At 44.2% G+C, this 72,089-nt stretch overlaps 1 long non-coding RNA gene across 1 annotated transcript; it reads right to left on the reverse strand.

Annotated features, from left to right (window-relative positions):
• Positions 1-695: 695 nt before the first annotated feature.
• Positions 696-16,184, reverse strand: LOC101139807 (uncharacterized). Its single transcript, XR_004070657.3, has 2 exons — positions 14,527-16,184; positions 696-4,809 (listed from the first exon to the last, which is right to left on the reverse strand). It is a non-coding gene; the product is annotated as an uncharacterized lncRNA (long non-coding RNA).
• Positions 16,185-72,089: the final 55,905 nt, after the last annotated feature.

The following is a 72,089-nucleotide window of genomic DNA, read 5'->3' on the forward strand; positions in this document are numbered from 1 at the left end:
CACTGCACTCCAGCCTGGGCGACAGAGTGAGACTCCGTCTCAAAAAAAAAAAGAGAGAGAATTTGAGGTTTAAGTTGTCTCTCCTTGGTCGCTGTGGAGTCGAGTGTTTTTATGTTCAGACCTCTTCCTGCCCATTTTATTTATTTATTATTTATTTATTTATTTATTTATATTTTTTGATATGGAGTTTCACTCTTGTTGCACAGGCTGGAGTGCAATGGCGCGATCTCGGCTCACTACAACCTCCGCCTCCCAGGTTCAAGCGATTCTCCTGACTCAGTCTCCCTAGTAGCTGGGATTACAGGTGCCTGCCACCATACCCCGCTAATTTTTTGTATTTTTAGTAGAGATGGGGTGTGTGTATATATATATATATATATATATATATATATATATATTTAGCAAGTAGTCAAGAGCTAGTCTATTTTGATAGATAGCCTTTCTCATCAGAGTATCTTGCCGGGCAAGAACAGTCAAGGTTTGACGGGTTTTATTAGTAATAATTTCTAAACAGCTTGCAACCATATGATTCGGTTGAGCAGGTAGATGGGGGTTCGATATCCTCATGAGCCATCTTGTGTCTAAGTGGCAGGCCTATAGTATTATATAATTTTTTTTAGGAGGTCATTTATCATCTTCCCAATTACCTATGGCTATGCTTCGTTTTTCGCAGGAAGCATAGACTGGGAAGCCCAGAAGTTTACCTGTTTTTATTGGCAGTAAGAAGAAAGATGGTTTAACGGTGCCAGTTACACAGCTACCTGTCCACTGATCAGGCAGCTTAGCATAAGCTCTGTGTATAACCCGGTGGGGGCTCTCCAGTCCCGGTGGAGTTCTGTGTGGGCCCAAACAGTCTGCAACTTTGGAAATTTACTGAATGGATTTCTTTCTGTGTAATTGGAACTCCACCATGTAACTGTTTTTGTGGTACCATTATACAGTTTTTGCCCAAGACAACTAAGCCGCCAAACAGGATCTTTTTTATCTTCTTTTTAAGTAGCCCAAATGACACAAGACCAGTATTGACACATCTCACATAAATACGATTCTTGACAGATACACTTATTTTTTTTTACTGTGTAACTTTTTTTTTCCAATTTAGAGAACCGCATCCTATTCCATGCTGCTTACTATCAATAGCGGCACAAGCACCAAATTTTAAGGTTACATTTTTGGGGGCCCCTCTTTTTTCTGTTCTAGCTATTACCTTACTTGTGTCACCTAGAAAAGGACCAGTCCTTAATTTTATTTTAAAAACTGTGATCACGGGAGACTTAAACTGGGTCATAACACACATCAGGTTGGTTATTCCCTGGGCTACATACCTTGGATAGCATTATACAAACAAGTTTCTTTTAGAGTCCTGGCACACTTATAACAACCATAAAATAATAGGACTGTAGCAATCTTTTGTCCTACCTCAGTGACTTGATGTATATACTGGAAACAGTTCTCAGTCTGAGGAAGGTCAGTTGAAGTCCTTACTGTACAAGTCCAAATTTTAAGGAAAATGAGTCCCGCAATGAGTTTCCTCATGCTTCGGCCGTGCGTGGACCAGTCAGCTTCCGGGTGTGACTGGAGCAGGGCTTGTCTCCTTCTTCAGAGTCACTTTGCAGGGGTTGGCAAAGCTGCTCCCATCCACGTACAGCTCCCAGTCTACTGATGTTTAAGGGTGGTCTCGGAGGTTAGGCCTACTAGAATAAACTGAGTCCAGCACCTCTAAACAGTTATGTTTAACTGGGCTCTCTGATACCAGGAGTAAGGTGGCTGGGTTAGGGTGTTGGAAACTTCAATGGTTATGTGGGGATTTTCACAGAGCAAGCTTTGGTATCTAGTTAGTCTAGCATTTATTAGCTAATGATGTCCTTTGGTATTTATTAAAGTCACCACAGCATGGGAGGACTTTATGTTTAGGTTTTGCCTAAGAGTTAGCTTATCTGCTTCTTGTGCTAACAGGGCAGTTGCTGCCAGGGCCCTTGGACATGGGGGCCAGCCTTTGGAAACCCCGTCTAGTTGTTTTGAGAGATGGGCCACTGGCCTTGACCAGGGCCCTACAGTCTGGGTTAAAACTCCAACTGCCATTTTTTCTCTTTCTGACACACAGAGTGTAAAGAGTTTTGTCAGGTCAGGTAGCCTCAGGGCTGGGGCCGACATGAGTTTTTCTTTTTAACTCATGAAAAGCTCTTTGCTGTTGGTTGTAATAGATGTAGTTTATCTGATCTACATTTTTATTGACTGTCATCTACTAAAATATTGACTTAAATCCTGTAACTATTTGATTTCAAGCTTTAAATTGATCTGGTATTCCTTGCGGGGCTCCAATTGCATTTAAATAGATGTGAGAGTTGAAAGACCTATAAGGGGCTTCTCTCGTTTTATGATGTCTTACTCTTTTTTTCCTCTGGTTGACGAAATGCCAGGGTGAAAGGGATAGCCAAATGGACTAAAGCACAAGTGCCACTCTAGTTATTCAGCAGAGTGCCCAGTAAAGGTCCACCCCGATACCACCACACATCCTCTCGGGGATGAACAAGGGCTGACTGATTGATAAGCTCTTGGAAACTCTTAAGCTCACTGCATCCCTTCAGGTCTCCAAGGAATGCTAAATCTCCTCCCTGCCGTGAGAGACAAGAAGTGAACTTAGTGTTGGGAGACGGAAGCTGGATGGCCCTCGGGGGCTGACCCGCAGAGACTTCGGGATATAGCAGAGATAGCTTGGCATGACTTATTACTCCAGGCTGTAGAATCCTGGAAAAGAGCTACCATGCAGCCCACACCTGGTTGACTGGAGGACCACCTTAGTGGAAGAGGGACAATCAGGACCTCTGGCCTGCCATGTGCACAAGCATAACAATTGCTTTTGTTTAACGTGCAGATGGAATATATGATCCATTCCAACCAGGCATTTGCATCTTGGTATGCTGTCTTAACTGCCAAAGTTTGTTTTAAGTCTTTAACTTCTATGATCCTCTAGTAAAATGAATGTTTCCTTCAGCACCAATTTTTATTAGTTTTTAGACCAAAGAAAGCTAAACACCATTTTATATTTAATAATGCTTCTTGTATGGTTTTTATACAAGATAAGCTAAATTTTACCTTTATATTAGTGTGTTATTAATGTTAAACTTAATTTTAATAAAACTTTGTAGACATATTTATCCAATTTTTCATGTTTGACCATAAGGTAAGGTTTTATAGACTCTTTTTAACCTTTTATAATTTTTGTTAAAGAGCAGGTTGATGCTTTAAGAAAAACCTGTCACATTTTTACTTTAATGTCCAGTTCACAGAAAAACTGGATGATACCTTTTTAACTTTAGCTAATATGTTTACACACAGAATTTTCTTTACGATTAACATTTTAAAATTTGCTTACACTTTCAAAACAATAATTTTTTTAACCTTTTAATGTAGGTAAAAATCCACATTCTTATGCCTCCTTATAATCTTTTTACCAAAGGTATATTTTACTTTTCTTATACACCTTGCACATAAACTGTTTTTTTTTAATAGTACTCAGGAGGCCTTATTACTTTTAAATTATACAATATTTTTTGCATACTTTTTTTATAACATTTTTTCTTTCACGACTTTCGCCAACAATTCTTCAACATGTCTCAACTTTCTGACTTATTACAAACATTTTTTTTTCTTTAAACAACCAGTTAATTTATTTCAGGACAAGAATTTACCATATAACACTCTTTTTACATAAATTCTGCCTCCCCCGCTTTTTTTTTTAAAGTGAACTTTTTTTTTGTCTTTGGACTAGACTGTCTAAGGCCACAAGATTAGAAGTTACCATAATACATGTTATACTGTTAATTTTTAGCAAACTTCACTTTTGTTGAACACCTTGTAAGTTTGGGATTTCAATTATCCTTTGCTATTAATAAGACCTTGTTTAGTCTAAATTAACTTAGAATTGGTATAGATGGCCTTTTTTTCTCTCTGCTGGTCTTTCCTTGCCTCTGCCAGCCGCTTATGCTGCTGTTCTCTTAACTACTGTGGAGGGAAGGGGGTCTAAAACCAGCTGTAACTGTCTATGTACAGATACTGGTCTGGGTGCCTTGGCTTACAGGTTACTTTGTGCCATACCTTTGAAACAAGGGACCTGTCCAGGCTTCCTTCTGATGGCCAACCCACCTCTAATGCTGGCCAGTCTATTTCACAAGTTCTAAGTTTTCCTGGTGTCACAGTAACATCGTAATCTCCCTTAAATTCTTTCTGAAAAAAAATTTTTTTTAACATAGTTCCTAGTGGGGTGGGCTTATTTGTGCCTGACCCATGCTTCTTCGAGACAAAACACCACGCTCACACCACACGCACACTACAAAACAAAAAAACAGGTAAAAAGGGCACACACACTTTTGCAGTTTACACCAAACCAAAATCAGAGTATCCAGAAACCCAAGCCAGGTCAAAACCAAAACCAAAACCAAAGTATCACACAATCTAAGTCAAGTCAAAACCAGAACAAAAGTGCCAGTACAGGCACACCATGGGTGATCAGGCCATGCTTCCACTCAGATGGAGTGGGGCAAGTTCCAAAGACTAGTCTTACCAAGTTTCAGATGTCCGGACTCCAAGTGCCAGTTCCTTCCCAGTGTTCAGCCAGTGTATTAATCCTCCTCGGGGGCCTGCTACGTGCTGCTCTGGCGAGGCATTCCACCCGGGCAATTTCCTACCCGGGAGCGCTCTTTGGATCGCGTCACTCAGGCTGGCCAGAGTCCACCGCAGGGATGCTCCACAGGGCAGACCTAAGCCACCTAAGGGGCTGCCTTGGCCATCCGTCAGTTACCTCGCTTCCTGTTCAGGGAACCAAGAAATGTAGCAGGAGGAGCCCCAGACAAAACCTCTCAGACACCGAGTTGTAGAAGGAAGGGCTTTATTCAGCTGGGAGCATCGGCAAGCTACTGCCTTAAAATCCAAGCTCCCTGAATGCACAATTTCTGTCCCTTTTAAGGGCTCACAACACTCAAGATTTCACATGAAAGTGTCGTGATTGATTTGAGTATGCAGGCGGTACGTGACAGGGGCTGCATGCACCGGTGGTCAGAGAGAAACAGAACAGGGCAGGGAGTTTCACAATGTTCTTCTATACAATGTCTGGAATCTATGAATAACATCGGGTTCTAAGTCATGAGTTGATTTTTAACTACTGGGTTTAGGCCAGGCAGGCCCAGGCCTGGTTTCGGGCCTGGCGCCAGGCTGCCTGTCTTTGGTTTTACTTCCTTGTTGTTTTTTCTTAAAACAGGTACTGAGTATAAAACAATATAAAACAATACGAAAGGGTCTCTCTCTTCCCTCAAAGGGAATAGGCTGCTGTGGAGAAAGGTAAATAAATGGTGGAAAGAATTACATGGGGGATTAACTAATCTGTACACCAAATCCCCATGACAGGCAATTTACTTCTATAACAAACCTGCTCATGTAAAAGTTTTTTGGCCGGGCATGGTGGCTCACGCCTGTAATCCCAGCACTTTGGGAGGCTGAGGTGGGTGGATCACTTGAGGTCAATAGTTTAAGACAAGCCTGGCCAACATGGTGAAACTCCATCTCTACTAAAAATACGAAAATTAGCCGGGCAAGGTGGCACGCACCTGTAGTCCCAGCTACTCGGGAGGCTGAGGCAAGGGAATGGCTTGAACCTGGGAGGGGGAGGTTGCAGTGAGTCGAGATCATGCCACTGCACTCCAGGCTGGGTGACAGAGTGAGACTGTGTCCAAAAAAAAAAAAAAAGCAAAAAGTTTTTAAAAGAAAATAGTGGAAAGACAGAGACCCTAGAAGAGGGAGAAGGCCTAAGGCAATTTCTTCTTCCTCTCTTCCCCATCATTCTTTCAGCCACTGTGGAGAGAGGGAGAGTACGGGGTGCAGGGTAGATGAGAGTAGACAATTCTGATTATTTGAGGAGGGTTTGTGGGTTAGGAAGTGAACTTCTCACCGATTTTATTTATTTATTTTGAGACGGAGTCTCACTCTGTCACCCAGGCTGGAGTGCGATCTTGGCTCACTGCAACCTCCGCCTCCCGGGTTCAAGTGATTCTCCTGCCTCAGCCTCACAAGTAGCTGGGACCACAGGCATGGACCACCATGCCTGGCTAATTTTTTGTATTTTTAGTAGAGATGGGGATTTCACCATGTTGGCCAGGCTGGTCTCAAACTTCTGACCTCAGGTGATCCGCCCACCTCGGCCTCCCAGAGTGCTGGGACTACAGGCGTGAGCCACCGTGCCCGGTGTGCCCTGCTACTTTTTTGTATTTTTTTTTTGAGATGGAGTCTCGCTCTGTCGCCCAGGCTGGAGTGCAATGGTGCGATCTGGCTCACTGCAATCTCCACCTCTCGGGTTCAAGTGATTCTCCTGCCTCAGCTTCCCGAGTAGCTGGGACTACAGGCATGTGCCACTACGCCCAGCTAATTTCTTGTATTTTTAGTAGAGATGGGGTTTTACTGTGTTAGCCAGGATAGTCTCGATCTCCTGACCTCATGGTCCACTGGTCCACCTGCCTTGGCCTCCCAAAGTACAGGGATTACAAGCGTGAGTCACCACACCCAGCCAATTTTTTGTATTTTTAATAGAGATGAGGTTGCACCATGTTGGCCAGGCTGGTCTTGAACTCCTGACCTCAGGTGATCCTTCCACCTCAACCTCCTAAAATGCTGAGATTACAGGTGTGAGCCACCACACCTGGCCCAATTATCTTACTTATTATTATTATTATTTTTGAGACGGAGTTTTGTTCTTGTTGCCCAGGCTGGAGTGCAATGGCACAATCTCAGCTCACCGCAACCTCTGCCTCCTGGGTTCAAGTGATTTTTCTGCCTCAGCCTCCTGAGTAGCTGGGATTACAAGCCCCTGCCACCACCCTCGGCTAATTTTGTATTTTTAGTAGAGACAGGGTTTCTCCATGTGGGCCAGGCTAGTCTCAAACTCCTGACCTCAGGTGATCCACCCACCTCGGCCTCCCAAAGTGCTGGGATTACAGGCATGAGCCACAGCCCCCGGCTACTTTTTATTATTAACGTTAAAATATTTTTGTTTAATTAATTAATTTATTTTTTAAATTATTATTATTACTTTTTTTACTTTAAGTTCCAGGATACATGTGCAGAATGTGCAGGTTTGTTACGTAAGTATACATGTGCCATGGTGATTTCTGCATCTATCAACCTGTCATCTAGGTTTTAAGCCCCACATGCATTGGGTATTTGTCCTAATGCTCTCCCTCCCTTTGTCCCCGACCCTATTTTATTTTTTTGAGACAGAGTCTCCCTCTATTGCTCAGGCTGGAGTGCAGTGGTGTGATCTCAGCTCACTGCAACTTCCACCTCCCAGGGTCAAGCGATTTTCCTCTCTCAGCCTCCCGAGTAGCTGGGACTACAGGTACACACCACCACACCTGGATGATTTTTGTATTTGCTTGAAGAGACAGGGTTTCACCAGGCTGGTCTCAAATTCCTGACCTCAAGTGATCCACCCACTTTGGCCTCCCAAAGTGCTGGGATTACAGGCGTGAGACACCGTGCCCAGCAAAAATATTTTTATTTTAAAATTTATTAAATTTATTAAAATTTTATTTTAAAATTTCACCATTTACAAAAAGTGAAATGATCAGATCTTTAGCAAATCCATCAGTGAATTTTGACAAATACATGTCACCCACACCCCTGTCAAGATATAGAAAGTTCTCTTTGCCCTCTTTGATTCTGCCCTGCCCCTGAGTAGCCATGGATCTGATGACTATCACTATAGAGCAGTTTTTCCTAATTTTTTTTTTTTTTTTTTGAGATGGAGTCTCACTCTGCCACCCAGGCTGGAGTGCAATGGCGTGATCTCGGCTCACTGCAACCTCTGCCTCCCGGGTTCAAGAGATTCTCCTGCCTCAGCCTCCTGAGTAGCTGGGAGTACAGGTGTGAGCCACCATGACCGGCTAATTTTGTACTTCCAGTAGAGATGGGGTTTCGCTCTGTTCACCAGGCTGGTCTCAAACTCCTGACCTCAGGTGATCCACCCGCCTCGGCCTCCCAAAGTGCTGGGATTACAGGTGTAATCCCACTGTGCTGGGCTGTCTGTTTTAAAACTTCCTATAAATGTATGCATAGAATATGGCCTCTTTTGTGTCTGGCTTTTTGTATTTGGCATAATATCTATGTAATCCATCCATGTTGTTGCACCTATCAGTAGTTCATTCTTTCTTTAAAAAAATTTTTTTTTTTTTTAAATTTTGAGACAGTCTCACTGTCTTAGGCTGCAGTGCAGTGGTGAGATCTCAGGTCACTGCAGCCTCCATCTCCCAGGTACAAGCATTTCTTCTGCCTCAGCCCCCTGAGTAGCTGGGACTACAGGTGTGTGCACCACCACGCCTGGCTAATTTTTGTATTTTTAGTAGAGATGGGATTTCCCAGCTACTCCAGAGGCTGAGACAGGAGAATCACTTGAACCCAGAAAGCAGAGGTCGCAGTAAGCCGAGATCGCACCATTGCACTCTAGCCTGGCCGGCAAGAGTGAAACTCTGTCTCAAAAAAAAAAAAAAAAAAAAAAAGCCAGGTGTTGTGGCTCACACCTGTGGTCCCAGCTAGTGGGGAGCCCAAGAGTTCAAGCCTTCAGTGAGTGGTAGTCATACTAGTGTACTCCAGCCTGGGTGACAGAGTGAAACCTTGTCTCAGAAAGAAAAAAAACAAGATGAAGGAAAGCATATGTAGTTTGCTAAAATTTATGTGGAAAGAGGGAAATTATATGTATATACACACACACTTATATTTGCTTGCATATGCATAAAACGTCTAAGTTTGTTTGGTTTTTTTTGGGACAGAATCTCACTCTGTCACCCAGGCTGGAGTGCAATGGTGCAATCTCATCACACTGCAACCTCCGCCTCCCGGGTTCAAGTGATTCTCCTGCCTCAGCCTCCCAAGTAGCTGGATTACAGCCTTCTGCCACCACGCCCACTAATGTTTTGTATTTTTAGTAGAGACAGGGTTTTGCCATGTTGTCCAGGCTAGTCTCGAACTCCTTACCTCAGGTGATCCGCCCGCCTCGGCCTCCCAAAGTGCTGGAATTACAGGCGTGGGCCACCAAGCCCAAACAAATGTCTTAAGTTTGTTTTCTTTCTTTCTTTCTTTCTTTAATTAATTAATTTATTTTTCGAGATGGAGTCTTGCTCTTGTCGCCTAGGCTGGAGTGCAATGGCAAGATCTCGGCTCACGGCAACCTCTGCCTCCCGGGTTCAAGTGATTCTCCTGCCTCAGCCTCCCAAGTAGCTGGGATTACAGATGCCCACCACCACACCCGACTAATTTTTGTATTTTTAGTAGAGACGGGGGTTTCATCATGTTGGCCAGGCTGGTCTCGAACTCTTGACCTTGTAATCCACCTGCTTCGGCCTCCCAAAGTGCTGCGATTACAGGCTTAAGCCACCGCACCCGGCCAAGACAGAGACTTTTTGCCTTTTGAACGTTTTGAATTTTTAACCAAGTGAAAACACAAAAGGTAATTCCAAGGAGGAAAAAAACCCAAAAAACTCATAGTGAAAATTTAAGAAAAAAACTCAGCCTGATAGAATTCTCTTACCTTCATTAAGAGAAAACAAAAATTGTAGCTGGGGCCGGGGGCGGTGGCTCACGCCTGTAATCCCAGCACTTTGCGAGGCAGAGGCGAGCGGATCACGAGGTCAGGAGATGGAGACCATCCTGGCTAACACGGTGAAACCCTGTCTCTACTAAAAATTCAAAAAATTAGCCGGGTGTGGTGGCGGGCACCTATAGTCCCAGCTACTCAGGAGGCTGAGGCAGGAGAATGGCGTGAACCCGGGAGGCAGTGCTTGCAGTGAGCCAAGATCATGCCACTGCACTCCAGCCTGGGTGACAGAGCGAGACTCCATCTCAAAAAAAAAAAAATTGTCTAAAAATTATATCACTCCTTTTTTTTTTTTTTTTTTTTTGAGATGGAGTCTTGCTGTGTTGGCCAGGCTGGAGTGCAGTGATGCAATCTTGGCTCACTGCAACCTCTGCCTTAAGAGCTCAAGCAATTCTCTTGCCTCCTGAGTAGCAGGGACTACAGTTGCATGCCACCATGCCCAGCTAATTTTTTATTTCTAGTAGAGATGGGGTTGCACCATGTTGACCAGGCTGGTCTTGAACTCCTGACCTCAAGTGATCCACCGTGGCCCACCCTCGGCCTTTCAAATTTCTGGCATTACAGGCATGAGCCACTGCTCCCAGCCAAACCGCAGTCTTTACAAGGGATTCTTTTTTTTTTTTTTTTTCTGATGGAGTTTTGCTCTTGTTGCCCAGGCTGGAGTGCAAGGATGCAATCTCGGCTCACTGCAACCTCTGCCTTCCATGTTCAAGTGATTCTCCTGCCTCAGCCTCCCCAGTAGCTGAGATTACTGGCGCATGCTACCACACCCGGCTAAGTTTTAGTAGAGACGGGGTTTCACCATGTTGGCCCGGCTGGTCTCGAACTCCTGACCTCAGATGATCCACCCTCTTCGGTCTCCCAAAGTGCTGTGATTACAGGTGTGAGCCACCATGCCTGGCCTTTACAAGGGATTCTAATGGTCTAATGCGACAGTTGTGGCTTCAGTGAGCTCAGGGTGCCCTCTGGTGTCCATGTGGGCCCAAGGATGTGATATTTAGAAAAAACACTTGTAATTCTGGGGGACATGTAATTGAAGCCACTTGCCAACTTTTCAAGATTCTTATTTTTTTTTTTTTTTGGAGACAGAGTCTCGCTCTGTTGCCCCATCTGGAGTGCAGTGGCGCAATCTTCTCGGTTCACTGCAACCTCCGCCTCCCTGGTTCAAGCGATTCTCTGCCTCAGCCTGTGGAGTAGCTGGGACTACAGGTGCATGCCACCATGCCTGGCTACTTTTTGTATTTTTTGTAGAGACAGGGTTTCACCATGTTGGCCAAGGTGGTCTGGAACTCCTGGCCTCAAGTGATCCATTGGCCTTGGTCTCCCAAAGTGCTGGGATTACAGGTGTGAGCCACCATGCCCGGCCTTTTTATTTTATTTTATTTTTTTTGAAACAGAGTCTCACTCTTTTCCCCAGGCTGGAATGTTGGTGGCCTGATCTCTGCTCACTGTAACCTCCACCTCCCGGGCTCCAGCGATCCTCCCACCTCAGCCTCCCAAGTGGCTGGGATTACAGGCGTGTGCAACCAAAGATTCTCATTCTTAGCCCATTCTGTTATCCCTATGAGTCTGCTAATAGTTGTCATACTAGGTCACCCTGTATTTGGATCAGAAGGTACACTAGGAGCGCCTAGCGTCATATCCCAGGCCCAAACAGCTGAGGGCAGTAGAGTAAGGCCTGCAGGTCAATGCTTCAAGGAGGGGTGGGAAGGACTGAGGGTGTGGGGGCCAGACTGTGTAGTGGCAGGAACCCCAGGTGCTGTGTGAAGCAGAGAGCATGCATCACCCTCTGACCCATATTCAGTTTCTTCCTGGGTGTCTGCAATTCCCGGGACTCCCAAGGAATTCAAACGCTGCAGCCTTGGGCTTGCGAATTCTCCAGGATGGGCAGAGTATGGTCTTGTTTATCCTACACCTCTGCCTCAGTGCTTTCCCAGTCCTCTTCTGTTATTAGAGATCAAACCAGGTTGCTTTAGGGCAGTGATTCTCAAAGTGTAGTCCTTGGACAAACAGCACTGGCATCACCTGGAAACTTGTTAGAAATGCAATTCTCAGCTGGGCGCAGTGGCTCACGCCTGTAATCCCAGCACTTTGGGAGGCTGAGGCGGGCGGATCACCTGAGGTCAGAAGTTCGAGACCAGCCTGGCCAACATGGTGAAACCCTGTCTCTACTAAAAATACAAAAAATTAGCCGAGCGTTGTGGCAGGCGTCTGTAATCCCAGCTACTTGGGAGGCTGAGACAGGAGAATCACTTGAACCCGGGAGGCGGAGGTTGCAGTGAGCCAAGATTGCACCATCGCACTCCAGCCTGGGGGACAAAAGCAAGACTTCGTCTCAAATAAATAAATAAATAAATAAATAAATAAATAAATAAATAAAAAAAGGAAATGCAATTCTCTGGCCTGGCCCACACATATTATATCAGAAACTGCAGTTTAACCTCCCCCCACCCCTGGAGAATTCTGCTTTTCGAATCAGGCCTTTCTCTTTTTCTGTCTGTCTTAAGTCTCAACATTGAGTAGCTGTGATTTTGGAATAGTCAGATGTGGGACACCCTTTCTTGCCAGGAAGCATCTGGCTCCTCAGTCAGCTTAGTCAATTCTTGGCCTGGCCCAGGGAAAGAAATTCATGTTCTGGATTCTGAGCAATGCTCTCTTGTCCCAGGTGCCTGTTGGGCTCCTACTTACACCTCAAAACATAGCTTGAACATTGTCTCTTTTATGAACTTTCTGTGACTCCTAGGTCAGAGAAGATGGTCTACTTGTGAGTTTGCAAAGCATGTGTACATGTCCTGCCAACCATTAGTGTTACAATTTCCTGACTGATCTCTGCCTGAGCAAGACTGGGACAACCTTGAGCGCAAGGGGGGTTTGGTTCCTCTTACCTCAGCCCCAGCTCCTTAAACACAATGCCTGGCACGTGGTAGGTATTTGATAAATATTTATTCAATGAAGGAACTGCCTGCAATGGCCTGGTAGACAGGAAAGCGGAATAAAAGCAGGCCAAAAGTGGATGGGAGAAGATTTTCTAAATCCCGATGTTGGGCACAGGGACCCCTGAAGTTTTCTTTTGGAACCTTCCTATCTGTCTTGTTCTCCTCTCACCAGGCACATCCCTGCCCTCCAGAGCCCACTTAGTCACACACTACCTTTCAGGACTACCTTCCACATCAGCCAGGTGCAAACCCCACAATGACTTCTGCCATGGCTCCCAATGCTTGGCTGCAACTCTGAGGCCAATTTCAGTGAGAGTAAGGAGCTTATCCAATGGAAGTGTCACTAGGAGTGACAATGGCTGGCTTGAAGATTAGGGAAATAGTGTTTACATTTCAAAAGAGAAGACTGCTCCACAAGGAATGTACAGTTTTGATATGTGCAGGGCTCAGGTCTTCAGGGGATAAATGAGTTCCTAAATGCGCCATTAACAGGAATTTCCTTCAGGATAAGTTGGAAAAGAACATTTAGGCTTTTTAATTAAAATTTTATTTTACATGTTTTTAAAATTCACAATAGATATTTTATCCTAAAATAAAGTAAAACCGAGAGGTGACAGAGTGCTGGCAGTCCTCACAGCCCTCGCTTGCTCTCGGCACCTCCTCTGCCTGGGCTCCTACTTTGGTGGCATTTGAGGAGCCCTTCAGCCGACCGCTGCACTGTGGGAGCCCCTTTCTGGGCTGGCCAAGGCCGGAGCCCACTCCCTCAGCTTGCGGGGAGGTGTGGAGGGAGAGGCGCGAGCGGGAACCGGGGCTGCGTGCGGCACTTGCCGGCCAGCTGGAGTTCCGGGTGGGCGTGGGCTTGGCGGGCCCCGCACTCGGAGCAGCCGGCCAGCCCTGCTGGCCCTGGCAATGAGGGACTTAGCACCCGGGCCAGCAGCTGCGGAGGGTGTACTGGGTCCCCCAGCAGTGCCAGCCCACCAGCGCTGCGCTCGATTTCTCACCGAGCCTTAGCTGCCTTCCTGCGGGGCAGGGCTCGGGACCTGCAGCCCGCCATGCCTAAGCCTCCCACCCACTCCAAGGGCTCCTGTGCGGCCCGAGCCTCCCCGACGAGCACCACCCCCTGCTCCACGGCGCCCAGTCCCATCGACCACCCAAGGGCTGAGGAACGCGAGCGCACGGCGCGGGACTGGCAGGCAGCTCCACCTGCAGAACCGGTGCGGGATCCACTAGGTGAAGCCAGCTGGGCTCCTGAGTCTGGTGGGGACGTGGAGAGTCTTTATGTCTAGCTCAGGGATTGTAAACACACCAATCAGCACCCTGTGCCTAGCTCAGGGTTTGTGAGTGCACCAATCCACACTCTATCTAGCTGCTCTGGTGCGGCCTTGGAGAACCTTTATGTCTAGCTCAGGGATTGTAAATACACCAATGGACACTCTGTATCTAGCTCAAGGTTTGTAAACACACCAATCAGCACCCTGTGTTTAGCTCAAGGTTTGTGAATACAACAATCTACACTCTGTATCTAGCTGCTCTGGTGGGGCCTTGGAGAACCTTTGTGTCCATACTGTGTATCTAACTAATCTGATGGGGACTTGGAGAACCTTTGTGTCTAGCTCAGGGATTGCAAACGCACCAATCAGCATCCTGTCAAAACAGACCACTGGGCTCTACCAATCAGCAGGATGCGGGTGGGGCCAGATAAGAGAATAAAAGCAGGCTGCCTGAGCCAGCAGCAGCAACCCACTCGGGTTCCCTTCCACACTGTTGAAGCTTTGTTCTTTCGCTCTGCAATAAATCTTGCTATTGCTCATTCTTTGGGTCCATACTGCTTTTACGAGCTGTAACACTCACTGTGAAGGTCTGCAGCTTCACTCCTGAAGCCAGCAAGACCAAAAGCCCACCGGGAGAAACGAACAACTCCAGACGTGCGGCCTTAAGAGCTATAACACTCACCGTGAAGGTCTGCAGCTTCACTCCTGAGCCAGCGAGACCACGAACCCACCAGAAGGAAAAAACTCCGGACACATCCGAACATCAGAAGGAACAAACTCCAGACGCGCCACCTTAAAAGCTGTAACACTCACCGCGAGGGTCCGCAGCTTCATTCTTGAAGTCAGTGAGATCAAGAACCCACCAATTCCGGACACAAAACTTGCTTAATTACAGAAAATATGAAAAGTATATAAAAGCAGAGTCTCACTCTGTCGTCCAGGCTGGAGTGCAGTGGTGTGACCATGGCTCACTGCAACCTCAAACTCCTGGTCTCACACGATCCTCCTGCCTCGCCTCCGAAAACGCTAGTTTTATGGGTATGAACCATAGCGCCAGCTCTTTCTGTCTTTCTTCAACACGTCCTCCCATCCTTCCCTTCCTTCTCCACTCTCTGCTTTTGACCCCAGTGTATTCCAGCCTCCAGGCCAACACACGTGATCACGTCTGCCTGGGGCAGGTGAAGGAAAGGACGCGAGGCGGCGCTGTCACCGCATTCTGTGAACCACAGCGCTCTGGGTCCCTCCCGCTGGTCTAGTATTTCAGTGAACGTCACTCTACATTTTTTTTTCTTTTTTCTTTTTTTTTTTTTTTTTTTGTGAGCTGGAGTCTCACTCTCGCCCAGGCTGGAGTGCAGTGGCGCGATCTCGGCTCCCTGCAAGCTCCGCCTCCCGGGTTCACGCCATTCTTCTGCCTCAGCCTCCGAGTAGCTGGGACTACAGGCGCCTACCACCACACCCGGCTAATTTTTGTATTTTTAGTAGAGAAGGGGCTTCACCATGTTGGCCAAGCTGGTCTCGAACTCCTGACCTCAAGTGATCCGTCCGCCATGGTCTCCCAAAGTGCCGGGATTACAGGCGTGAGCCACCGCGCTCGGCTGTCACTGCAGACTTTGATGGGGGCCACACTCGGGGTATAAATTAGGATCCTCACTGAAAGGGCGGGACCATGGAGGCTTTTTCTTGGCCCCTTAGTTGTGGGTTTTCCTCTGGGCGGCGGAGCCAGTTTCCATCAGAAAGGCCCAGAGGCGGGCGCTGCCTTCCTGGGGTGACGCAGCAGCAGGAAGAGTTTCCGGATCCTGGAATCCGTGGGCGGCCCGTGTGAGGGGCTGAGGCTCATTTACCTACTCACCTGTCTCCGAATCCGCCGCGGTGTTTCAAGCGAGTCAAGATTCCAGATTGCGCCCCAGGCTGGACTCGGAATTCCTGCCTCGCGGGTCTGCATTTTCACAGCGGCAGGTGTGAGTTCCCCGCCGCTGGAGACCAGAAGCCTGAAGGCAGCTCCGCCCACCCCAGCCCACAGCGCCCTTATTCCATTTCTGTATCAGTAAACACTTGTCATTTTCCGTAGACCAGGGCGGGGTGACGGGTGATCCCAGTCCTCGCAGTGAACTCTGGGGCGCAGAATTCAAAACGCTTGCGGTCGCCGAGCGCAGCCCCGCCCTGGGTTATGTAAGCGACAGCGCTGGGCCGTTTCTCTTTTTTTTTTCCGGACCCCGCAGTGGCGCCTAAAGTCTGCAAGGAGGAGGTCGCCTCTGTGCTGTGAGTCCAGGAATCTAAGGCGAGTGCTGAGGGAGAAAATGTAGTTGATGGGGCAGAGCAGAAGGGGCTGTAGGTGGGTTGGAGGGGGAGGGGAACGGGCAGCCAGGCCTGGACCCTGGGGAGTGACTCACCCGGAGCCGAAGACCATCTCGGCTTTCCCTAGCCCAGAAAGGGTGGGACTGGCTTTATTTCTGCCTGCCATCACCTCAAAATGCCGTGGGACAAACCTTACATATTATTATTGTTATTTATTTATGTGTTTTATTTTTTTTGAGACAGTCTTGCTCTGTCACCCAGACTGGAGTGCAGTGGCGCCATCTGGGCTCACTGCAACCTCCGCCCCCCCGGGTTCAAGCAATTCTTCCTGCCTCAGCCTCCCAAGTAGCTGTGATTACAGGCACCCCCCACCACGCCCGGCTAATTTTTATATTTTTAGTAGAGACGGGGTTTTGCCATGTTGTCCAGGCTAGTCTCGAACTCCTGACCTTAGGTGATCCACCCGCCTCGGCCTCCCAAAGTGCTGGGATTACAGGTGTGAGCCACCGCGCCTGGCCGGGAAATATCTCTTACAGAAATAAAGACAGTTGGCTGGGTGTGGTGGCTCACCTGTAATCCTAGCACTTTGGGAGGGTGAGGCAGGCAGATGGTTTGAGCGTAGGAGTTCAAGACCAGCCTGGGCAAAATGGTGAAACCCCTTCTCCACCAGAAATACAAAAAATTAGCCAGGTGAGGTGGCTCATGCCTGTAGTCCCAGCTACTCCGGAAGCTGAGGTGGGAGGATCACCTGAGCCTGGGGAGGTCGCGGCTGCAGTGAGCCATGATTGACCCGCAGTTGCACTCCGCCTGGGTGACAGAGTGAGGCCCTGTGTCAAAAAATAAAAAGAAAGAAAGAAGAGAGAGAGAGAGAGAGGAAGGGAGGGAGGGAGGGAGTTGAGGTGCAGAATATGTAACAGTGTTTATTGCTATACTCCATTCAATGGACTATGGACTATTACGCAGTGATTTAAAAGTAGGAGTTTGGGCTCACACCTGTAATCTCAGCATTTGGGAGGCTGAGGTGGGCGGATCACTTGAGGTCAGGAGTTCGAAACCAGCCTGGTCAACATGGTGAAACCTCGTTTCTACTAAAAATACACAAATTACCCTGACATGGTGGCACACGCCTGTAATCTCATTTACTTGGGAGGCTGAGGCAGGAGAATCACTTGAACTTGGGAGGTGGAGGTTGCAGTGAGCTGAGATTGCATCACTGCACTCCAGCCTGGGGGACAAGAGCAAAACTCCGTCTCAAAAAAAAAAAAAAAAAAAAAAGAGAGATTTCCCACCTTGGATTGCTGGGTCAGGGGGTGGTGGGTATTTTCATTCATATATTGTCAGATTACTTTCATAAACAATGGAAACAGTTTCAGGCTCCTCAGCTTCTCACCTCCAAAATGGCCCTTTTCATGTATCATTAACAGTCCTCAATGTTCTGGCTAATCAACTGAGCGACTGTTTATAGATTTGCAGGCCATTTGGATTTACAATTAATCTTATTAATGAGGCTGAAATGTGAAGTTTATCTCAGCCTCAAGGAAGTAATTCAGCAAGGATCAGTGGTTTCACTTAACAGTCTGGCTCTGAGGCTGGCTGTGGCCCTGTTATCCACGGTGAGCACCATGGGAATGCAGGCAAGGGCTGTGAGAGGCTTGGAACAAGGCTCCACCCAGGAGAGATCTAGGTGGGCGTTGGTGACCAGTAGAACCTAGGTGTCCTGGGCCAGTGCCCTTGGAGACTAGTTTTCTTCACCCCAGGCATCTTCTTTATTCTGGAATGAGCCTGCCCATCCCTCAGGAAGACTGAAAGGAATTCGGTCAGAAGAATATTATTGACTTTTGTCCAGACTTGATTTCAATAGAGTTCTGGGACCTGCCATATCCTATGGGTGAGCTCTATCCAGGTCCCCTTCCCTGAATTACCTGTCCTCTCCCCACTGACTGGGATGACACCTAATTTTACAACCCGCTGTAGCATCTTTGCTCCCACTGTGACAGTAAACTCCTTGAGACTGGTGGCCATCTTGGGAAGTGATTAGATTCAGAAGAGGTTGAGAGGTTGGGGCCCCCATGATGGGATTAGTGTCCTTTTAAGAAAAAGAAGAGACTGGAGCTCCCACTCTCTTCACCACGTGAGGATATGGCAAGAAGGCAGCTGTCTGCCAGGCAGGAAGAGGGCCCTCACCAGGAACTGAATCTGCTGGTTCCCTAACCGCAGACTTCCAGGGTCCAGAATTGTGAGAAAGAAATGTCTGTTGTTAACCAATCCATCTGTGGTGTTTTGTTATGGCAGCACAAGCTGACTAAACAAGTGCCAAAACCAAACCAGTAACTCCCACTTTCTAGTCTTGAACCCAGTATTAAGGAATTCTGGTCACATAGTTTATTCATCCATTTAACAAATATTTAGTAAGTGCTTCTGTGCCAGGCATTTTTCTAGGCCTGGTGATCATTTAATCAAAAGAGACTAACACCTGCTCCCTGATGCTTACAATCTGAAAGACAATAAAGAAAAATATAATAACAGTAGTGAATTATATGGATGTGTTCCAGCAATTGATTGCTGAGCAAAAAATAATCTTAACGCATACAAATGCCGGGCATGGTGGCTCACGCCTGTAATTCCAGCACTTTGGGAGACTGAGGTGGGCAGATCACAAGGTCAAGAGTTCGAGACCAGCCTGGCCAGCATGATGAAACCCCGTTTCTACTAAAAATACAAAAATTAGCTGGGCGTGGTGGTAGGTGCCTGTAATCCCAGCTGCTTGGGAGGCTGAGGCAGGAGAATCACTTGAAACCAGAAGGTGGAGGTTGCAGTGAGCCAAGATTGTGCCACTGCACTCCAGCCTGGGTGACAGACTGAGACTCCATTCCAAAAAAAAAAATATATATATATATATATGTTTATATATATTATAAACAACCTTTATATTATCTCTCATTCTGTGGGCTGATTGGGCTCAGCTGGGCAGCTCTTCTGCTCCATACAACATGGACTGGGCCACCATCATCTGGAGCCCAGCTGGTCCAACACATTCAAGAGGCTCCTGCACAGGGCTGCAGTTGATGCTGGCTTGTTGGCTGGGAACTCACTGAGGCTGTGAACCAGGTGACTTGGTTTCTCCTCCACCTGCTCCTCCACGTGCCCTGGCTGCTTCTGGCTCTGCACCTGGGGTCCGGGTGTTTCAAGTGGCCAAGTCAGAACCACAAGGCATCTTATGCTGGAACCTCAGAAGTCAGGCAGCATCACGTTCCTCATGTTCTAGTCACCAAAGCAAGTCCCAGATCCAAAAAGAGGGGGATTAGCATCAGCTCTTGATAGAGGATGGCAAGGTCACATTGCTAAAGAGCATGTGGGATGGGAGATATTGTTGAGGCCATCTTTGGAAAAGGACTTTTATATTTACAAAGTGATAGGCGATAAAAAGAAAAAATAGGCCAGGTGCGGTGGCTCACGCCTGTAACCCCAGCACTTTGGGAGACGGAGATGGGTGGATCACGAGGTCAAGAGATCGAGACCATCCTGGCCAACATGGTGAAACTCTGTCTCTACTTAAAAATACAAAAATTAGCTGGGTGTGGTGGCGTGCACCTGTAGTCCCAGCTATCCTGGAGGCTGAGGCAGGAGAATCGCTTGAACCCAGGAGGTGAAGGTTGCAGTGAGCCGAGATCGCGCCACTGCCCTCCAGCCTGGTGACAGAGCAAGACTCCATCTCAAAAAAAGAAAAAGAAAAAGAAAAAAAAATAATGCAAAGTTGACAATCAATGCAAAGTAATAGAGGTGGCATTTTAAGTAGGGTGGTCAGGGTGGGCCTCATGAAGGTGCCATTTGAGCAGACTTGAAGTGGAGAGAAACTGAGACACGCAGGTATGTGCAAAGGAAGAACCTTCCAGAATCACCCTCATGTACACCTATGCTCTGTACATACCCAGGGCTCTGCACTGAGGCAGACCCTAAAGCTGCAGTGGGAATGGAGGTGGACACACTTATGGAAAGACTTCTTCAAAGAATGTTGGGGACCCAGGTCTACCCTTCCTGCTGTGGCTCTTACACGACCTGGAGTTGGGGAGGGAAAGGCACTGGCATGTGGAGGAAGACTAGGAGAGGAGGGGAGGCCAAAGCGTGTCCCACCCTCACTCCACCTCTCTGCTCTCTCTCTCCTACATCGAGTGCCTCCTTCCCCAGGGCTTGTGGTCCCTGACAAGGAGGACCCTGAGGGCAACCACACCTTGCCATGCAGAGCACCTGGCTTCTCATCTGCCAACCTCACTCTGACCCGGCTGCAGGAAGGGAAGGAGCCAACCCCGGACTCAAGACTCAAGGGGACCAGAACCAGGGAGATGAGACATACCAGGGCTGGGCAGCTGTGGGGGTCCTTCCAGAGAGGAGCTGAGATACGCCTACCTGGAGGGGCCCCTGGGCCTGGAGGGGCTCCTCAGTGTGACTGGGTGAAGTGTTTTCAGAGGACCAGGGTTGAGGTTGGGGGCATCTCATCCAGACCCTACCGGCATCTGCCCCAGAACCCAAGGGCCCCTCCTTCCTCCTTCCTCAATGGAAATGCTGGGGATGTCCTCAGTCACCCTCTGAGCACTCACACATCACCCCTTATTTGGAAATTTTTCTCACTCTAACCTTCCTTCCTGCTGCACCTTCTGCCCCATCCCCAGGCTCTGGCCTCTCTCTCTCTCCTCTTCTACCCTTTAGCAGGTAATGACTCACTTCCCACTGAGGAGCCAGCTCTAGGTGAGAGTCTGGGCTCTCGGTGAGGTTGGGAGAAGGAAAAGGCTTATGGGCCAGGGGATGGGAGGGAGAATGGGCACAGCCAGAGCAGAGTGGAAGGGTTGGCGGAGGCGATAAAGACAGACGTTTCCGTATTACCATTTTTCTTTCATGGTCCAAGGGAGCTGCCCTTCCCCCAAGCCCAGGAAAGTGAAAAGAGAAGCAGGAACAGTGAAATACTCCACAGGAAAGAAAAATCTTAGTGATCCCTCCTGCTGTCTCTTTCCTTTTTCCTATTCTGGCAAATTGTGTAAGTGAAATTGGTTACCAAGATGTGAAAATCTTATTATAAGAAAGTCTCTAAATATTTGAGAATAAAATTATCAATGTCTCAGCTCTGCAGGCTGAAAAAACGGAGGCTTTACAAAATAAAATCATGCTTGGAAAACTTCTCCTCTGAGGGATGTCAGAGGCTGCACTGAATAAGCTCTAAGGTGGTGCTGAAATGAGTCATTTATTTGCCTGTGTAAGCTCAGGCAGGTGTTGGAATTGAGGAAGTATAGGTAATGAAAAAAGTAACCATGTCCTCGGGACATAGCGACTGGTGATGACCACACAATCAACACAATAAACTCTAGCATTCACATTGTAGTCCAGCTCATTCAAGCAAAGCTATCTCCAATAGGGAGTTTACCCTGTACAGAACACATGCATTTCCACCTGTTCTCAGACTGACCCTTTGCTCATCACAATAGTGAAAAAAAACACAGCCCTGGGTGGAGATTTAAGATGCTAATGAGTCATGAGATGTATGAACAAGCATGTACAGCTACTGCACACGTGCACCCAGAAGACCGCCCAGAACATGCTTGCTAGTAACACCTCTTCCCACCCACCTCCTGTGAATAATCATGTAAGACTCCCATAAAGGGAGTTTCTCCAGCAATAATCAATGCTGTCTCATCCTTAGGAGCAGCCCACCCTGAATCCTCTCTCAGGGTGTACAGTTTATTTTGCACTTAACTTTCAAAATAATATTTTTCCTTTGTAATAAATTGCTTTGTACTTCATCTCCTTTGCTGTGTGTTTCTTGTTTAAATTCTTTTAAATGAGGAAGTCAAGAACCAAGGTATTACAATAGCCGTCAACATTTCTGGTGCCATGACTCAGAGGTTTGTCTGCTTCATTGGTTTCAGTTTCCCTTGACTACTGGTGAGTACTATGGCAACCCGAGACCCCTGATTGACTATCACTGCTTTCCCCAGATCTGTTCTATTAAGGTTTTGGGGGAGGACCTTTGAACTCACTCACATTCTTTGAGCAACTAATTGTGATTGCTTTCCATTTGGCTGCTGCTTTCACAGTGTTTACAATTACCTTATTTGGATGGAACGCCCTGATTAGTCAGCCTTGGGACTTTTGCTGCTTCTGTTTCACTTTTTGTTTTGCTGTCCCTCCCAGGACTGCACCTGATCTGTACTTACTGGCTATTGTAACTTTTTTTTTTTTTTTTTTTGAGACAAGAGTCTCACTCTGTTGCCCAGACTGGAGTGCAGTGGCTCTATCTCGGCTCACTGCAACCTCCACCTCCTGGGCTCAAGCGATTCTCCTGCCTCAGCCTCCCAAGTAGCTGGGATTACAGGCGTGCACCATCACGCCCGGCTAATTTTTGTATTTTTAATAGAGACGGGGTCTCACCATACTGGCTCAGCTGGTCTTGAACTCCTGACCTTATGATCAGCCCACCTTGGCCTCCCAAAGTGCTGGGATTACAGACATGAGCCACCGCGCCCAGCACTTGTTTGTTAATCAAGTAATCTCTTCAAAGATTTTTGTTTACCTTGAGGGACACATTAGATCTACTTTTGCCAACAGTCCCCATTCCTCCAGGCTCTGTGTGTTCTGAGACTCCTCTGAGTCTCAGAGGAGTGTGTTCTGAACGTCTCCTCTGAGAACAGGAGACGTTCCAAGAGGCCATCCATGTTGAGTGCAGGATGTGTGGCCACATGGATGTGTAGTCATAGGGACTATAACCAGGCATTCCAAGCATGATGACTGGACATTAAAAATGGCAGATCAGTGAAATAAGGAAGGGCTTGTTGGTGAGACAACCAGGCTCCCCGGCTGGCAGCAGAGATCACTTCAGTTCAGCTTGGAGACGTCCAGCACCAGTGAGACCTAGAATGGTGCATGGCAAATGCCCATGACCTCCTAGGGCCTCAGTTTCATGGGGATTCAAGGGAACACCCTGGACTCCATCGTCCAGCTTAGCTCACAGGGATGCCGATGACCTCCTGGATTTTGGTACATGTTTCTGTGGTTGCAGGATTCTCTTGTTACCTAGAAAGTCACCTCCTCTACTGTCACTGAAACACCTCTAGGGTATATACTAAACATTGGAATATTTTGAAACTGTATAAATTAAAAGATAATAGGCGGGTGCGATGGCTTACACCTGTAATCTCAGCACTTTGGGAGGCCGAGGTGGGCAGATCACCTGAGGTTGGGATTTTGAGACCAGCCTGACCAACATGGAGAAACCCTGTCTCTACTAAAAATACAAAATTAGCTGGGCATGGCGTCACATTCCTGTAATCCCAGCTACTCAGGAGGCTGAGGCAGGAGAATTGCTTGAACCAGGAGGCGGAGGTTGCAGTAAGCCGAGATTATGCCATTGCACTCCAGCCTGGGCAACAAGAGCAAAACTCCGTCTCAAAAAAAATTTTTTTTTAAATAAATAAAAGATAAACAATTGCCAAAGAATAAAACTATTGATACAATCCTCACCGCTTTAAGGCTTAAGGTTTTCTTTTCCATCACTGAGTCTCTCCCTTTCCTCTCATTCTTCCAGTTACAAATCTCCAAAACAATTCTCACGCACTGTGACTTTGCTCCCTTCAGCTGATTTATCAGTTCATCCTGATAGCCTGATAGGTGACAAGCAGAGGTGAGGACTTCAAAGTTCACACTAAGTAGATCTAGTTCACTGTGGCCCTCCCTGACAGGAGGTTTGTGAAGCTGGCAGGGCTTCCGTCCAGGCTGTGCACTGTCTGGAAATCCTCATTTGCAATGTCTGGAGATCTTCATTTTTCTTACTACTAACAATCATCTTGTTATGTTTGCACTTCTTTGCATTTCACCCCTTTTGAATTCTGTCCTTCCTTGAAAATTTATTGTCCTTTTTGATCCATCTGTATTCATAGACTTTCATTTGCTTTCTTTTTCTCTCTAATCCGTAAGACTGATAAAAATTGTCCTAAAGGTTCTTTCTTTCTGCTTTGTGTGTCAGGGCTCCTCTGCCTTTGGTGAGAGCAAAGAGAGTTTTGTCTTTACCAGAAGAAAACTTTTTTTTTTTTTTTTTTGAGATGAAATCTCACTCTGTCACCCAGGCTGGAGTGCAGTGGCCCGATCTCAGCTCACTGCAACCTCCACTTCCCTGGTTCGAGCAATTCCCCTGCCTCAGCCTCCCGAGTAGCTGGGATTACAGGTGTGTGCCACCATGCCTGGCTAAATTTTTTGTATTTTTAGTAGAGATGGGGTTTCACCATATTGGCCAGACTGGTCTGGAACTCCTGACCTCAGGCAATCTGCCTGCCTCAGCCTCCCAAAATGCTGTGATTACAGGTGTGAGCCACAGTGCCCAGCCCTGGAAGAAAACTTTAATTGCTGGGTGAAATATATTTTCTACCAAATTCCCCTTATGAGACCTAGAAAGCCTAATGAACATAGCTACTTACATGTCCTAAGCTGTTATTTTAAGGCCAAAATTAAAACATTAAGGGCACATATAAGGTTGGCCATTACTAACCTGAAAAAAAAGATAAATAAATTTTCATGATTAGGTCTTTTCAACACTGCATGGTCCCAAACAATACTGTTTTACAATTAGAGTTTTTGTTGTTGTTGCTGTTTTTAAATAAAAAGAAAGGAAGTTTGGGTGCAGTGGCTCATGCCTGTAATCCCAGCACTTTGGGAGGCCAAGGCGGGCGGATCACGAGGTCAGGAATCGTGATCCTGAGACCAGCCTGGCCAATATGGTGAAACCCCGTCTCTACTAAAAATACAAAAATTAGCTGGGCATGGTGGCCTCTAGTCCCAGCTACTCGGGAGGCTGAGGCAGGAGAATCACTTGAACCTGGGAGGCAGAGGTTGCAGTGAGACAAGATTCAGCCACTGCACTCTAGCCTGGGTGACAGAGAGAGACGCCATCTCAAAAAAAAAAAAAGAAAGGAGGATGATCAGGGATTCCCCCAAGGGCCCAGGGGAACCTGACATTATTCCCCCTACTAACCAGACAGCTCTATACTAAGACCAGTCCCTTAGAGACTGATACCAAATATATTATGCTCATGTTATTCAAAAGAATTCGGGAGGCCGGGCGCAGTGGCTCACGCCTGTAATCCCAGCACTTTGGGAGGCCGAGGCAGGTGGACCATGAGGTCAGGAGTTCGAGACCAGCCTGACCAACATGGTGAAACCCCATCTCTACTAAAAATACAAAAATTAGCCGGGCATGGTGGCTTGCACTTGTAATCCCAGCTACTCAGGAGGCTGAGGCAAGATAATCACTTGAACGCGGGAGGTGGAGGTTGCAGTGAGCTGAGATCGCACCACTGCACTCCAGCCTGGGTGACAGAGCGAGACTCTGTCTCAAAAAAGAATTTGGGGAAATCTAACATAATTAATGACTCTATAATAAGAAATATACCAGCTGGGTGCAGCAGTGGCCCTTTCGGAGGCCAAGGTGGGTGGATCACTTGAGGTTAGGAGTTCGAGACCAGCCTGGCCAACATGGTGAAACCCTGTCTCTACTAAAAATAAAAAAATTAGTCGGGTGTGGTGGCGCCGGCCTGTAATCCCAGCTACTTAGGAGGCTGAGGCAGGAGAATCACTTGAGTCCAGGAGGCCGAGGTTGCAGCGAGCTGAGATCACACCATTGCACTCCTGCCTGGGTGATGAGTGAGACTCTGTCTCAAAAAAAAAAAAAAAAGAAAGAAAGAAAGAAAAATACCTCCTACCAACAACTTTCCTCCCTTACAATCTAGTCCAGGGTTACTCTTCAAACCTCTTAAGCTTCTACTCCTGTAGTCCTCACTTGACACACAGTCTTCTGCACCCCATCCTTATCAGCTTGTTCACCAAACACTCCCTAAAGAGCCCAGTCCTGCTGGGACAACTCATAGCAGGGTATCCTATTGCCCCCCTAAAACAAAAAGCAACCTACTCTCACTCTCTGTATCTCCCTCTCTCAGGTAACACACAGAAAAACAACCAAATCCTCTTAGAGACCTACTTCATGAGTCAGTCTGTCCCAGATATCAGGAAAAAGTCACTAAACTAGTCATAAATCCCCAAGTCCCAATAAATGAACTGCTAAACCTAACTTTTGGTGTCTTTAATTACCAAGACAGAGTGGAAAAGGCACATAGAGATCAAAGGGAAGAAAAGAGAGACAAAAGATAGTCCCAATTTTTGGCCTTCACTCACTATGCGAAAACTTCCACCTCCAGGTCATCCTGAGTGGAACCCAAGGGCTATTCCTGCATTTATAAAAAGCCTGGACACTGGAGCTAAGTAAGTAACAAAGGCCTTCAGGCTTGCAAACCCTCTGGAGCCTGTCATCAATGTGACAAAGAAGGGCAATGGAAGAAGGACTGTCTCCAACTCTGAAGGGAGGAGGGACTCCTAATTCCTTATTGTCCCTGGCTAAAGACTAAAGAGACCAAAAGCAAACAACAGCTCCTATGTGGCAATCAGCCCCAGTCACAGCAATGGAGCCTCGGATGACCCTGGACATGACAGGCAAAAATATCAATATCCTTAAAGACAGAGGCTGGCCTGTCAGTTCTCACTGTCTGCCCTGGGCCTCTATCTACCAAACACGACACTGTCATTGGTGTTAATAGCAAACTCCAGACTAGGATTTTCACTCTACCATGCAGCTGACCAACTTCTGCTGCAGTAAAACTTAGGGGTGTAGGCCTTTGGTGTGTTTATCAAAAATAAAAAATGATTCCTTTTAAGTCATCACAGAAACTTGAAACAAAGACTCCAAGCTATTCCTATGAAGCACTGGAGGATCTAAGGCTCCTGTCCAAACACAGCCAACACCCAAAACATCAGGCAATTAATGTTGCCTCAGCATAAGCTTCTATTCAAGAAAACAACTCACAGTGAGATGTGATGTTTTTATTTTTTTCTTATTTATTTACTGTATTTTAGGCGCTTTTAGTAAAATGACCTTATCTGCTAAAGAAATAATAAACCATACTACTAACTTATAAAAATTAACTCAGTCTTGCTGGCCTTGCATGACTACCAAAATTTAAAAATGTGCAAAACCTGTTTCTCGGGAAGAATGGGCCAACATTCCTATACACCTCCTGGAACAAACTTTGGACCATAATGTGGGAATATCTGACTAAACAAACAATACAAAGAGAGTTCCTTGGACCTGGCCACTGCCTGTTCAAGCTTCCATTTTTATCTATGAATAATAGCTTCACTCTGCCAAGGGGAAAATTGCTTTCTTACCTTGCTTTTTACCCAGAGCAATTCCCCTTCTGCCTTTACAGCAACCATGCCAGTTTCACTCCTTTTATAGAAAAACTCCACAAGAGAGTCAGTATATCTAAACCTTTCTCACAGAATCATTTATACACCTCATGATAGAACCCTAAAGGGGGAACCTTATTTCAAAAAGCTTATTAACACCACTCAACTCTACCATCCTCTAATTAGTCCAGTGACCACCGAATTTCCATTACTTTTACCACCTCGATGCCAAATGCTTTTGCAGCACAAATTTCACCATCACATAGAATTTGTTTATGTTGGCCGGGTGCAGTGGCTCACACCTGTAATCCCAGCACTTTGGGAGGCTGAGGCGGGTGGATCACGAGGTCAGGAAATTGAGACAATCCTGGCCAACATGGTGAAACCCTGTCTCTACTAAAAATACAAAAATTAGCTAGATATGGTGGCATGTGCCTGTAATCCCAGCTACTCAGGAGGCTGAGGCAGGAGAATCGCTTGAACCAGGGAGTCGGAGGTTGCAATGAGCTGAGATCGCACTACTGTACTCCAGCCTGGCGACAGAGTGAGACTGTCTCAAAAAAAAAAAAAAAAAAAAAGAATTTGTTGGTTTTTGTGGATCTTCAGCACGTCTACAACTCCCTCCACAATGGAAGGGACGATGTCCCATAGTTTACATTTCCCCTTATCTACCTTTTGCATTGGCTAACAAATCTCTCCCTTTCCCCATGTACCAACATCACAAGATCCACCGCTGAGCAGGATTCCTTGTTCCCTTGGGATTAGTGCTATCCTCTCTATCGGGACTAGCAGAGCCAGCCACAGAGACAGAGCCTTGGGAACCCAGCATAAACTGTCTCAGGAGACCACAGTGGCCCTCTGACAAACAGCAGAGAGCCTCACTAGACTTCAGCAACAGCTGGACTTCCTGGCAGTCCTACAAAACCGAAGAGCCTTAGACCTTCTCACAGTTGGACAACGAGGAACATGTTTGTATCTAGAAGAAGAATGTTGTTTTTGCATCAATCAAATTACAAATATATATTAATAGCATTTTCTTGGAATAAGAAAATCATTACCCAGGCAGACAAAATTGAATATTTAGGAGCGTCCATGGGAACTTGGAAGCAATGGCTGTTTTCTGCCTTGCTCCCTTTAACAATGCCAGTCATTACCATATGTTTAGCTCTAACTTTTGGTCCAACTTTGTTTAAAATGCTGATTTCCCAGCCTGGCCAACATGTCGAAACACTGTCTCTACTAAAAATACAAAAAATTAGCCAGGTGTGGTAGTAGGCGTCTGTAATCTCAGCTACTTGGGAGGCTGAAGCAGGAGAATTACTTGAACCTGGGAGGCAGAGGTTGCAGTGAGCTGAGAGCTGAGATCACTCCATTGCACTCCAGCCTGGGCGTCAGAGCCAGACTGTCTCAAAAAAAAAAAAAAAATTGCTGATTTCTTGCTTTGTCACCTACAGCAAATCCCAGTTCATGTGATGGTTTTGCAAGGCTTCCAACCTTTGGCTGCTAATGAGCTATCTCACATCTTGCCCACCAGTCCCCTGAAAGACATGGCTTACACACTGTTAGACTAGGCAGGAAAAGACTTCAGGGCCCAGGTTAGGCAAGGACAATGCCGCACTCAGCAGGAAGCAGCTCTGGAAGAAATGACCTAGCCTCTCATCCTCCCGTATGATTATGGGTCCTAAGATCTTTTAGGGAGGAATTGAGGCAGGATAGGGAGTCAAGGAAGTAACTGTGTCCTTGGGATGCAGCAACAGTGATAACCATACAGTCAACACAATAAGCTCCAGCATTCACATTGTAGACCAGCTCATTCAAGCAAAGCTATCTCCAGTAGGGAATTTACCCTGTAGACAGCATGCGCATTTTGATTTTACCTACCGTCAAACTGACCCTTAGCTCATTACAATAGTAAGAAACACACCCCTGGGTGGAGATTTAAGATGCTTATGAGACATGAGATGCATGAACAAGCATGTATAGCTACTGCACATGTGCATCCAGAGGACCACCCACCCAGAAGACCACCCAGAACATGCTTACTAGTAACACCTCTTCCCACCTCCTTATGAATAATCATGTAAGACCCCCATAAAGGGAGTTTCTGCAGCAATAATCAATGCTGTCTCATCCTTAGGAGCAGTCCACCCTGAATCCTCTCTCTCAGGGCATACTGTCTATTCTGCACTTAACTTTCAAAATATCATTTTTCCTTTGCAATAAATTGCTCTGTACTGCATCTCCTTTGCTGTGTGTCTCTTGTTTACATTCTTTTAAACGAAGAAGACAAAGACAGAGGTATCACAGATGTCATCAACAGAACCTCTATGTCCTCCTTAGGAAAGTGAAATGAGCACCCAATGCCCAGATTTTGGTTATAATACATCAATCTCCAATAGAAGGAACCAGGGCTCCTTAGAAAAATAGCTGATTCTAGGGGTGAAGTAGGAAAAATACAAGATAAGCCTGGAACATCTTGAAATGCTACAAAAGAACTGGGCATGGTGGCTCACGCCTGTAATCCCAGCACTTTGGGAGGCTGAGGCAGGCGAATCACAAGGTCAGGAGTTCGAGACCAGCCTGGTCAACATGGTGAAACCCCATCTCTACTAAAAATACAAAAAATTAGCCAGGCGTAGTGGTGGCCACCTGTAATCTCAGCTACTCGGGAGGCTGAGGCAGGAGAATAGCTTGAACCTGGGATGCAAGACCAGGAAGACTCAATATTGTCAATATGTCATTTCTTCCCAACCTGATCTATAGAATCAATGCAATCCCAGTCAAAACCCCAGGACGTTATTTTGTGTATACTCACAAGCTGATTTAAAAATTTATATGGAGAGGCCGGGCACGGTGGCTCATGCCTGTAATCCCAGCACTTTGGGAGGCCGAGGTGGGCAGATGACCTGAGGTCAGGAGTTCAAGACCAGCCTGGCCAACATGGTGAAACCCTGTCTCTACTAAAAATACAAAAATTAGCTGGGTGTGGTGGCGGGTGCCTGTAATCCCAGCTACTTGGGAGGCTGAGGCAGGAGAATCGCTTGAACCCAGGAGGTGGAGGTTGCAGTGAGCTGAGATTGCACTCCAGCCTGGGCAACAGGAGTGAAACTCTGTCTCAAAAAACAAAAAACAAACAAACAAAAAAGGTTTATATGGAGAGGCAAAAGGCCTAGCCAGCACAATATAGGAGGAAAACAAAGTCAAAGTACTGCCACACCTGACTTCAAGACTTTCTATAAAACTGCAGTAATCCAGACAGATAATTGGTATAGTCATTGCTGGAAGGAGTACGAAGGTTCCTCAAAAAATTAAAATATAGAACTACCATATGATCCAGCAATCCTACCACTGAATATGTATTCAAAGGATATAAAATCTGTGTGTCAAAGAGATGTCTGCACTTCCATGTTCATTGCAGCATTATTCTTTCTTCTTTCTTTAGAGGTAGGGTGTCACTGCATTGCCCAGCTTGGTCTCAGAATCCTGGCCTTAAGTGGTCATCTTGCCTCAGCCTCCTGAGTAGCTGGATTCCATGTGCGAGCCACCACACCTGGCTGCAGTGTTATTCTCAAGAGCCAAGATATGGAATCAACCTAAGTATCCATTAATGGATGAATGTATAACGAAAATGTGGTATATATACACAGTGGGATACTATTCAGTCAACAACATGAATGAACCTAGAAGACATTATGTTAAGTGAAATAAGCCAGGCGCAAAAAGACAAACATGATCTCACATATATGTGGAATGTAAAAAAAGCCAAACTCATATACATGGTGAGTAAACCGGTAGTTGTCAGAGGCTGGGAGGTGGGAGGACTGGGGAGGGGTAAGCAAATGACACAAAATTTCTTTTCTTTCTTTCTTTTTTTTTTTTTTAAAGACAGAGTCTCGGCTGGGTGCAGTGGCTCAAGCCTGTAATCCTAGCACTTTGGGAGGCTGAGGCAGGCAAATTGCCTGAGCTCAGGAGTTAGAGACTAGCCTGGGCAACATGGTGAAACCCTGTCTCTACTAAAATACAAAAGAAATTAGCCGGGTGTCATGGCATGCGCCTGTAGTCCCAGCTACTCGGGAGGCTGAGACAGGAGAATTGCTTGAACCTGGGAGGTAGAAGTTGCAGTGAGCTGAGATTGCACCACTGAACCACTGAACTCCAGCCTGGGCAACAGAGAGAGACTCTACCAAAAAAAAAAAAAAAAAGACAAGAGTCTCTCTCTGTCACCCAGTCTGGAGTGCAGTGGCATGATCTTGGCTCATTGCAGTCTCTGAATCACTCGGGTTCAAGTGATTCTTGTGCCTCAACCTCCCAAGTAGCTGGGACTATATGCATGTGACACCACACCCAGCTAATTTTTGTACTTTTAGTTTCACCATGTTGACCAGTCTGGTCTCGAACTCCTGACCTCAAGTGATCCACCCGCCTCGGCCTCCCAAAGTGCTGGGATTACAGGCATGAGCCACCATGCCCGACCAACACAAAATTTCAATTAGATAGGAAGAATAAGTTTAAGAGATCTATTGTACTTTATGGTGATTAAACTTAGTAACCACATATTGTATATTTCAAAATTATAAGAGAAATTATTTGAAGCATTATTACCACAAAAAGTATGTGAGGTAATGTATATGTTAATGGCTAGCTTTAGCCATTTTACAATGTATACATATATGAAAACATGATGCTATACACCCAAATATAACTTTTATTTGTCAACCAAAATAATTTAATTTAAAAAAGACAGTGTGGTATTGGCAAAAGAATAGACAAATAGATCAATGAAACAGAATAGAGAACCAAGAAATAGACCCACGTAAATACAGATAAAGGAACAAAGACAATACAGTGGAGAAAAGACTGTCTTTTCAATAAATGGCACTGGAAAAACTGGACATCCACATGCAAGAAAAGTGAAATGAAAAGAGCTCTCTTGAAAGGTTGTTGTGAAGGTCATCTGTGACAGGAACAAAAAGTGCCCAGCAGGGTCTCTGACAGCAAGCTCCTACATTAATCTAATGGCTGGACTTCAATAGCCTTAGCCCCGTCTCCATAAAACTTTGCTATGAAGGCTACAATGATTCCTGTCAGTCATGCAGTCCTACTAACCTGCTGGGTAGGGTACAATATCGAAGGGGCCAGTATACTGCCCTCAGGGGGCTCTGTGGCCTCTTGACCTTGTGGATGATGCTGACCATAGTGTTCTGCTTGTCCCTGGCTGAAGACAGGCCCCTCCTGCAGAGGCCAGGCATGAATGCACATCTGAGTAAGACTCTATTATGACTCAAGAATAACAAACATAAATAAATAAACATGATAACATAACAAACTAGGTTTCATTTTCTGCTGCTGTAACAGAATACCACAGACTGGGCAATTTATTAAAATATGTATTTCTTACAGTTCTGGAGGCTGGGAAGTCCAAGAGCATGGTATCAGCATCTTGTGGGGGCCTTCCTGTAGTGTCATCCCATGGTGAAAGGAGGTAGGGCAAAGGGGCCAAACATACTTTTTATCAGGAGCCCACTCCCACAATAATGACATTAATCTATTCAACCTAATCAACTCTTAAAGGTCTCCCCTCTTAATACTATCAGAATAGCAATTAAATGTCAACATGAGTTTTGGGGGGTCATTCAAACTGTCAGAGGCATGTGAACCAGAGCAACTCCATCTTGAATAGGGGCTGAGTAAAATAAGGCTGAACCCTACTGGGCCACATTCCCAGATGGTTAAGGCATTCTAAGTCATAGGATGAGACAGAAGGTCAGCACAAGATACAGGTCCTAAAGACCTTGCTGATAAAATGGGTTGCAGTAAAGAAGCTAGCCAAAACCCACCAAAACCAAGATGGTGACGAGAGTGACCTCTGGTCGTCCTCACTGCTACACTCCCACCAGCACCATGACAGTTTACAAATGCTGTGGCAACGACAGGAAGTTACTCTATATGTTCTAAAAAGGGAAGGCATAAATAACCCACCCCTTGTTTAGCATATCATCAAGAAATAACCATAAAGATGGGCAACCAGCAGCCCTCAGGGGTGCTCTGTTGATGGAGTAGCCATTCTTTTGTTCTTTTACTTTTCTAATAAACTTGGTTTACTTTACTCTATGGACTTGCCCTGAATTCTTCCTTGTGCAAGATCCAAGAGCCCTCTCTTGGGGTCTGAATCAAGACTCCTTTCCTGTAACAAAACCTTAGCATTAGGTAATCTGTGGTTTACTTTTTTTTTTTTTTTTTTTTGAGACAGAGTTTCTACTCTTGTTGCCCAGGCTAGAGTGCAATGGCACGATCTTGGCTCAACGCAACCTCCACCTCCAGGGTTCAAGCGATTCTCCAGCCTCAGCTTACCGAGTAGCTGGGATTACAGGCATGTGCCACCATGCCTGGCTAATTTTGTATTTTTGGTAGAGATGGGGTTTCTCCATGTTGGTCAGGCTGGTCCCAACCTCAGGTGATCCTCCTGCCTTGGCTTCCCAAAGTGCTGGGATTACAGGAGTCAGCCACCAAGCCTGGCCTGGTTTATGTATATTTATCTTTATTCCTACATTTCCATGATTATAAGATTCACAGTTCATCCAATAGACTTGAACTGACCCAATGCCCAGCACTTTCTTAAGTTCTTACAGATGAACAAAGCTAATATTCACAGATTCTATTTATTTATGGCTTAGGACTACCTACTGTAAATTATTGGGGGCCAGTCCATTTTGGAGTTCATAACCTAAAGCAGAAACTCAGGTGGCTAATGTTACTTTCATGAAGGATTGTTATGAGTGTATCATTTCAATTGTCTTGCAGAAGCCTCATTTGTTCTGTTAGATACAGTAAGTTCCTCTTCAAAGGTTCAGCTTCTTCAACTTCCTTGTTCTTTGTTTTCTATTTCTAAAACCCAACTTCCTTGTACTCTCTTGTTCCTAGTTACCCGCTCTGTAAACACCAACTCCCGCCAGTTCCAATCTGTAACTTGCAGAGGGCTCTTCCTGACTTTGCCATGCCCTGACATGTTTTGCACAGTAAAGGATGGCCTCTCTCTTCTCGCTGAAACAGCCCTTCCTGCCCTACTTACTCACACTCCTGCTCCATTTGAAATAGCCAATTGGGATCAGCTTAGATTGTGCAGTCTGACTTCAGCAAACGGGGACAGGACACAGTAGCAGGGGCTGATTGCGTTAGGGATAAAACCCGCTTCTGTCCATTGTTCGGTGTGCTCTCACAGCAGCCAGAAGTGCAAGCAGCACCCTTCTGCAGAAGTAAATTTGCCTTGCTGAGAAATCCTTTTGTTTGAGTGCTTGTCTTCTTTGTGACTCCAAGCTCTTGTTTTTTTTTTTTTCTAAATAGCTGCTATCTTTTGTTTTTGTTTTTGTTTTTGTTTTTTTTGAGATGGGGTCTCACCTTGTTGCCCAGGCTGGAGTGCAATGGTGTGATCTCAGCTCATTGCAACCTTGGCCTCCTGGGTTCAAGTGATTCTCCTGCCTCAGTCTCCCGAGTAGCTGGGATTACAGGTGTGCGCCACCATGCCTGGCTAATTTTTTGTATCTTTAGTACAGATGGGGTTTCTCCATGTTGGCCAGGCTGGTCTTGAACTCCTGACCTCATGATCTGCCTGCCTTGGCCTCCCAAAGTGCTGCGATTACAGGCATGAGCCAATGTGCCCAGCCTCTTTTTTTTTTTTCTTTTTTTTTTTTTTTTTGAGACGGAGTTTCACTCTGTTGTCCAGGCTGGAGTGCAGTGGTGTGATCTTGGCTCACTGCAACCTCTGCCTCCTGCCTCAGCCTCCCGAGTAGCTGGGATGACAGGTGCCTGCCACCATGCCTGGCCAATTTTTGTATTTTTAGTAAAGACAGGGTTTTGCCATGTTGGCAAGGCTGGTCTCCTGACCTCAGGTGATTCACCCACCTCGGCCTCCCGAAGTGCTAGGATTACAGGCATGAGCCACTGCACCTGGCCCCTTGTTTTTAATTTACAAATGTAATTAATTTAGCTTTGTAAACCAAAAAGTGACTGAGGCAGATCTCAATCAATTCGGTGTTCATTTTGCCAAGGTTGAAAATATGCTGGGGGAAAAGAAACATAAGCCACAATAGGACCTGTGACCTGTGCTTTTTCCAAGGAGGATTTTGGGACCTTCAATGTTTAAAGGAGAAAGGGCAAGCAGGAGAGGAAAGAAAAAAAAGGAAGGACAGGTAGGCAATGATGCGAGTGGTTACATACTTGTGAGGCTGTGATTAGTCCTTAGTGAATCTACATTTTACATGTGAAAAGAAGGGAGGGGAGGAAGAAGTCAGTTATGCATTCACATCATGTTCAGTAAATCTATATTTTACATAAGCTAAAGTAAGCATGTAAAATTACAGTTATATGTTTGGGAACAAAAGGAAGGCAAATTTTGCATGACTCAGTTTCCAAGCTTAACTTTCTTGCATAGCAGTTTGGGGTCCTGAGATTCTATTTTCTTTTCACATGTCTCCCTTGTTATTCAAAATCTTTCAGAGAAAGCATGGTAGAAGAAAATGGGTGTCTGCTCATGGGTTTAGTCTAACCTCTTCTGCTAGAATGATTTATTCCTAGAAGATTAGATCCCATGCTGCTAGGAAGGCTTATTCTTAGGGGCTTGTAAAGTCTCTTGTCCCATGGAGAAAAATAGAGGGAGGAAGAGAGAAAGAAAAAAGGGAAAGAGAGAAAGAAAAAAGGGAAAAAGAGAAACAAAAGGGAAGGACCAAGACCAGATTATAGAAACAAAGGGAATGCAATCCTGGAAAAGTAATTTAGGATATGCTACCGAGAAGTCCATACTTCAGTAGGTAGGCACAAAGGTGGGATGTGTGAGGCTCTGATTAGTGCTCAGTGAATCTACATTTTATAGGTGAAAAGAAGGGAGTAGAGAAAAAGTCTATTATGCATTTGTCTTGCACTTAGTAAGTCTACATTGTACATAAGAAAAAGTAAGCTTGTGAAAATACAGTTATCTGCAAATGCTACTATTTCTGCTATTACGCTACAAAGTTTAAGTTTTCTAGCTTCAGTTTGCAGGGCTGTAAGAAAAGCACAGTTTTAATTTCTAGTGATTCCAAGTGAGAAAAATGGGAGAAATTTTTCTTTTGAAAATGTTACTTTGGAGACTTATAGCCAGGAAAGAATACAGGATCTAGTCTGAATAAGTTGTAGACAAATAGTGAAAACTGAAAAACAATGGGCAAGGCTAGAATCTTATAATGAGTATACTATAATTTTCTTTGAAATAATTTTTCTCTCTCCAGTCCCCTATTTTTACCAAAATCAAAATCATAGTGGGACCAATGTATTTGCAAAATAAGTTTTAGTCTTATTATACTTGGTCTGATTATTTGCATAAAGTGCAGCAAGAATAATTATTGGCCAATAGGCTCTTTTTTTTTTTTGAGACAGAGTTTCCACTCTTGTTGCCCATGCTGAGTGCAATGGTGCAATCTCAGCTCACTGCAACCTCTGCCTCCCGGGTTCAAGCGAGTCTCCTGCCTCAACCTCCCGAGTAGCTGGGATTACAGGCATGAGCCACCAAGCCCAGCTAATTTTGTATTTTTAGTCAGGACGGGGTTACTCCATGTTTGTCAAGCTGGTCTCGAACTCCCAACCTCAGGTGATCCATCCGCCTCGGCTTCCCAAAGTTTTGGGATTACAGGCCTGAGCCACTGTGCATGGCCCTAGGGTCTTTTTGAATTGGTTTTGCTAGAGCTTTTCATAAGGAATCTCAGATTAGAGTTTTTCTTGAGTCCAGCCAAGGATTTATCTGTGCCTGCAGATACTTGTATGAATGAGGTAAATTTCTGTCTTCTCAGAGAGGTCTCAAAATAACGTGTGGTTCCTAGGTCTGTGAGAAAGTGATATTCTTACTTACTACCTGTCAGGAACCCTGTAAAGGAAATGTGTAGACAAAGTATGAGGTCAGTTTTTCCAAGGGTTTTTTTTTTTTTAATCAGTTCTATAACATCAATCTCAAGTTCTCAAAGCAGTCTGCTTATATATTAAAATATGGCATTCTAGCCAAAGCCTTGGTAAAATAATCAGTGTCAAAATTATGTCCTGTTAAGAAAGAAAACAGATTTTTATTAAACTCATGCAAATAAGTATATTGCCATAAATCATGAATACTCAGAAATAAGGCCGGGCATGGTGGCTCATGCCTGTAATCCCAGCAGTTTGGGAGGCTGAGGCAGGCAGTTCATGAGGTCAGGAGATCGAGACCAGCCTGACCAACATGGTGAAACCCTGTCTCTACTAAAAATACAAAAATTAGCCAGGCGTGGTGGTGGGCGCCTGTAATTCCAGCTACTCAGGAGGCTGAGACAGGAGAATCGCTTGAACCCGGGAGGCAGACATTGCAGTGAGCTGAGATAGCCCCACTGCACTCCAGCCTGGGAGATAGAGCAAGACTCCTTCTCAAAAAACAAACAAACAAACAAACAAAATCTCAGAAATAGTTTCTGAATTCTGGAGAAATCAGGTAGAGAGAAAGAAATATGCCTCAAATTTTGCTTACAAGAGTACGCTTCATTGTGAAAAGCTGTAAATGTTCAAAAGAAAAGTTTTCTTGACTCTGAAAAACAAAGCAAAAAGAATCAGCAATGTTTCCAACAAAAAAAGTTATAAAAGATTATTTTGGCCAGGCGTGGTGGCTCACACCTGTAATCCCAGCACTTTGGGAGGCCAAGGCGGGTGGATCAGAAGGTCAGGAGTTTCAGACCAGCTTGGCCAACATGGTGAAACCCCATCTCTACTAAAAATACAAAAAATTAGCTGAGCGTGGTGGTGCACATCTATAGTCCCAGCTACTTGGGAGGCTGAGGCAGGAGAATCACTTGAACCCGGCAGGTGGAGGTTGATGGTGAGCTGAGATCATGCCACTGCACTCCAGCCTGGGCAACAGAGTGAGACTCCATCTCAAAATAAATAAAATAAAATAAAATAAAATAAACCCCTCTAACTAGGAAGAATTACTTTTCCTTTAACAAAAGCCCTATTTCCATGCCTTCTTATATTTCTACCAAAAACCACATTCTACTTTTCTTTGCATGTTGCTTGTAGAGTTATTTATCTTATATCTAGTAATTTAAATTACATCTATGAATTGTAATGTTAACTCTTAGTAACTCTTATTTTTAGTGAAAAAACTAGGAGGTACGCAATTTTAATTAGTACCTCCTGCAGAACGCAATCTCGGCTCACTGCAACCTCCGCCTCCCAGGTTCAAGCGATTCTCCTGCCTCAGTCTCCCAAGTAGCTGGGACTACAGGTGTGTGCCGCTACGCCCGGCTACTTTTTTTTTATTTTTAGCAGAGATGGAGTTTTACCATGTTACCCAGGACGGTCTCAATCTCCTGACCTTGTGATCCGCCCGCCTTGGCCTCTGAAAGTGCTGGGATTACAGGCGTGAGCCACCGTGCCTGGTCTATCATAGGATCTTATAAGGAGATCAACTGCATTTAGATAGGTGCTTTTAATTTGGCCTGTATCTTTTAACTGGACCATTGAACTCAGGGTAGAGCCCACACTGAATTTTCAGTCCCCAGAAAGAGAGTAATGCCATGGGGACCTGGCCATGCAATATTTTTAGTGTGTTTTGCTACAAAAACATTCTCTCAAGGCTGGTGGGCAACCCAGTGCCAATCAGCCCACTCTCTGTGATCAGCCCATTTCCCAGCCATTGTATACGCCAAAGTCAAGTTTTCTCACAATATAAAGTGATTTCTGATCCTATTCAAAGCCAAAATCAGGTCATGCAAGGCAAAGGAACAGAGTTTTCGACCTGAGAGGATTTTGTCCTCTCTTGGATTCCCTCTTGGGATTCCCTGAGGAAAAAACAGCAGTTTCTCACAAAAATGCGTCTGTGGTGCCTTTTGCATTTTTCTTAAGGGATCCCAGGCTATTAGAATTTTATTTTATTTAATTTTTTTTCTTATGTGGCACCAAGGTTGGCAAGAGGAAGGAGGGGCTGATAGAAATAAATAGGGGAGGCCGGGCGCAGTGGCTCATGCCTGTAATCCCAGTACTTTGGGGGGCCGAGGTGGGTGGATCACTAGGTCAGGAGTTCGAGATCAGCTTCGCCAATATAGTGAAACCCCGTCTCTACTAAAAATACAAAAATTAGCTGGGTGTGTTGGCAGGTGCCTGTAGTCCCAGCTACTTGGGAGGCTGAGGTGGGAGAATCGCTTGAACCTGGGAGGTGGAGGTTGCAGTGAGCTGAGACCACGCCATTGCACTCCAGCCTGGGTGACAGAGTGAGACTCCGTCTCAAAAAAAAAAAAAAAAAGAAAGAAAGAAATAGGGAAACAGAGGGAGTGCATGTGGCTAGCAGGGGGTTGAAAAAGAGAGACATTTAGTTGACTGAGAAATGTTTACCCAGGGAGAAAAGAGACCTTAAAGCGATATGTACACACTGAAGTCTAAAATATCAGTTTTAATTAAGTCAAATTTTGACTATAGAGCTCTAAAAAAATCCTTTGACATCTATTACCAGATTTTAGCCAGGAGGAACAGTTGATATTCCTGGCTTTTCACCTTCTTTACCAAAAGTTATCCTCCCAAGTGCCTTAACCAAAGTTATGACTATTAGGCCACAAGGTGGGTGGCCCTTAGTTGTTCCCTGATGAGGTGGCAAACCTGAGCCATGGCAGAAGTGTTTAATGTTTTTTTTTTTTTTAGTTTTGCTCTGTTGCCCAGGCTGGAGCACAGTGGTGTGATCTCGGCTCACTGCAGCCTCCGCCTCTCAGGTTCAAGCGATTCTCCTGCCTCAGCCTCCTGAGTAGCTGGGACTACAGGTGCCCACCACCACACCCGACTAATTTTTGTATTTTTAGTAGAGACAGGGTTTTACCATGTTGGCCAGGATGGTCTCAATCTCTTGACCTCGTGATCCGCCCACCTCGGCCTCCCAAAGTGCTGGGATTACAGGCATGAGCCACCACACCCGGCTGAGAAGTGTTTAATTTTAACTACCAGAAGTGTTTGAAGTGATTTTTTTGCTCTTAATTTAGTCAAGGGAATTTTTGAAGACTAGCCATGACACTACTATGTGTCCTTTTAAGACTTGATGTTTTCATTAATTGTTTAGAATAAGAAATCTCTGAAATCTTTAATAGCCCACAGAGAGAGGCTGGGAAGGTGTTCCTGTTATATAAATGAAACCTCTCAGGTAGTCAAATTTTATCTTTTTTTAACCAGCTGGGGGTTTTACAGGTGCAACCTGACTTTCTGCAGCTGTGGGCTTTCCAGTATAGCTCCTGGGCCAGGGGTCTCTATCTGCTCCCCAGAGGCTTGTACCTAAGATACAGAGCTCCCTGGGCTTCTCAGTACAGGTGGACTTAAACTAATGGGCTAGAAACAGAGAAAGGGAGGTAGAATTTCCCACTTACAGCCAGACCCTGCAGCACAGCTTTCCAGAGCCTCAGCCCCCCTGTCCTGGCTGATGCTCCCTCCCTGACTCCCCTCACCAGGGCCCTGGCCCCACCACACAGCTGAGCTGGCCCAAGCCAAAGAGTTGCTGGAGCAGCAGCTGGAGTGGATCAGGCTCTGCTGGAGGGGGTGGGGGCCCAGGCCCTGATGGTCAAGATCCAGAACCTGAAGAAACAGATAAGGAAGGAGGCACCAAGAGAGCCTGGGAGGAGACACCCAAGCTTCCCACCAGTGCCTGCGGCACCCCTCAGCATTGGAAATACTGTGCACCACCCCCAGGAACCCCAGGATCAGAAATATCCCAGCTGCTCCCAGGCCACTGGGAAAATGGAAGAGACCACAAAAGGCCAGAAGTTAGCAGTGTGATGGTTAATACTGAGTGTCAACTTGGTTGGATTGAAGGATGCAAAGTACTGATCCTAGGCATGTCTGTGAGGGTGTTGCCAAAGGAGATTAACATTTGAGTCAGTGGACTGGGAAAGGCAGACCCACCCTAAATCTGGGTGGGCACCATCTAATCAGCTGCCAGCGTGGCCAGAATATAAAGCAGGGAGAAAAATGTGAAAAGGCTAGACTGGCCTCCCAGCGTACATCTTTCTCCCATACTGGATGCTTCCTGCCCTCGAACATCGAACTCCAAGTTCTTCAGCTTTGGGACTCGGACTGGCTTCCTTGCTCCTCAGCTTGCAGGCGACCTATAGTGGGACCGTGTGATCATGCGAGTTAATACTACTTAATAAATCCCCCTTTATATATATATTTATTCTGTTAGTTCTAGAGAACCCTGACTAATACAGGCAGGTAGTGGGGAGCCAGGGCTCTGCAGTCTCAGTCCCATCCCTCCTTTGACCTCACAGCAGTGCACCTCAGCCTTACAGGAATTTACCCTGGATCGTGTCCTACAATAACCTCTCCCTAAACACAGTAAGAAGATGTAGCATGCAGATGCCACAGACACACATGTGTTCCATTTTTCGTTAGGATTTTTTTTTTTTTTTGAGATGGAGTTTCCCTCTTGTTGCCCAGGCTGGAGTGCAAAGGTGCGATCTCGGCTCACTGCAACCTCTGCCTCCTGGGTTCAAGCGATTCTTGAGCCTCAGCTTCTCGAGTAGCTGGGATTACAGGTGCTCGTCATCACGCCCGGTTATTTTTGTATTTGTAGTAGACGCTGGGTTTCTCCATATTGGTCAGGCTGGTCTTGAACTCCCGACTTCAGGTGATCCACCCGCCTCGGCCTCCCAAAGTGCAGGGATTATATGCGTGAACCACCGCGCCCAGCCTAGTTAGGATTTTAAAAATTCTGACAATCAGGAATGGGGGTTCAGGAGTGGTGCTGATGCAGAGGAGGGAAGCCATGGGGTGGGGGCTGTCAGGGGTGGAGGCAGTAGTGTCTCCTTCACCCCCACCCTGGGGTCTTCTCCTGAAGGACAGACTATCACATCCCAGAATTGGTGAGTCCTCTACTGTGTCTGTTCAACCGAAGAGAAAATATGGCACAGTCAGAATAAGGCATAAAAAGGGGAAAGTGAGGCAGGAACACACGGCACACATGCAGACGCTGGTGTACTGTGTGGGTTCAGAGGACGGATGTAGGGGTGAGGGAAGGGATGTATTATGATGAGAGAAGACAGAAACCCCACATAAAGGTCAGGAAAACATCCCAACACAGCATCAAAGACCAGGGAGCATGAACCAGTCAAGTGTCCATTATGCATCAGATGCCCATGACCTATGTGATGGGATTGAAGAAAAACATACTAAGGTTCAGGGAGGAACTAAGTGTTTCATGAGATCAGCACTCACTGTGGAGGAGACATCTGTCTCATCAGGCAGCTCACTAACACTGACCTCGAAGCGATGCTGCCCATCACAGTGGATCCTTGCATGATTCTCATCTGACACAAACGTTGATGGCCAAGCCCTGTTCCAAACCAGCCTGCTGTAGTCACCTGAAAGGAGACAGAGGGTAGAAACAGAAGACCCCAAAGAGGGAAGACACCCAGAGGGAGGGAAGAGGATGTAAGGTGTGAAAAGATAGAAAACATAAGGAATGGGAGAGTAGGTGTCCTTCTGGGTGTGGGGCTCACCTGTCATTGATAAAGGCAATGTTCATCCACTTGATGTCTATGACGTGGCCCAATAGGTTGGTAACCATAGAACTGGTCATTGAAAATCTTTTGGGGTCATTCTTGGACATGTGCAGAACAGCAAACAATTTTAGTCACCTGATGTGTTTCCTTGGCTTCCTGTTCAGTTTTCCTTAGGCCTCAGCTGCTGCTATTGCTGCTGGCTGCTCTCCACATTCCCCTAAATTCCAGATGGGTGTGAGGAGGTAAGGGCGGGAAGAAATAGTGGATTGTGGATTGAGGTGCGATTTCCCACCACTGGAGGGGACAGATTCATAAGCTGGCATTGAAGAGGTTCCTGCCCTTTGCACAGTGTGTTTGGCCACCCCAGTGCTCAGGCTGAACCCTGAGAAGAAAGAGGAACTTGACTGTCTGAAGGCCCTTGGGTGGTGTTTAAGACCCCTGGCCACCGTGTCCTGGCTGAATGTATACATGCAGATGGAATCTCTTTCTTTTTTTTTTTTTTTTGAGACGGAGTCTCGCTCTGTCTCCAAGGCTGGAGTGCAGTGGCGCAATCTCAGCTCACTGCAAGCTCCGCCTCCTGGGTTCACGCCATTCTCCTGCCTCAGCCTCCTGAGTAGCTGGGACTACAGGCACCCGCCACCACACCCGGCTAATTTTTTGTATTTTTAGTAGAGACGGGGTTTCACTGTGTTAGGATGGTCTCGATCTCCTGACCTGGTGATCCGCCTGCCTCGGCCTCCCAAAGTGCTGGGATTACAGGCGTGATCCATTGCACCGGGCCTCGATATAGAAGTTTTTAAGAACCAGACGCTTGAACTTGTGGGCATCAGTTTGGGGAAAGAGTCAGTTGGAGTAAAGTTATCTTGAGGCATTAACTTTTTTGCTTCTTAAGGCCATTGGTCTTTTATGTTAGTCTTTCTACAAACGTAACATGAGGAAACGCCTAGGCTGCCAGCAATATTTTCCAGCTGAGCAAATAGGCTTTTGGCTAAAGGAGGAGGCTCTGGTAAGTTCTGGTTTATATGCTCAAAGAATGACTTAAAGACTCGGAATTGCTCCTGGGCTGACTGCTTGGTTCAAGTCTTCTTTATAATATACAAAGTTATTTTAGCTTTTTGACCATAGCTTTGTAATGCCGTGGAGTAGCCTATAGTCCATACAGGTAGATTTGGCCTTAAGATAGTAAGATTTACAGGATTGCAAATGCTTGTCTTACAATCTGGTTTTGCTGGTACTTTGATGAGCAAGACTGGCTTTGGCCTCAGTGATGATCGGTCAGTGAACTGCATTGTGCAGTTCCAGCAAGCTATTGCTAGGGCCTTGGAGGGACAAACAGGGAGTGTACATACAATTTTATACTGGCAGTTTGTATAGTACTTTGTAGGACTAGAGATTGTGAGATAGGTTGGGTTCATGGATGTTAACTGACAAATATCAAAGTATATGGATATAGCCCCCACCCTGGGAAAGAGAGGCTTGGGTTTGACTTATAAGACTTCTTTTTTTTTTTTTTACTTGTATGAATCTTAAACTAAGTCCTAGGTAAAGACTTCGGTCATAGCATATATAAGGCTGGCCATTTCTTGGGTCACAAATTGAACAGGTGGTCTGATTATAAGTACAAGTTCTTTTTGTTTGTTTGTTTGTTTCTGAGACGGAGTCTCCCTCTGTCGCCCAGGCTGTAGTGCAGAGGCGCGATCTCGGCTCACTGCAAGCTCCGCCTCCCGGGTTCACGCCATTCTCCTGCCTCAGCCTCCCGAGTAGCTGGGACTACAGGCGCCCACCACCACGCCCGGCTAATTTTTTTTTTATTATTTTTAGTAGAGATGGGGTTTCACCGTGTTAGCCAGGATGGTCTCGATCTCCTGACCTTGTGATCCACTCGCCTCGGCCTCCCAAAGTGCTGGGATTACAGGCGTGAGCCACCGCGCCCGGCCTTATAAGTACAAGTTCTTAAGCGAGTCTTTGTACACTTATAAGTATAGTACGACAGAGTTCTAGTTATACTGTTCTTTGACTAAGTAGTATGTGTACAGTGGGGACACTTTTCTGTCAGTGTTTCTTCTAGTATGGTTAAGGGGGTAACAACATCAAAACAATGTACAGCATATTTAAATCTAGCAAGGACAAAAGAGGTCTTTATTTTGGGGATGAGGTTGAGCACAGTGACAGAACAATAGGAAAACAGTTAGTATTACAGGAAAACTACTAGTCTTAAGATTTCTAACTACATTTACTTGCTTGATGAGTCTTTAAGCTTCAGCCATGCATAGACTAGTCAGCTTCCGGTGTGTGACTAGAGCAAGGCTTGTTGTTTCTTCAAACTTCAGCCGTGCGTAGACTGGTCAGCCTCCGGAGTGACCAAAGCAGGGCCGTCGTCTTCAGCAGCAGCTTGGTCTTGTCTCAGTATCAGCCGGGTTGGATGATCTGGGTGTTGCTGGCTGGTTCACTTGTCCTGAGCTGCCGATTTTAGCCTACTGTGATGGATTTAAGGCACGATTCTTGCAACTTTAACAGCAGTGGGAGTGGACAAGATTACTCTGTGGGGCTTATCTTACATGTGTCTTAGAGAAGTTGGGTTCTACTTTTTAACTTAAACAAAGCTACTAGGTTTAAAGGGTGTACTGGGTCTGTTAGACTTCTAGGCATTCTTTTATGTACTTAACTATGAACACTTTGCATGGCTGTTTCTAAAGCCTGCATTTGCTTTCTTAAGGTTAGTTCTTTTAGTTCTTGGAGATCACTTTTAATTTGACAGTGGCTGATTGAACAAAATCTTATAGGGTAAATACTTACTTTGTTTGGTGGGGGTGCGCTTGACTCAGAGGAGGACTATAGGTAAGACTTGATTCTGTCTCAGATGAGTTTCTTGGCAATATTTCTTCAGTAGCTGCTTGAGTGTCTGGTTCATTCATTCTACAGTAAAATAATCTTTTTTTCTCTTTTTTTTCCTTCAACTTTGCTCTAGAAAAAAGAAGTGTCCAAGGCCTATTTTTTTAGCCCTAGCTATTCAGACAGCGTTATCTTATAACTGTCCTTGGGTTGGGCACGGTGGCTCACACCTGTAATCTCAGCACTTTGGGAGGCCGAGGTGGGCAGATCACGAGGTCAGGAGATTGAGACCATCCTGGCTAACATGGTGAAACCCTGTCTCTACTAAAAATACAAAAAATTAGCCAGGTGTGGTGGTGGGTGCCTGTAGTCCCAGCTACTCGGGAGGCTGAGGCGGGAGAATGGCATGAACCTGGGAGGTGGAGCTTGCAGTGAGCCGAGATCATGCAATGGCACTCCAGCCTGGGTGACAAAGTGAGACACCATCTAAAAATATATATATGTATAAAACTGTCCTTGAGGTAAGCTTGCTAAGCAGAAAAAAACTTGTTCTTTTCTTTTCTTTTTAACTTTTGCCTTGCCACATTCTAAGCCTTAGCTTTAACTTTTCTTAAAGTAAATAAATGCAATACTTATTATTATTATTATTATTTTTAAATTTCTGCCTCAGAATGAATAAATAACATGTATTTTTTTTTTGAAGCCATGCCTTTGGATTAGGGCAAACTCTAGGATATTTAAGTGAATTCCCTGAGGAATGTGGACACTGTAAGCAGGTGAGTGCATTATTCTCTGCTTCTCTCTCCCCACAGGGCCGTCGTTCACCCTCCTCCACCTTGTCCCCTGCACTGGGAGGCAACCACGACAGGCACGGCCCATGCTCCTGCACCACCTGGCTTCTGCTTGGGTGTGGATGATAACAGGAGCCTGCAGGAGATGGGAGCATCGGGGGAGAAGTAACTCAGGGTTTTCATTTCCCTCACTCCCTCTGGACAGCTCTGTGGTTCCGTAATCATTGCCGTCCTCTACCTACAGCCACAGGCATGTGGGTCTGCCCCTAGTGAAAGCTACAGATTTCCTTGGGTTCTGGAAACTGCTCCCTTCGTTGCTCTTTCAAGCTTCAAGATGAAAACAGTTTCCTGCCAGGAATCATCCCAGGGAGCTTCAGCGCCCTTTGTGGCTTTCTTAGCCCTGCCGGCACCTGTGTAAAAGGTGCCACCTCAGGCCAGCGCGGTGGCTCAAACGTGTAATCTCAGCACCTTGAGAGGCCGAGGCAGGAGGATCACCTGAGGTTGGGAGTTCAAGACCAGCCTGACCAACATGGAGAAACCCCGTCTCTACTAAAAATAAAAAATTAGCTGGGCGTGGTGGCGCATGCCTGTAATCCCAGCTACTCGGGAGGCTGAGGCAGGAGAATTGCTTGAACCCTGGAGGCAGAGGTTGTGGTGAGCTGAGATCACACCATTGCACTCCAGCCTGGGCAACAAGAGTGAAACTCAGTCTCAGAAAAGAAAAAAAGGTGCCATCTCTTTCCTGCCAGGTCCCTGACTGACCACAGGGTGCTCCCACAAAAGGAGAAGTGACAAGAATGTATTTAAGACATTGCACTAACACATCTATTCATGATGTTAATTCAAAAAATTGACTTACTACAATAAAAGGGAAAAATAAGAGTATTCTGGAAACAGAGCAGGAAGGAAGGCAAAGGTGAAAACAATCAATTTGGGGCATCTGAGAAGCCCCAAGTGCAGAGGCTGCCCTGAGTCTTTAGAGGACAAGAAACAGAACACACAACCCAAAAGTGAGAGACAGAGCCTGGCCAGAGCAGGATGATAACGGCTCTCCTACGGAGTACTATTCCTGTAAATCTCTGACGAGAGGGGTGAGATCAACATGTAAAAATACACACACACAAAGTGGAGCTGAGGGCAGGATGGAGAACTGTCATTCTCAGCCCGTCACCTCCGTGGACTTGGAGAAAGACTCAGCCTGGAGATGTGTGAGGCCTCCGACCTGGAGCAGCACCCGCCCCTAAAGACCAGGCACAAATCCCAGCACACGGAGGGATCCAGACAAATACACAAGAAATGACCACAGCAGGAACTTTATTGAGCCCGGAGCAAGGGTGCACACCACTCAGCACCTGCCCCTCCACCTGCCCTTCTCTCCCCACCTGCCTCTGCCCCACCACAGCAGGTCCTCAGAATCCAAAAAGAGAACCTAACCTGCATGTTCTCTCTCTCTCTCTTTTTTTTTTTTTTTTGAGACAGAGTTTATCTCTTGTTGCCAGGCTGGAGTGCAATGGCATGATTTCGGCTCACTGCAACCTCCACCTCCTGGTTCAAGCAACTCTCTTGCCTCAGCATCCCGAGTAGCTGGGATTACAGGCAGCTGCCACCACACCCAGCTAATTTGTGTATTTTTAGAGATGGGGTTTTCACCATGTTAGCCAGGCTGGTCTCGAACTCCTGACCTCAGGTGTTCTGCCTGTCTTGGCTTCCCAAAGTGCTGGGATTACAGGCGTGAGCCACCATGTCTAGCCTCCATATTCTCTTAATAGTTTGTAATATCTTATCACAGCTTCAAAGAAAGGATATGAGAATAATAACTCATAGAGCAAGACATCTATTTAGAGTGAGTGAGTCACAGGGGAGATCTGGGAGGGAAACACTGTAACTCTTTCATTCCCCGAAAAAGAAGGTTGATCCAGGGAAGGGGACACCAGGCCTGGATATTGGGATTATGTGGAAGGGGTTCTGGGACATCAGGGGAATGGGCCCCTCTCCCTATATCCTTCCTGGGCTATGCTTGGGAGGAGACAGAGTTTATCAGCTGTGCAGCTGGGGGAAGAGAAGTCAGGGTCCAGAGACAAGGGGAGCTGAGAACAATCTGTGTCTTGCTGGTCTGCAGAAGGCAGCTCTCAAACTGTGGAGAACAGTTTGGGATGATGAAAATGTTCTAAAATTAGATACGGTGATTTAAAAATCCAAATATGTGAAAAACCATTAAATTGTATACTTTAAATGGGTGAATGATATGTGAATTATATCTTAATAAAGTTTAAGGAAAGAAACATAATGATATGTCATGACAAATCCACTAGAATTTCTAAATTAAAATCACTGACTATTCCAAATGTTGGTGCGAATATGGACCATCAAGAGCTGTCGCACACTTTGTCTAGCAGTGTGGCATCATCTCTTTGGGTGGGATATCATATACATACACCAGTAATTCCACTCTTAGGCATATAATTTTGAAAGATATATGCTCATTGTGCCAACATACATGTGCAAGAAGGCTTACAACAGCATTGTTTGTAATTTTTAAAACCTGAAAACAAATAAAATGACCACAAACAAAGAAGGATTAATTTAATGTGTGGAATTCTATGAATAATAAACATGAATGCTCTAGAGACACCTATAACAACTTAGCAAACATAGATTTGAGCTAAAATAAGGTCTCATAAGAATACACATAGCACGATTCCATTTGTATCAAAAGATTGAAAATCTATATGAAGTTTGAGATAACCTACATTGTTTTAGAGATGTATGCATGGGAGTAAAGCTTTAAAGAAAGGTGTGAACAGGATTACTATGAAATCAGGATGAGGGTGAACTCTCAGGACAGCAAAGGGATTGTTATTGCTATCAGGATTGGTATGGAAACTTCTGTGTTTTTTTTTCCTGGCTTTTGTTTCTTTTTCACATGGATTTTCCCTTTAAAACCATTTGTTAAAATGTAAATATAATTCAGGCACTTCACTTTTGGTTGTAACTTACACTGTAAGACTGCTAAAAAAAAAAGTAATATTAGCTACTTACTTGTAATTGGAAAAATTAACCTTTATTCACAAAAGAGATGGGCTGCTCCCTACACCACGAATCAGAGAAGAGCCATGAATTGAAATGGGAACTTGGAATTGTCATTATTCCATAATTATACTCAGGATCCTGTCCATGAAACATTGGAATACCACTGTCCAACCCCCTTCTGCAGTGATGGAGTGTCTATATCTGAGCTACTCATTATGGCGCAGATACAGACATTCATATTCTGTGAATTCTGAGTACTTGAAATATGGCTGGTGCAAATAAGAAACTGGCTTTTAAAATCTATTTAATTTTAATTAATTAAAGTGTCAATAGTGCCATGTGGACAAGGCAGAATTACAGTGCCGAGACCAGCTCAGTCGGGGAGACCCTAATCCAGTGGTGCTAGAGGAATTAAAGACACACACACAGAAATATGGCGTGTGGAGTGGGAAATGAGGAGTCTCACAGCCTTCATTCCAGTAAACAGTCATAGTGACCAGTTGTCCCGCTTTCCTCAGGTTTTCTTCCACCATCTGTGACAGCTTCTTGATCTGTCCCCAGGTGGGTGGCTGTGTTCAACGGGGGTTGCTGGTGACATTTAGGGTCCTCCTCAGCATCAGTCTCGACATGGCTGCAACCAGGGGGCCCTCGGGATCCTCCTGGAATCTCTTCCTTGGCATCTGGCTCATGATAAGGTTTTAGGTGTCTTGATAGTATCCAAATTGGCTGCTGGTTTTGGCCTGGAGAAACACAAGCATAACCTCTACCCAAGTTATTATTTTACCTATGTCCCAACTTTTTGTTATTGGATCTCTTCACCAAACCAGTTGTTCTGCTTCTGTCTTTGCAGCTGGTTTCTGTAGATGCTGTTCAGCTGCTGATAACATCTGGCCTTTGGGCAGCCTCAAAAAATTTAAAGTTAATAATGCTAGATTCAGTTGTGTATGGGCTGTCTCGTAATCCCTGTTTCTCCCCCTTTTTTGTTTTTGTCATCAGTTGTTCATCTGTATAAATCATAACTGAGCATTTTCAATTAATTTTGTGGAATGAACCATGTATAAAGAATCAGAAATCACATTAACAGGCATATCAAAAACAGTCAGCACCTCAATTACAGCTACAAGCTCTGCTTTTTGAGCTGAAGTATAGGTTGCCTGGAAAGCTTTACATTTTGATCCAGAATAAGAAGCTTTACCATTGCTAGACCCATCTGTGAAACAATGAAAATGCTCAGCAGGCTGCAGATTGTTTACCACAGGAATTGTAAATGCAAACCGTTCACTGTCTTGCTCAGCTAAGGGTATAGTAAAGAAAGAGTCTTTCCTGGCTGTAACACTCCTATAGCTTGTATAACTGAATTAATGGCTCTTAAATCAGTTAACATTCTCCATTTACCTGATTTTTTCTTAATTACAAAAACTGGAGAATTCTAAGGGGAAAGTGTTGTAGCTACGTTCCCATTTTCTGATTGTACATTAACGAAGTTCTCTAAAGCCTCCAGTTTCTCTTAGCAGCCACTGTTCTATCCAAATTGGCTGATCTGTTAACCATTTTAAAGGTATAGGTTCAGGAGGCTTAACAATGGCTGCCATCAAAAATGATACCTAAACCTTGGTGGGAACTTTGTCTCTCTGCTTGAAGCATTTTTTTTCAAACCTTGCAAATTTTTTCCTAGTCCCATACCAGGGACATGCCCCATTTCATGCATCATATATTGACTTTGAGGGCTATATAATTGCTCTGGAACTAGAACTTGTGCTCCCCATTGTTGTAATAAATCTCTCCCCCATAAAGTTATAGGTACAGAAGTTATAATTGGTTGAATAGTCCCAGGTTGTCCGTCAGGCCCTTCACAATGCAAAATATAATGGCTTTGATATACTTCAGGGGCTTTACCAACTCCAACTGTTTTAAGTTGAGTGTGTTGAATTGGCCATGCGGATGGCCAGTGCTGTAGAGAAATGATTGAAATGTCCGCTCCTGTATCTACCAAATCTTTACATTTCTTTCCCTGAATAGTTATTTCACAGGTAGGAGTTTATCAGTAATTTGATTCACCCAATAAGCTGCTTTGCCTTGTTTATTTGTGCTTCCAAATCCTCCTGTTTGTTTAATTTCACTTTTTCCCATTCCCACATACGGCACAATCAGGAGCTGTGCTATGTGCTCTCCTGGCTCTGCTTTCCGGGGAACAGAAGTAGATATAACAATTTGAATTTCTCCATTGTAATCTGAATCAATGACACCTGTATGTATTTGTACTCCTTTTAAACTTAAACTAGACCTTCCTAGAAATAATCCTATCGTTCCTGCTGGCAAGGGTCCACAGACTCCTGTTGGGACCTTTTGCGGGGTTTCCCCAGGCAGAAGGCTCACAGCTTTTGTGCAGCATAAATCTACTGTGGTGCTACTGGCTGTGGTGGGGGACAGACATTGTACAAGGGTGAGGGAATGGCCTGAGCCAGAAATGCCCCGGTTTGGAATGGGGCCCCGGGATGGGCCCCTCATGGTGTTTCCTGAAATCAGGTTCCCATCTTTATCAAGCTTAGAGTGACACTTATTAGCCCAATGTTTTCCTTTTTTGCATTTTGGACATATTTCAGGCTCAGTAGTTTTCTTTTTCTCCCCTATATGGTGGCCTGACTCGCTGATTTTTTCTACATTGTTTTTTAGTGTGATCATGCTTCAAACAGTTAAAACAAGCTCCAGGAAATGGAGCATTTCCTTTATCCACTCTCAGTCCTGACATTGCCTGTGCCAACAAAGTAGCTTTATGCAGATTACCTCCGATACCGTCACAGGCCTTGATATAATCAACTAAATGTGCTTTCCCTCTAATAGGTCGCAAAGCAGCCTGGCAATCGAGATTAACATTGCCAAAAGCTAATAACTGCAACACTATACCCTGAGCAGCTGAATCTGAAATCACCTTTTTAAGAGACTCCTGTCTTAAGAGATTCCAAGCTATAAAATCTGCGTATGGTTCTTTTAGTCCCTGTTTTACAGCACTAAAGGAAGGGTATTATTCTCCACCTGAAGTGATTTTTTCCCAAGCTCTAATGCACACTCCTCTAAGCTGTTCTATGGCATCATCCTGCGTGACCACTTGTGCATCTAAACCAGCCCAGCAGCCGACCCCCAAAAGTTGGTCCATGTTATATTAATTTGAGTTTGGGCCTGGGCATTGCAAGCAGCCTGAATGGAAGCTTCATCTGCCCACCAAGTTTTAAATTGTAAGAACTGAGCAGGAGTTAGACAAGCTCGAATAAGAGTGTCCCAGTCAGTAGGAATCATCCGACTGGAAACAGCAACATTCTTTAACAGTCCCATTACAAAAGGAGAACCTGGTCCATACTGATTAATAGCTTGTTTAAATTATTTGAGTAACTTAAAAGGAAAAGGCTCAAATGTAGCTATAATATTTCCCTGTTGATCAGGTGGTATATTCTTAACAGGGAACTGACAAGCCTCTATATCACCCTCTCGTCTAGCCTGCTGAATTCCTGCCTGAATAGAACTGACAGCAGTCGCTCGAGGTGCTGCTCAGTCACTGGGGCAACTACTTTTTGCCCAGTGTCCTCCAGAAAAGAAAGATCTGGAGGGTCTGGCCACTCTTTTTCTTCAAAATAATAATAATGAGGGGGTGCAGAAGGGTAGGGATGAACCTCTTCCTCCTTTGCCGCTTTAGCTTTAGCTGGCAAATAAACCTGCTCTGTAACCTCTTCTGTTACTTCATCATACTCTCCTTCCTCCTCATCATCAGTGTGAAAAAGTTCCAAGGTGGAACGAACCAGAGCCCACACTTGTCCCATTGTTACCCGATGCTTCCAAGCTCCCCTTCTTACTCACCACGGGGATTGCTTAAGAGTACTTGAGTGTCCTCCAGCTTAGTTCCACATTCTCCAACTGTTGCTCTGGTGACCCTTCAACCTGGATTCAAGCCCCCACGTATGGGTGCTGCTTTCTGAGACCAGCTTGGTCGGGGAGACCCTAACCCAGCAGAGCTAGAGGAATTAAAGATACACACACAGAAATATAGAGGTGTGGAGTGGGAAATCAAGGGTTTCACAGCCTTCAGAGCTGAGAGCCTTAAACAGAGATTTACCCATGTATTTATTGACAGCAAGCCAGTGATAAGCATTGTTTCTATAGATTATAGATTAACTAAAAGTATTCCTTACAGGAAACAAAGGGATGGGCTGAAATGAAGGGATGGGCTCTGGCTAGTTATCTGCAGCAGGAGCGTGTCCTTAAGGCACAGATTGCTCACGCTATTGTTTGTGGTTTAAGAACGCCTTTAAGTAGTTTTCCACTCTGGGTGGGCCAGGTGTTCCTTGCCCCCATTCTGGTAAACCCACAACCTTTGAGCGTGGTCATCATGGCCATCACGAACATGTCACAGTGCTGCAGAGATTTGTTTATGGCCAGTTTTGGGGCCAGTTTATGGCCATATTTTGGGAGGCCCGTTCCCAACATTACAGAAACAAAATGCAGCATCTACTATCACTATCTTTTTGTTCAGTCATCCATTATGTGAATGACAACTTCATTGTTACTAACTTTGGAAAGATCCCATTTCAAAGAAAAAAGGGATTTCAGCTTCTTCAGTGGTAGATTTTCTTACACTCAGCAGCTAATAAAATATCTGAACCCCACAAAAAAAAACTCTGTTTATCTCTGTTATCTCTGGGTATAGAAAAATGCTGAATTCTTATTTGTATGTGAAATAAAGTGGTTTTTCAATAAGAAATTTTGCTATAAGGTAAGAATTTTATTCTAAATATAATTTTCTTTCTTTCTTTCTTTCTTTCTTTCTTTCTTTCTTTCTTTCTTTTCTTCTTCCTTCCTTCCTTGTTTTTTGTTTTTGAGACAGGTTCTCACTCTGTTGCCGAGTCTGGAGTGCAGTGGTGCGATCTTGGCTCACTGCAACCTCTGCCTCCCAGGTTTAAGTGGTTCTCTTGCCTCAGCCTCCCGAGTAGCTGGGATTACAGGTGCCCACCACCATGCCCGGCTAATTTTTGAATTTTTAGTAGAGACGGGGTTTCACCATGTTGGCCAGGCTGGTCTCGAACTCTTGACCTCATTCCTAGAGCATTTTTTCCATTCATCTTTTATTAATATTCAGATACACCTAGCAGCTGGTATGTTTTGTAGGATAGTTTTTGGTCATTCATTCTACCATGATTTAGCTTAGTATTAAAGGTTTATAGAATTTCCTTTTAGTTTGTAATTTAGAAACAAGATTGACATTTACTTCTTATTCATATTCTTTAAGTTTTCACAACAGCTTCTCTCAGATAAGACCTCAAGGCCAGGCATGGTGGCTCATGCTTGTAATCCCAGCACTTTGGGAGTCCCATATCACCTGGGGTCGGGAGTTCGAGACCAGCCTGGCCAGCATGGTGAAACCCCATCTCTACTAAAAATACAAAAATTAGCCAGGCATGGTGACAGGTGCCTGTAGTCCCAGCTACTCAGGAGACTGAGGCAGGAGAATCACTTGAACCCAGGAGGCAAGGTTGCAGTGAGCCGAGATCATGCCATTGCACTCCAGCCTGGTGGCAGAGTGAGACTTTGTCTCAAAAAAAAAAAAAAAAAAAAAAAAACTCCAATAATCTGTTCAAGGTTGAACTGCTAACAATAAGATTTGAAGTTAACATTTAATTAATTAATTTATTTTTTAGACTCGGGGCCTCACTCTGTTGCCCAGGCTGGTATGCAGTGGCACCATCAGAGCTTCCTCCAGCCTTGAACTCCTGGGCTTAAGGGATCCTCCCACTCAGCCTCTTGAGTAGCTGGGACTGCAGGTGTGCACCACCATGTCCAGCTTAACATTTTATTTTATCAGATAGTAGAGTGAAGCACTTGCATTACAAAAATAAAATACATAAAAATTACAACAACTTTGCCAATCTAACATATGACCTCGAATGATAGTTAAATTAGGAGCCAGTCAGCCACTTTCAAACATGTTTTTCAAAGTGAAATTTTAAAGGCAGTGTCATTGTTTACTTCTACTAATGCTCATAGGTTTAGCTGTGGTCCTGCTATAGAGTTTGTTAAGAAAACTTACCCGAGTTGTTTTAAATGGTCTTATCAAAGCCAAACACTGAAATCCTATAATCATTGGAATTGGGAATAAAGGATACATTTCTAGGCTTTATTTTATTATAAATTAAAATCTTAGTGATGGTAGGATTATTTTTCCTTATGGATTTTTTCTAATATATTTAAAGCATAGATAATTGTGTTCAATCAGTTGTATTTTATGCTGAATCATTTGACCATGTGAGGAAAGCATATTTTTGGACTCTTATCCCATCTTGACCAGACGGATCAGTAAAAACCTGGAACGAAGAAGTTCTTCATGTGCACATCTTTTTTTCTTGTGTGCACTGCCCTTCATTCACACTTCTGTGCATTCACACATTTGTGATTGCAGGTTTTTGTATTGATTTAGAATCATTTATTAATTCCACAGTCAAGTTAATAAAATGCTGTTGGGAATTAAAGATAAATTTTACATGCATTTTCTCAAAATTCATTACTTGATCCATTTATTCATTCTAAACCCATGTCAAATGCCATTCTTTAAACCTCATGTTTTATTAAAGTTGATTTCAGTTATTAATTCAATCAAAAGCCATTGAAGTTTATAGCAAGAGGCATCAAAGAAGGCAGAATGTTTCTATCTGTTCTGGGATTAACGGGGGTAGAAAGATGGGAAGGGCAGAGGGACAAGAGGCCTCACAGAGGCAGACAAGATGTAAAGACACCTGCCTCCCTGGCCAGAAACCAACTTCCAGGATTCAGGATTGAGGAGTAAAGTGTCCCAATATTTAGAAGGTTTCCTGGTCTCTCTCAAATTCAGTGCTCATTTGGCCAGGGATAAGGCCCTCACACCCTTTGCTTTGAGGATCCAAGCATAGAATGTGGCTGTCTCTGGGACATTTCATGCTAAAGAAAGCCCAGCAAGTGTAGACAAAGAGTCTAGAGGGCACCAGCCACCCTTCCATGGAACTCTGTTCAAGGCAACTCTCTGTGTTACTTATATTGGCCATGTCTTCAGGAATTTAGCAAAATGGCCGTGTTGTCTCTGAGTGGAAGTGAGGGGAGGCCACTGGGCAGTCAGAGATTTTGAATCCCTGTTTCCTTTGCCCCCATATCAACCAGAGACCACTTGTGGAAGCCCAAGAAAAAAGACACGAATGTCAGAGGTGAATCCAGGCTCATGAACCCATTGTGGTCACGGGACTGAAGCCACATGGCCCAACAGTAATGAAGTCTATGAGGCCTTGGTAACCTCAAAGCTCCCCCAATTAGGAGCTACCTCTCACTGCCGTCAGGCACCCCAGGAGCTGGACATGTGGCATTCTTTGTCATGTCTGATGAGGAACTGGAGAGGTCCCAGAACATATAGACCTTGATCAAATTGGAGCTAGAGTGGAGTCAGGCAAAACTCTGCATTGACTCAGAGGCACCTGCTTGTGAAATAAAGTCGCCACTCAGAACTTCCATCAGAGCATCAGGCTCAGTAGCAATTCCTTCCTGCTGTTGCTGTATTTGCCCTGTGACAACTGGTGCTTGAAGGAAGGAGAAATCATTATGTGTGCAGGAAAGCACGTGCAATTAGAAAACTGGGACATGATTCATAAGGCAGGAGGGACCCTTTTCTCTTTCGTGGTAGATGTGGGACTCCCTGTCATCTTTGTCCTGATGCCCCAAGTGCACAAGGTGAATTTTCCTGTTCTCAGTTGAGTGACCAACACTGGGAGCTGGAATTCAGAGAAACAGTGGCAGCCTCTCTCTCTCCATTCCCCATCCCAGTAAATGTAAGGCAAGGGCCTAGGGCTCTTGCACTTTATTTTCACCATGCATTTTCCTTCTCTGGTTAAGAAAATAACAAATGGCTAGGCGTGGTGGCTCACACCTGTAATCCCAGCACTTCGGGAGGCTGAGGTGGGAAGAGCACCTGAGGTCAGGGGTTTGAGACCAGCCTGGCAAACATGATGAAACTCCATCTCTACCAAAAATGCAAAAATTAGCCAGATGTGGTGGCATGCACCTGTAATCCCAGCTACTCAGGAGGCTGAGGCATGAGGATCACTTGAACTCGGAAGGTGGAGGTTGCAGCCAGCTGAGATTGTGCCACTGCACTCCAGCCTGTGATAGATTGAGACCCTGTCTCAACAACAACAAAAAAAAAAAAAGGAAAGAAAAAAAGAGAAAATAACCAATGTGTAAAAACCAAGGTTGCAATTCTGCAATTCTTATGGCACCCAGAATACTGGACTAGACCAAGGGTGCCATGTGCTTGTCACTGTTCCACCATTCAATGGCTGTGATCTCAGGAGAATCTCTCCAAGTCCTGGTGCTTGTTAATTCATCTGTGAGTCATGGATAAACACATCCATTCTAGTGAGAATAAATGAGAACACATTTCATCCTTACTGAGATGCAGTGAGGGTTGCCCCAGTACTAAGGGGTAAATGCAGAGAGAAACATTAGTTCAGGATTTTTTTTTTTTTTTTTTTGAGATGGAGTTTCACTCTTGTCACCCAGGCTGGAATGCAATTGCACAATCTCTGCTCACTGCAACCTCTGCCTCCTGTGTTCAAGCAACTCACCTACCTCAGCCTCCTATAGTAGCTGGAACTATAGGCGTGTGCCACTATGCCCCGCTAATTTTTTTTGTATTTTTACTAGAGTTAGGGTTTCACCATTTTGGCCAGACTGGTCTTCAACTCCTGATCTCAGGTGATCCACCCGCCTCGGCCTCCCAAAGTGCTAGGATTACAGGTGTGAGCCACCTCGCCTGACCATCAGCTCGGGATTTTAAGAAACATGATCCTTAAAAGTAGGAAGAAAGCACATAATACCTGCAAAGCCCTGGGTAAAAATCCTCTTTTACTTCAGTAATGATTACAAAATAATTATTTCTCATAACTTCTAGAAAATTAGAGGAAAACTCATTCCTTCAACATCTCAAGAAACTTAAATACAGCTGGTGATTATATATCAGATTGGAACCACAAGCTTTGTTCTGAGTAAAACTGAAAAGAAATGGGGATATCTCCATTTTTGAGTGGTGACCATGGGACCCAAAGTGGTGTAAATGACCCTTTATCATCTACGCTTGTCAATTTTCAATTGATTCACTCAGTTGTTAGAAATCCCTGATAATTCATAATCTTGAAAAAATTTCATGTCCAGATACTAGGCAGGGTAATATGTTTGTTTTAATTTGCTAGGGCTGCCATAACAAAGTACCACACACTGGGTGACGTAAAGAACAGAAAAATTATTGTGCCACAGTTCCGGAGGCTGGAAGTCCAAGATCATGCTGTTGGCAGTGCACATTTCTTCTGAGGCTTCTTTCCTTGGCTTGTAGATGTGTTCTCCCTGTGTCTTTACATGGTCATTCCTCTGCATCTGTCTATGTCTAATCTTCTCTTTTTATAAGGACACTAGTCACATTGAATTAAGACCCACTCATATGACCTCATTTTACCTTAATGACCTCCTTAAAGACCTCTCCAAATGCAGTCACTTTCTCAGGTACTGGGGGTTAGGACACCAACATGCCAATTTTTGGAGGGATGCAATTTAGCCCATAACAGTCTGGATTAACCTGGAGATTCCTTTTCCTTCCTTCCTTCCTTCCTTCCTTTTTCTTTCTTTCTTTCTTTCTTTTTCTTTCTTCTCTTTCTTTTGTTTTCTTTTGTTTTATTGAGATGGAGCCTTGTTCTGTCACCCAGGCTGGAGTGCAGTGGCACGATCTCGGCTCACTGCAACCTCCGCTTCCCAGGTTCAAGCATTTCTCCTGTCTCAGCTTCCCGAGTAGCTGGGATTACAGATGCCTGCCACCATGCCCAGCTAATTTTTGTATTTTTAGTAGAGATGGGGTTTCACCATGTTGGCCAGGCTGGTCTCGTACTCCTGACCTTAGGTGATCTATTCACCTCGGCCTCCCAAAATGCTGGGATTACAGCCGCCAGCTACCGCTCCTGGCTAAGATTGTGTTTTCTAAAGAGTAAAACAGAGTAAATCTCTTTGGCTTGACTCTGTCTCTTAATACTCTGAAATTTTGTTCTTGCAGTGAGAACAAAAAAAAAGAGAGCCAAAGGTTGGTGTCACGCAGAAGGTGAGCCCTCCCTAACTCTGGCTGCCCCAAGACGCAGTGCTGTGTCATTCCTGAAAGTTTGCTCCATTCTAGTGATTCTGGCTCCAGCTTTTTCACTGGGAAGAGGATTCTCTCCCAGAGGAAAAACTTCTCCTGCTATGCAGGCTTATTTTCTTTATATTTGTAGGACAAAAAAAAAGTTGATGTAATAAAAAGAATATATTTGTGAAATTTTTGTGGTAATCATTTTGAGATCCTTATCAATACCGTATATTGTGATGAATATGTTGGCTTCATTTTGGCAGAAGGGACATGACACTGGACCTTTTGAGCCACAATTTCTCTGGGCCTTTCCATGGGATTCAGTTTCTGCCCTGGTAGGTGAAGGGAGAGCTCTTGGTGTAGGCTTTGGTCTTTATAATGAACCATTCTGTTGGGGTAGCAGGTTTATCTCTGGAAGCATGAAGCTTAGTCAGGAGTGCGACCCTCCTCCCCATTCAAAAGGTCAAGGTAGAGCAGGTTCTTGTTCAGGGCGCAGTGAGCGAGAGAAGGGAAAGTGACAGAGCATTCTTTCACCTTTTTGTGACATGCATGCATCCAAGTCTCTGGTGTTTTAAATAACTGAAACTGAGACCTAAATCCACTTATCTGTAAAGTAGAACTGTGGAGAAGGAAGCATATCATCCCCGCCACTGGAGAGATCCCTGAAAGATTTCTGAGCCCCCATTTTATCGAAAATGACACAAAATTTCATCAAAATAAAGTAAATTGTGGCTGTAGATGGGGTTTTATTTAGAGCTTCGACTCTGCATCTGCTTCCTAAGACATGGTCCTTCCCCAGGATACTACAGAATCACAGGGCTTAGACTGGAGGGGTAAGGCGTGATGGTGTTCTTCCTTTCTGGTAGATAGGATGTTTTGGATTGTATGTATTTTCCAAAGACGGCTGTAGAAGTATTTTCCATCACACTTTGTTTTCTTTAGTTTGATCCACCACTCCTTCATCAAGAGGTAAGTTCTCTCCATCCCCTTAAACATGAGCAGATCTGATATCTGCGTTAGCCAATAAAATACGGCAGAAACGTGGTTGTGTCAGTTCTGGGCACTGCTATTAACCATCCTGCCTGCATCTGGTTCCTTCCACTTCAATCCCTGAACCATGTAAAACTCCAAGGCCATCATCTGAGCCCAGCCAACACATAGAACCCTATGAGAGATCATTAAAAATTCTTAGTTACTATTTTCAGGAATATCCTTTTCCATCCTTTCATTTTCAACTTGTATGTGTCCTTAGATCCAAAGTGAGTATCTTGTAGCCAGCATATGGTTAGAATCTTTTTATTATATCCACTGTGATAATCTCTGAATTCTGATTGGGGAGTTTAATCCATTTACATTTAAAGTAATTACTGATGAAGAAGGACTTACCTCTGTAATTGTGATGTTGGTTTTATGCATGTCTTATAGCTGATTCGTCCCTTATCTTCCTCATTCCAACCTTCCTTTGTGTTTAGTCGATTTTTTTCTAGTGATATGTTTTAATTGCCTTCTCACTTTCTTTTGTGTATATTTTATGTATATTTTCTTTGTGATTACTATGGTATTGCACATAACAATACAATTATAACAATTTTGAATTGAAACCAGTATGAAAACTCTGCTTCTTTACATCTTTTTCCACCCCTCATTTTACATTATTGATGTCACAAATTACACCTCTGCAGGCTAGCAGGCTGGAAAGTCACGATGTTGCAGTCTTCAGTCTAAAATTTGTAGACGGGGCTGGCAGATTGGAAATCTAAACTGTAGTTGCTACTGTCATCTTGAGGCAGAATTTTTTCTTCTTTGAGAAGCCTCACATTTTGCCCAAGGGCCTTCAACTGATTCAAAAAGTCCCGCCCACATTTTTGAGGGTAATTTCCTTTTCATAAAATCAACTGACATCAGATTTTTACCACAAGTGCAAAACACCATCATAGCAACATATAAATTAGTGTTTGATTAAATAACTAGACACTATGGTTTAGTAAAATTGACACATAATACTCACCACCCTAGTCCATGCTTGTGAACTTGGCACCCATTAACGTTTTCTTAAACCATACTTAGTCTCCAAATAAAAACAATGATAAAGTCATACTTTTGCTAAAGATGATACAGCTATCTTGCATCCAACTAAAAACACTAACCATTTCCTCAGAAAAAAATTCAAACTCAATGCATGATAAGCATTTTTCTCTTCGATATACTGTAACCTAAACACCACGTTTAAAAAAAGTTGAACCATCATTAATAAAAGGGAACTATTATTAGCACATTTTATGTTTTATTACAAGATGATAAGGAAAAGATGAAAACAAAGGTATTTGCTTAATACATGTATGGGTACATACACACAGACATAAATATCATTGTAAAAACATAAGGAAGAAATACTTATAGCATTTACTGTCTTTATTTCTGCAACTGATCACATTGTTACAGCTGGTTATTTATTTATTTATTTATTTACTGATTTATTTGATACAGGGTCTTGTTCTGTTGCCCAGGCTGGAGTGCAGTGGCATTACCTTGGCTCACTGCAAACTCCACCTCCTGGGCACAAGTGATCCTTCTACCTCAACCTCCTAAGTAGCTGGGACTGCAAGCACACCACCAAGTCTGACTAATTTTTTGTATGTATTTTCAGTAGAGATGGAATTTCAGCATGTTGCCCAGGTTGGTCTCACATTCCTCGACTTAAGGAATCCACCTGCCTCAGCCTCCCAAAGTGCTGGGGTTATAGGCATGAGCCACTGTGCTGGCCACAACTAGTATAAATAGCTTTTTTTCACTAACCATCCCATAGTCCCACTGCCTTCAGCAAGTCCATCAGCTGATCAGGTTTCTTTTCCTGCTTGGGTGACTCAAACCTTCATTCCTGAAGGGCATGGGTCATTAGTAGTCCTGCCTGACTTGGGTTGTTGTAGTGTTTATTGACTTTAATTATAGAGCAGAGTATTACTAAGAGATGCTCTAAAAGATCTCCTGTATTTCAAACATAGTCTTATTTACTGCCATTGTGTAGTAGCAGACCAATTTCCCCCTGATGACCAGGACCAATCACCCCAGAAAGTGCAGTAACTCCTTCCTTTGTCTGTTGATTCAGTAACATGAGGAGCTGAAGGGCCCGGGTGGGTGTCTTAGCTTCCAGCTCAATGGAATAATTTCTGTGTCTCCTGAGGGAGTATTCCTCCCTTTGGTAAACCTCTAGATCCTGATCCTATTCCTCGTGACTGGGCAAGACCTCCCAACCAGGGTCTCCAGTACCTCCTACAGGTGTGTTTGGGCTGGCAACAGGTCTGTAGTTTCCTGAGACGGAGCTCCCAAAGGAAAAGGCAGACTACCATCTTTGCTGTTACGTAGCTTTCACTGGTGATATCTCCAGTTACTGGAAAATCTGAGGCAACTGGGGACTGGAGCAGGCCCTCAGCAAACTGCAGCAGCCCTACAGAAAAGTGGCCAGACTGTTGAAAGAGAAAACAAAAGAAGAGAAAAACAAAACCCATTCGTAGATCAGCAACCTCAAAGAATGAAGGTAGATAAGCCCACTGAGATGAGAAAGAATCAGCACAACAATGCTGAAAACTCAAAAAGCCAGCAAGGGTTTGGAACCAGGCTAAAGCTGAGATGACTGAAAGAGCAGAAGTAGAATTCAGAATATGGAGAGGGAAGAAGTTCACTGTGCTAAAGGAGTACAGTGTCACCCAATCCAAGGAAGCTAAAAATAATGATAAAACATTGCAGGAGCTGACAGACAAAATAGCCAGTATTATAGAAGAATGAAACCAACCTGATAAAGCTGAAAAACACACTAAAAGAATTTCATAGTGCATTCACAAGTATTAACAGCAGAATAGAACAAGTGGAGGAAAGACTCTCAGTGCTTGAAGACCGGCTTTCTAAAATAAGACAGGAAGACAAGAATAGAGAAAACAAAATGAAAAGGAACAAACAAAACCTCTGAGAAACATCAGATTATGTAAAGAAACTGAATCCATGAATTATTGGTATACCTGAAAGAGATGGGAATAATGGAATCAATTTGGAACACATTTCAAGATATCATCCATGAGAACTTTCCCAACCTAGCCAGACAGACCAACATTCAAATTCAGAAATGCAGAGGACACTAGTAAGTTACTCCATGAGAAGATCATCCCCAAGACACAATCATCAGATTCTCCATGGTTGAAATGAGAGAAAGAACATTAAGGGCAGCCAGAGAGAAAGGCCAGGTCACCTACAAAGGGAAGCCCATCAGACTAACAGTGGACTTCAAATGGAAACCCTGCACACCAGAAGAGATTGAGGGCCAATATTGAACATTGTTAAAGAAAAGAATTTCCAACCCACAATTTCATATCCAGCCAAACTAAGCTTCATAACCAAAAAAGAAATAAAATTCTTTTCAGACAAACAAATGCCGAGGGAATTCATTACCACCAGACCTGCATTACAAGAACTCCTAAAAGAAGCACTAAATATGGAAAGGAAAGACAGTTACCAGACACTGCAAAAACACACTGAAGTACATAGACTAGTGACGCAATAAAGCAACCACATAAGCAAGTCTGCAAACTAACCAGCTAACACCATGATGACAGGATCAAATCCACACATACCAATACTAACCTTAAATGTAAATGGGCTAAATGCCACATTTAAAAGACACAGAAGGGCAAGCTGGATAAAGAACCAAGACCTATCAGTATGCTGCCTACTATACACTCATCTTACATTCAATGACACACATAGGCGCAAAATAAAGAGATGTAGGAAAATTTTCCAAGCAAGTGGAAAGCAGAAGAAAGCCAGGGTTGCAATCCTAGTTTCCGACAAAACAGACTTTAAACCAAGAAAGATCGAAGAAGATAAAGGTGGGCATTACATAATTGTAAAGGTTTCAATTCAATGAAGAGATCTAACTATCCTAAATATATACGCATCCAATAGAGGAACACCCAGATTCATAAGGCAGGTTCTTAGAGACCATCAAAGAGATTTAGAATCTCACACAATAGAAGTGGTGGACTTTAATACCCCACGGACAATATTAGACAGATCATCAAGACAGAAAATTAACAAAGATATTCAGGACCTGAACTCAGCCCTGGAGCAAATGGACCTGATAGATATTTACAGAACTCCGCACCCCAAAACAACAGAATATACATTTTTCTCATTGCCACATGACACTTACTCTAAAATCAATCACACTATTAGAAGTAAAACACTCCTCAGCAAATGCAAGAGAACTGAAATCATAACAAATAGTCTCTCAGACTACAGTGCAATCAAATTCAGAATCAAGAATAAGAAATTCACTAAAACTATACAATTACATAGAAATTAAATAACCTGTTCTTGAATGACTTTTAGTAAATAACGAAATTAAGGCAGAAATCAAGAAGTTCTTTGAAACTAATGAGAAAAAAGATACAATGTACCAGAACCTCTGGGAAACAGCTAAAGCAGTGTTAAGAGGGAAATTTATAGTAGTAAATGCCCACGTCAAAAAGTTAGAAAGATCTCAAGTCAACAACCTAAAATCAAACCTAAAAGAACTTAAGAATGAAGAGCAAACATATCCCAAAGCTAGCAGAAGACAAGAAATAACCAAAAAAAGTAACAAAGGTATTGTCTCCTGAAGGAGACAGAGACACAAAAAAACATTTGAAGGATCAATAAATTCAGGAGGTTTTAAAAAAAAAATTAATAAAATAGACCACTAGCTAAGCTAATAAAGAAGAAAAGAGAGAAAATTCCAATAAACACAATCAGAAACAATAAGAGGAACATTACCACTGACCCCATAGAAATACAAGCAACCACCAGAAAATATTATGAACACTTCTATGCGCATAAACTAGAAAATCTAGAAGAAATGGATAAATTCCTGGACACATACACGGCCCCCAAGACTGAACCAGGAAGAAATTCAATCTCTGAAAAAATAATGAGTTCTGAACTTGAGGCGGTAATAAAGAGCCTACCAAAAAAAAAAAAAAAAAAAAAAAAAGCCCAGGACCAGATGATTGACAGGTGAATTCTAATGGATGTACAAAGAAGATATGGTACCATTCCTATTGAAACTATTCCCAAAAAATGAGGAGGAGAGACTCCTCCCTAACTCATTCTATTAGGCCAGCATCATCCTGATACCAAAATGTGGCAGAGATACAACAACAACAAAAAAAGAGAAAACATCAGGCCAGTATTCTTGATGAACATTAATGCAAACATCTCCAACAAAATGCTGGCAAACCGAATCCTGCAGCACATCAAAAACCTTATCCACCACAATCAAGTAGGCTTCATTGCCAGGATGCAAGGTTAGTTCAACATATGCAAATCAATAAATGTGATTCATCACATAAACAGAACTAAATACAAAAACTACATGATTGTCTCAGTTGATGCAGAAAAGGCTTTTGATAAAATTCAAACTCTATTCATGTTTTTTAAAAAACTATCAATAAACTATGTGTTGAAGGAATATACCTCAAAACAATAAAAGCCATCTATGACAAACCCACAGCCAACTTCATACTGAATGGACAAAAGCTAGAAGCATTCTCCTTGAAATCAACACAAGACAAGGATGCCTTCTCTCACTGCTCCTGTTCAACACAGTATTGGAAATTCTGACCAGAGCAATCAGGCAAGTGAAATTAAAAAAAAAAAAAAGAAGGTTGTTCAAATAGGAAGAGAGGAATTCAAATGATTCCTGTTTGCAGATGACGTGATTCTATAACTAGAAAAACCCACAGCCTTAGTCCAAAAGCTTCTTAAGCTGATAAACAACTTCAGCAAATTCTCAAGATACAAAACCAACATGCAAAAATTACTAGCATTTCTACACACCAACAACAGGCAAGCCAAGAGCCAAATCAGGAATGAACTCCCACTCACAATTGCCACAAAAAGAATACAATACCTAGGAATAATGCTAATTTGGGAGGTAAAAGATGTCTACAAGGAGAACTACTGGTCCCAAAAAGTGTGCATTAATGTTAACAGTAGCTATGATAGGCTGGGTGGAATGCCCATAGGTGGTGTTTGCAGGTAGGTGACAGCTAAGGTGATAGCACCCAACCTCAGTTACCCAGGAAGAGTTCTCAGGTGTCCACAGTGGTGGACTGGGTTGAGCAATTCCCAGGACCCTGGGCTGTGTTCTCTTGTCTCAGTGGAAAAAGGAAATGAAGCTGTCTTTTCATCATTAAATGCTGTGCCAACTAGTCCCTTAATTTTCTTTTTGCCTGAAGGACTGAAACATTTATTATCGTTTAGATCTGCTAGTTATAACTTTTTTCACTCCCTATATATCTAAAATCTATTTTTTGATAGCTATATTCATGGTATGTTAATTGGTTAATTAGTTTGATTTAATCATTACACATGGTATACATATATCAGTACATCACACAACATCTCATGAATGTATTATGATTTGTCAATTTAAATTATACATATATATGTTTTAGAAAGGTATTATTTTCTGGGAATAGAATCTAGTTTCACAGTATTTTCCTTTTAGGACTTTAAAGATGTTGCTCATCTGTCTTCTCATTTGCTTTGTTTCCAGTGAAATAACGGCTGTCATCTTTATTATTATTCTCATGTCTTTTTTTTTACTTTCTGCTTATTCATTTTTCTCTCCTTCTGTTTTCAACAAACACATGTTTTTTTCACCCACAGTTATAGAATGAACTTGAGCAACAATCTATAGGAATGGCTTTTTGACTGTTGGTTGAAAATTTTTAGAAACAGTTGTTTGTTCCTTGTTTTATTAGGACAAAGGCTACTTTCCTCAGAATATTCTTATATTGAAGAATATCATAATTAATTTTATTTGTCATCTTGGCTGAACCACAGTGCCCAGATAGGTGATCAAGCATTATTCTGGATGATTTGTGAGGATGTTTCTTGGATAACATTAATGCAAAATAACTAGACTTTGAGTAAAGTAGATTGATCTCTATAATGTGGGTGGGCTTCATTCAATTCATTGAAGGTGTAAATTAAACAAAACATTGACCTTCTCTGAGCAAGATGGAACTCTGCAGCAGACAGCGCTGGGATTTGAACTGCAATATCCGTCAACTGATCTCAAACAGATGGTTGGTTTGTGTACAGCATTTGGAAGATGAATGGACAACATCCTGTTTGGAAGTCCACCGCTTTGATCGAAGAAGATAAAAACAGAACAACTCTTGTGGGCTGAATTGCAGGGTGTTTCTCAGCAGTGGTGGAAGAATTGAACAATAATAAAGCTCCTATGTTTTAGTTTTTATTGACTTACAGGCAGTGACTAATGGCCTGGCCATATAATTAATCAGGAAAGCAAAGGAAAACTTGCCAATGAAAAGAGTGCCCAAATGAGACACAGTCCTATGGAAATCACGATGGTAATTTGAGAGGTTCATTAATGTAAGACACGTTGATGCCTGATATAGAGTGGATGTTGTTCTTGCCCGAATCTCATGTTGGATGGAATCCCCAGCATTAGAGGTGGGACCTGCAGGGAGGTGATTGGATCATGGGGGCAGTTTCTCACGAATGGTTTAGCACCATCCCCTCAGTGCCCATCAATGCCCATCAGAATAACTCCCTTCCAGGTTTGGAAGGTGATTGAAATAAACAAGCATTTATCTCCAAGTGTTTGCCTGGTGCACCTGTAATTCCAGCTATGAGAGCAGCTGAGGCAGAAGGATATCTTGAGTCCAGGAGTTAGAGTTTGGCCTGAGCAGCATTTGAGTTCAGCCAGAGAAAGATATCAAGACCACATCTAAAAAAAATCCACGTTTGCTTGCGGTGATCACCTAGGTCCATGAAGTAAGTAGACACTGGGGCTGTAGCAATGCAGAGAGAGGTGGAATCAAGGCATATTCCTCTTGCATTCCCCACATCACAGGCACAAAATACATATAAGTGTTTTCTTTAACAAAAAAAAAGAGAGAGAGACAGAGATAGCATATGGCTATGTGGCAGATTCTCTTATGGGAAGATCTTGAAAATACAGAGCTGGCAAGTTACACTGATACCAGTAGACCCAGGAAGCAGCAAACGGGTCTTGGCAGCAATAGATATGCACCCTGGAGCTGGGCATTGCTCAGCTGGTGGTAGATGTGCTACCAAACTGAACTGGAGTCCACTCACCTGGGGCAGTAAAAACAAACATCCATACTGAGATTTTGTAGTGAGAGAAAGGAGGGCATTTATTTGTAGGGTGCCAAGCAAGGAGAATCAGCTAGCTCACAGTTAAGACCCAACCTTCTCAATGGCTCACAAGCAAGGTTTCTTAAAGATAGGGGTAAATTTCAGGAAAGCAGAGTTACAGGCAACATCATAAATCAATGCATAGAAGTTACACACTGGTTTGGCCTTAAAAGGAGGAATATCCTGATGAGGGAGCTTACAAGTCATAGATAGAGATAAAAGATTCTCTGATTTGTGATTCACAAGGAAGCAAAGCTTCCTTACACAGTTGGGGGCAGTAGAGAGGAATGTTCAGGCCTGGCCTGTGGGCTTTACTCTCTCCAGGCCCCTCAGGAAGAAATTTAGAACAAAGAACAGTGGTCAGAGTTCAGTCCTCAGTTTCCCCTTATCTGAGGTCTTCCTGTCAGTGGATCTATTAGGTGGGAATCCGAGTTTCTGAAAAACAACTCAGGGACATATGTTAAGATGTTCTCTTTAGTTTCCATAGAGAATCCAACATCTTGTGACTCTAACTTCCTTGGCTATCGTTTTAAGCTATCATTACCTTCTTGTTTATAAGGTCACTCACTTAATTTTTAGGGCTGGCTAGGTGCCTGGAATTTCTTTTGAAGGAACTGAAGGTTTTTCTTTATTTCCATGTTGGGAGGCCCTGGCAGGCTTCTAAGAGAGGTCCCTGCTTTATCTCAGATGCAAATGCTCGGAGTGCTACCAAGAGCTTGAATGGGAGGTACTGCAACCATGTGGACCACTGAGTCACATTTCTTTACACCAGAAAATGCGCTTGCTCAAAATGTCAGAAAGACATCCTTCTCAGAGGAAGAGTTCCATAGAGAATTAAAATATTCCATTGAAACATTGGTTGTATAAAGCAAGAGTGGGGAAACAAGCATGAAGGGTGGGCTTACACACCTTCATGAGTGTGCTTACACTTGATATGAAAGTATCCTCTCTTTTCCTTGTGGATCAGGGGAAGGTGCTGGTGTGATCTATATACAATCCTTCCCAAGGTGGGAGGACACTGGAATGATGACTGTACTTTACCTCAACTTGCTTTTCTCATACCTGATGCAGTAGTCTCAGGACTAGGGATGCAAATAAAAGTCCAGAAACAGGAATTATTCCTAAGCAAGAAACTGTAAATATATTTTGTGTCCATTATGTAATGATTCCTAAGGGTCTGGAGAAGTAGGTTGTGCCTTCACTGCATCTGGCAAAGTTGGGGCTAACACTGAATGCAGCTGTATTGCCTGGGGTCAGATAGCCAACCAGTTCTCTACTGCATAACCCTACCCTCTATGAACTGGAATGGATGATGCAAGACAATTGCTAGAACAGTATTGGTCCCTGCAGTCTAGGTCAGCACAGCAGCAGAACCTCATGTCCCTTCCATAACTAGAAATGTTTGGTATAAATGAAGAGAAGGAGAAATAGTAGCTGAGGGTAAATGAATGAATAAATGGGTTATGCAATGAGGAAAATCCAATGTTACATGAACTACTCAAAAGAGATATAAGCAAGAGATGATATTGTCTCTTAACTCAATTTTACCAAATGCCTGAACGGGTGCAGCCATATGTTGCTGAGACTACTCCTGTTTTTGGACTGCACCAGGACAATTTTTTTTATTATACTTTAAGTTCTAGGGTACATGTGCACAACATGCAGGTTGGTTACCTATGTGTACATGTGCCATGTCGGTGTGCTGCACCCATTAACTCGTCATTTGCATTAGGTATTTCTCCTAATGCTATCCCTCCCCCTGTCCCCACCCCATGACAGGCCCTGGTGTGTGATGTTCCCCACCCTGAGTTCAAGTGTTCTGATTGTTCAATTCCCACCTATGAGTGAGAACATGCGGCGTTTGGTTTTCTATCCTTGTGATAGTTTGCTCAGAATGATGGTTTCCAGCTTCATCCACGTCCCTGCAAAGGACATGAACTCATCCTTTTTTATGGCTGCATAGTATTCCATGGTGTATTTGTGACACATTTTCTTTTTTTTTTTTTTTTTTTTTTTTTTTTTTGAGATGGAGTCTCGCTCTGTCGCCCAGGCTGGAGTGCAGTGGCGCAATCTCGCTCACTGCAAGCTCTGCCTCCTGGGTTCATGCCATTCTCCTGCCTCAGCCTCCCAAGTAGCTGGGACTATAGGCACCTGCCACCATGACCAGCTAATTTTTTTGTATTTTTACTAGAGACGGGGTTTCACTGTATTAGGCAGGATGGTCTCGATCTCCTGACCTCGTGATCCACCCACCTCAGCCTCCCAAAGTGCTGGGATTACAGGTGTGAGCCACTGCACCCGGCTTATGTGCCACATTTTCTTAATCCAGTCTATCACTGATGGACATTTGGGTTGGTTCCAAGTATTTGCTATTGTGAATAGTGCAATAAACATACATGTGCATTTATAGTAGCATGATTTATAATCCTTTGGGTATATACCGAGTAATGGGATGGCTGGGTCAAATGGTATTTCTAGTTCTAGATCCTTGACGAATTGCCACACTGTCTTCCACAGTGGTTGAACTAGCTTACACTCCCACCAACAGTGTAAAAGTGTTCCTATTTCTCCATATCCTCTCCAGCACCTGTGGTTTCCTGACTTTTTAATGATTGCCATTCTAACTGGTGTGAGATAGTATCTCCTTTTGGTTTTGATTTGCATTTCTTTGATGACCAGTGATGATGAGCATTTTTTCGTGTGTCTGTTGGCTGCATAGATGTCTTCTTTTGAGAAGTGTCTGTTCATATCCTTTGCCTACTTTTTGATGGGGTTGTTTGATTTTTTCTTGTAAATTTGTTTAAGTTCTTTGTAGATTCTGGATATTAGTCCTTTGTCAGATGGGTAGATTACAAAAATTTTCTCCCATTCTGTAGGTTGCCTTTTCACTCTGATGGTAGTTTCTTTTGCTGTGCAGAAGCTCTTTAGTTTAATTAGATCCCATTTGTCAATTTTGGCTTTTGTTGCCATTGCTTTTGGTGTTTCAGTCATGAAGTCCTTGCCCATGTCTATGTCCTGAATGGTATTGCCTAGGTTTTCTTCTAGGGTTTTTATGGTTTTAGGTCTAACATTTAAGTCTTTAATCCATCTTGAATTAATTTTTGTATAAGGTGTAAGG

Source organism: Gorilla gorilla, chromosome 5, assembly GCF_029281585.2.
Source record: "Gorilla gorilla gorilla isolate KB3781 chromosome 5, NHGRI_mGorGor1-v2.1_pri, whole genome shotgun sequence".
NCBI classification, from domain to species: Eukaryota; Metazoa; Chordata; class Mammalia; order Primates; family Hominidae; genus Gorilla; species Gorilla gorilla.